This window comes from Melanostigma gelatinosum, assembly GCF_949748355.1.
Source record: "Melanostigma gelatinosum genome assembly, chromosome: 20".
NCBI classification, from domain to species: Eukaryota; Metazoa; Chordata; class Actinopteri; order Perciformes; family Zoarcidae; genus Melanostigma; species Melanostigma gelatinosum.
The window spans coordinates 7,104,906-7,168,273 of NC_136653.1; the positions used below are offsets into that span (position 1 = coordinate 7,104,906).

A 63,368-nucleotide genomic window follows, 5' to 3' on the forward strand; every position below is an offset into this window, starting at 1 on the left:
CGCGGACCTTTGCCTGGAAAAAAAAAATCCTATGCTTTTATTTTGAAGGCGATTTTTTATGCAGCAGCGTTATTCACACAGAATTTGGCATTAATGCCTTGTAATACTAATATACACATATTTCACAGTATAGAAGAACACCCACAAAGTTTGTTTTCATGTGCTAATTGAGCATGGCCAAACGACACAGACTACATGAGAAAATATGGATTTTCTTACATTGTAGACAAAAGAGGGCAAACACCTCTGTTTTGTGCAGCGAGGTTCTGGCACAAGAAAGCATGAAGCCGTTTTACTAATTTACGTGAAACATTTGTGGGACGGGGACTTACAGGAACAATTTCTCTGCACAAGAGAGCTCATATACTACGACTGCAGAGGACATTTTCAGCTTGGGTTCAAACTGCACCATCTTTTCATTAAATACATTTGGGAAGTTGAAAATTTGGGTCGCGGCTTGTCATTAAGGGGTGATGGTGGGTCCTGCAGCCAGGCCAGTTGAGAACCACTGTGCTAGACGATGGTAAGCATGATGTGTGCCCCCCTCTGTAAACTGTGATAACTTAATTGGGAAAGCTATTGTGCATTGAGATTCATAGAATGCCTGTCACATCCCACCTTGTTGCATGCAGATGCCCGGACCAACCAGTGTGAGTCACTATATCTTAGAAACAATAATGGGCCTTTTATCTGTGAGATAAGCATCTCTGGTGTGATTTGATCAAATCTGAGGCAGATTGGGACGCAATCTGTGTTCGTACTTTTAGGATAACTACGCACTAGCTCTGTGTATTTGATCCAGGCTTTCTCTATGTTGTTCACTGTCATTTGGTTGGCACCAGCTGCCCAGGCATCCCACTTCATTTCTGCACGAAAGTCGTCAATCTTAAAATGAAGAACTTTAAGTTCAGAGTTGACAGCTTCCAGTGTTTCTGGCGCTAGCAGTAGCAGGCCTTTGATCGCTCCAGCACGGTATGGCACAACACCTGGTACGCGGACAATATTTTCAGCAACTGCCCCTGCAATCCCCCTACGATGTTTTTTTACAGCAGGAATAAATTTGATGTTCATGCGTTTCTTGCTTCAGTTGTCCCTCCTTAAGAGAAGTCCCCATCGAAGTGCCTGGCGGAGCGCTTAAGACAGCAAGGCAGGAGGACGTCAACAGCAGGAACAGCAGGCCTGGAGTCATGACATGACTGACAACACAAAATATCACAATCCCTTTACTCACTTTACTCACTTTTATACTCACAGTAGAGCAGTTTACCAAAAACATCAAGATGAAGAAAGGCTGATTTGTGACCACAGTATGTGGTGGATACTTGTGTTGTGCAATCATGTGCTGGATGCTCCAACGTTGGTAGAGCTAAACCATGAATGGGATTATGTTCATTTGGTATCTTATTGCACCATAATCCGATATAGATGGAAATGTACAGTAATGGAGGTGGGAATCTGGGAACAAATGCACTGCTCACTGATAGTTTTGTTCATTCATTGTCTTTCTCCAATCCCCCCCAAAAAAGTTGCCCATAGTTCAATTACATTGCAGTCATTTAGCAGACACTTTTATCCAAAGCGACTTACAAAGTGTATTCAACATCGGTATTCAAGATAACTACTAGTCACCAGACGTCATAAGTGCATCTCCTTTTTTAAACAAGCATCTCAGAGCATAAACCAGAGCAAAAGTACAGTGCAGAAACAAACTAATACAAATACAATAAGTGCAACAAACTAATATGAATACAATAAGTGCTAAGTGGAAGGCTAGGCTAGTTGTCGGACCACAGTCATATTGAGACAAAAACTAATTTGCATTCCAAATACACCGTATTTTATGACTAGTAGCCTCACTTGCAGACATCGCACCCTTTACCAACATCTTAACAATACAAATGAAATCTATCTACTGAGACAGCAGACCTGGAAGCAGGCTTGGAGAGCTGATCTGCCCGTGCTGCTCAGGAGGCTGATGGGTTGGTGCTGCGTCGTATCAGTCGCCATCAGTTATAGTTTTCTGCGTAATAATAATTGTAATGAATGAGCATCCCAAATATGTAGCATTTGTTTTTCCACATTTTTTAAAGAGATATAACCTTGACTATAAAGTATTAAATGTTACTACTTGATGCATGTCGTCATAGATGATATTCATATGTCTAATCACTGTAGGCCAACTGGAACAAATACTGGGGCTTTTTAAAAATCGTTATAATTATAAATATATATTGAGCCATAAAGAGCAGAACTGCAGTTCCCTTTGAACTGTGAGATGTTAACCTGCCTGATGTAAAGCAGGAAACAGAGACCACAAGGTCTCACTAAAGCAGAACTGATGAAACACTTACTGGTTCCCAAAATGCTTCAGATTGGATCTGCAATTTGTTACTAAAACCCAGCAAACCTCTACTGAGGACTTTTGCAATTTGCTGACTGATTTTGTAATAGTTCTAGGGAATGCAACTATATTAAATCAATTCATCTATAGAGTACACATATACACCTTATAACTAAACTAGTGGGGCAGCAACTAACTGTACTAACCAAGTAGTCTGTCAATTATTAGCTGAAGGAGTTGTCAGTCTTGTTTTGTCCAAATAAGAATCCAAAACCCAAAAGCTACACAATTTATGAAAACGTTAAGACATAGAAAAGCAGCACCGTGTCATATTTTGAGCAGCTGGACCAATCAAATGTTTGTTATTTTTACTTTAACTCTTCAACAATTATCAAAATAGTTGCTAATTAATTAACGGTGGTTCGTCCGATAATTGACCATTGCAGCTCTAAAACCTCATAACATCATTAGACTACCCGCCAAAGACGTCTGTACACCAGGTCCCCTAAGACTTTAAAATCATGCTCATCACTTATCTGTACGTCTTCCTACATTGAAACGGCATTCGTTAGCTGGTTTTGTGTAGTTTCTGATTATATTTACGCATTACATTGTACGGAAAGTATTTTGTAGGATAATTACACATTCACCCTTATCAACGAATCATTGCCATCACCTATTGTAGAATGTTGCTGAAGTACAGACCTCTTGTGACATTGTAACTTGAACTTGTTCCGGATTTCACATGAACAGCCCTGAACTGCTACTTCACTAAAAAGAAAAAAAGAGAAAACACAAACACCAGTCAATCAATTTTTAATACAATCAAAAAAGAGGGAAACAAGTTCATTGAAAGACAGCGGTCCATAACTCAAGATTTCAATAATGTTCACCAATAATGCTATCAAACCCAGTGTCACAGTCATTTGCACAGATGCTAACCCAGTGAGCATTTTTCGGTTGAATAAACGTCTAAAAGACGTCTATGCCCGACGTTGAAAAGACGTTGAAAAGTGAAAGTTTTTTCGCCGACTATTTGTAGACGTTGAAAAGACGTTCACGCTTCGACCAGATTTAAACGTGATTTGCAATACTATCATTTTTCGTCCTCTACATTGTGCTATTACTAATATATCATGATTTAGAGGCTTACTAAGAAACCACATCCACATTTATCAGTTGAAAGCCAGTATTGGACATCACGTTGATATCTGGTCTAAACGTGAGCGTTGAATCAACGTCTACAAATAGTCGGCTAAAAACCTTTCACTTTTCACCGTGTTTTAACCGTGTATTCAACCTCACTGTGTTTTAATCGTGTATTCAACCGCACTGTGTTTTAATCGTGTATTCAACCTCACTGTGTTTTAATCGTGTATTCAACCTCACCGTGTTTTAACCGTGTATTCAACCTCACTGTGTTTTAATCGTGTATTCAACCGCACTGTTTTAATCGTGTATTCAACCTCACTGTGTTTTAATCGTGTATTCAACCGCACTGTGTTTTAATCGTGTATTCAACCTCACTGTGTTTTAATCGTGTATTCAACCTCACCGTGTTTTAACCGTGTATTCAACCTCACCGTGTTTTAATCGTGTATTCAACCTCACCGTGTTTTAACCGTGTATTCAACCTCACCGTGTTTTAATCGTGTATTCAACCTCACCGTGTTTTAATCGTGTATTCAACCTCACCGTGTTTTAATCGTGTATTCAACCTCACCGTGTTTTAACCGTGTATTCAACCTCACCGTGTTTTAATCGTGTATTCAACCTCACCGTGTTTTAATCGTGTATTCAACCTCACCGTGTTTTAACCGTGTATTCAACCTCACTGTGTTTTAACCGTGTATTCAACCTCACTGTGTTTTAATCGTGTATTCAACCTCACCGTGTTTTAATCGTGTATTCAACCTCACTGTGTTTTAATCGTGTATTCAACGCCGAAATGCTTACAGTGCTTCTGGGTATATAATTGTTAATGTGGGTTGACAGGCGTCATCAGTGTAACTGCTTGATGAAGGTGAATTCATGGGCCCGGGTCAGTTGTTGTAGTGTGTTCACAGTTTATATCTCAGAGGTATCCATGTAAAGGTACAGACTTAAAAGAATTCCTTTGGCACTCTTTTATATTTGTGGTCATTTCAATGTGAATAATACTTCATTGCTTTTCATTATCCCTCGCTTGCTGTTCTTTCCCATGGTCTCTTTGGATCGCCATGTCTACTGCATAGGACGTTAATCACCGTAAATAACATTGTTGAGCGACACATGAATTCCCCATAAAAAATGTGGACGCTGGGACAATATGGAGAATGACCTGAGCACATGGCTTATTAACGTGATTTTTTTGGTCACTGTGTATGTCGTGTGACTCGTGACCAAATGTTATCTGAATTCATGGATTTATTAACCCAAATAGAAACCAAGGATGTACAGAATGTTAAACTAAAAATTGATATTTGAACATCAGATTTTTTTCTTAACAACAATAATTTCAACATTAGTAATAACTTTCTTTCAGAAAAAAGAAGAGAAAAAAAAAAGTCACATTAAATTTTCATTTACATAAAAAATATATCAAGTAAAATATGTAACAACCCACTGCAAAAAGTGAGGGGAAGAAATCAACAGGTGTTGGCCAACAGATCAGCCCTGGGCTGTAAAGGCTGTTGTTGCTGAGGCACCTTCATATATCTGCCACACCAACACACTGAAAATAACTATTCTGCATATTTTGCATTATGTTAAATACTGCATAAATAAATCAAGTCTGATTTAAGGCGACAGAGAAAATGTTTGGTACCAATAGAAACCAATATTTCATTGAGGCAGATCATTTTCAATTGTAGCTTACGTGCCTCTCAGGGCATGTTTAACATAACTATCCCCCCCCCCCCCCCCCCCAATGTTCATGTTGAGACGTTTGTATTCTCAAGACAAAAAGACTAAATGAAAATGTTCAGCCAAAGTGAAATATTATATATTTTAAGGTCTATGGGTTAAGGCGCAGAAAAGCGAACATTTAATAGTTTCTAGCATTAGAGCACACGTACAATACATACAATGAGAACAAAGGAGAAGTACCAAAGCGTGTAGTGCATTCACTCTCTTTTACACGTTTATATTTAATGACCTTAACTGCAATTAATAAGGCTGAAATCCACAAAAGTGCATGATGCATAATTTGTATTTTGTGTCAGGATGTCATCATTGGTTATTTCCATGTATGTTTTAGACAAAGGACATCATTTTATATATAATCATATAATTTTGTTAGGACCCAGTCAGTCTTTTTCTGCAATAGATAATCTCTAAAAAGTCGTTTTTTTTTTGGCAGAGATGTTTAAATTCAAAGCAATTAGCAATATAGTTGAACACAACTTTAAATGTAAAAAGTATTAATAAGACCTTGCCTGAGGAGAGTTCATAAATGGGACATGTTGTTGCACATGAGAGATCATAATCATTTGATTAGACTCTCACGAGCATCGTTGAGTGAAGTAGAATATCACAGCGAGAATGCAGATGCGATTTCTGAGCCCAGTTGGTTTAAATGCAACACTTTATCTCCTGAAACTAGACAGGAAGCCAACACTACCTGCGATCAGATGGCCGCACAGACAGCCACTCAAAGAACAAACAGTGCATACTTCCATTTGTCACTGACTGCATAACTATAGAATTGCAAGCTTTTTTTTTTGGCGGTTACCAAATTCAGCCAAATGTCCAATTGCCTATCGCCTACAAAATGTTTTTGAATATGGTAAATAAGCGACATATACCATCGTACGTCCTCTGCGCTCTTTTAGAAATCCTGGAAACAGCTTGTGATTCATGTTGTGATATTCCACTTTAAGGACAGAATGGTACAATGGCCTCATGAAGCAAACCTCTTGTCACACATCAGTGTTTTCTTTTACATTTGTCAGCTAACATTAGGATTGATGTGATGACATGTCCACTAGCAGGCTGTGGGGCAAAAGTAGCTGACATGGAAATGTCTCCATGAAAGTGCCGAATGGTTTCATTCAGTTAGTAAATAGCAGTCACAGACTTGAAGTCTTTCCCCGCAATATAGTAACAAGGACATAAATTCATATCATCCAAAAAGAAACTCTTTGTGGCTTGGTGTGCATAGCATATATACTGACGGCAAGAACTTAGTGTCGTATACTGTTAGTTATATCTTGGGCCTCCACCCATTTATGAACTGCATGAGTTTCTTGACCTGCAGTTTGCTTAGCTTGAAGTCCTCGGACAGAATGTCCTCGGTGAGCTGCAGGAGTAAATTCCCATCGATCCTCTCGGACACAAAAAGAGAAACAATGTCCTCTGGCAGGCCAATGAACCTCAGAGATTTGGACACCTCCTCGATAGAAAGGCCAGCCAGACTGGACGGGGGCTGCCACTGTGCAGCGGGGGGGGAGGATGGACAGACGGGAGTTAATGAGTCTTGTGTGGCCTGCTCATGTTGAGCAAGTGAGCAACGGGAGGTTTCCTGCTCACTGTCGCAGACGGAATCAGACAGTAAATCTGCGCTCTTCTGTGCGGCATTTGACTTTGGTGTCCTCGGCGGTAAGCTGGGACAGGAGAGGCTCTGCTTGGTGTTAGATTCTTCTATCGGCTTGTCTCTGTACATTTCCGAGTTGAAACTTGAAGATTTGGTGCAGAACTGATTCAGAGAAGCTTTCTGCGAGCTGAAGTCCTTCCTGCTGCGTGCGTGCTCTCGGCCGTCAAAGTCAACCAGGCTGGTTGTACAGGTTTTTGGGGTGCTTGGGGATCTCTTTCTGGGGTAACTGTAGTAACTTTGACAGCTGGCTGGTAGAAATTCCTCCATGCTGTGCGATTGTCCTCCACTGAAATGATTGGGCCATGACAACCTGGAGGACATCCCGTCTGAAGGCAGGCTACTGCTGGGCATTGTAGCGTTAGGCTCCGTGCTGTGGGATTTAACCCAGGTGCAGGGGTAGCACACTCGGCTTGGCTCATGTGGGTCGGCCGCCTCTTGCTCGGATGCTCTGCTGCTGATGGAAAAGTATAAAATGAATTTGTGGTATCAGAGCAACCCTTCAAGTAGACCTCATCATACATTTAAAAACTTGTCATTTTATATCTGATATACCGACTGGGGTAATTAAAAATGTGGGTTAAGGAGAACTTTTTATGGAACAGCTAAACATACAAATCATTCAAAAGATCTAGATGGATTTCAGGGGGAAGTTGAAGAAAATAAATAAATAATATCACAACATTGTTCTCTACAACTATGAAATGTCCTGCTTTATTCTTTCTATATTTAATGTGGGTGTAATTGGTGTCAGATGTTTCTTACATGTTGTGGAGGCCAGAAGAATAATAGGAGAGGGTCGGACTTGGAGACCGAGTGTCTTGCTGCAGTGGTTTAGTCGGGATGGGCACAGACGCCATCTGTTTCAAACTTCGTGGAGGAATTGGCGGGGCATTCAAAAGACGGCATTCTTCCTTCACCTAGAAAGGAAATGAACTTTGAAACTGAAGGCAAATTCAACACATTCATTTGTTTTCTGTAGAACTGAAGGTGTCAGACACTGCTTTAAATTATAATCCTTAAAATATCATGAAATCAAACCCCATGTTTTACTATTCATGGTCTGCAATTGATCTGCAATTGCCATTCATGTATTTACATTGAGTAATTCTCTCTGTATAGGAGTTTTTATTGGTAGTGGCAGAGTCCGCCATTCCCACTGCCACATTCAGATTGCCTTCCTAAGCACGAGGCATTTAAAGGGAAACAATGTATCAGTGACATCCAGTGCAATCTCATCTCGTTCAAACAGACTCATAGTTCGTCAGTCCCTCTTTAAAACTGTCTCAGCGCTGCACTAAGTTACAAACTGAACATCCTACTGCGTCACATTAGAAAAGCTTTCAACCGGCAAAACACGGGGTCACTTTTATAGTGAAGCAGCCACAGGAAACGCAATGTATTTGACACCACAATCAATGCTACACGGCAACATGGCATACATGGCAACCTTCTATCAGAAATCATGAAATCATTATTCAATTTTGAATGACTTCTTTCTGAAAACAATGCGAGTTTGTATAGTTGCACTGTAATCTAATACACCAGCTGTCTCGGTTCCATTTCTGACAAAGAAGCCACTGTTAAACTGCACTTGCTGTTACCACAGTAACCCGGGGAATCACAGAATCAACTTGAAGTCCGATAGATTATACTCACAGCTTCAGACTTGGGTGGAACTGGTGGTGGAGTAAGAGACGCATCTAAACTGGGTGTCGCACCGAGAGGACAAGTCACTGGGTATGACAGGGCTGCTGTTGTACCACAGCCATTGTTGACGCCTCGAGTTCCCTCGCTTACAGAAGCTTTTGGGATCTGACCTCTCAGCTGATCCAACCACAGCTCCTCATAGGGAATGTCCGACTTGTTGAGGGGTGGCTGTTGGCTTGTGCTGTCCATCAGTTCGGGGAAAAGGTGTTCATTTTCTCCCGAGTCTGAAGGGATGCTGTCAGAGGGAAGAAGAGCCCAGTCTCCACATAGTGTCATGCAGCCCTGCAAATTGACCTCACTGTTGCCGTGCAAGTTGTTGCCGTACACACACACAGATAGTCGGTGGAAGGACTGGGTGAGCTCCTCCCGGGCGTAAGTTAAAGAGCTGGGAATCTGCATGTGGTTGTGACAACCGTTGGAGCTGCTGCTGCCTCCGCTGCTTCCACTGCTTTTCTTCGGGCTCTTCCCATCGTCGTTCCAGTCGGTCCGCACGTCCCGGACGGCGCGAGAATAGTCGTCGATGTCGAACTGCTCCTGGCAGAAGGAGAACCAGCGATGCACCATGGGTTCTAGCCACAACTCTCCTTGCAGCAGTTCTTCTGGAATAACACATCTAGGCATGGCCATATGAAAGGGAAAATGGATGGGGATAATTTTGTTGCTTCGCAGGATGCAGCACACGACCACCGTCTTCGTCTGAATGTTGACCAGCTTGTAGCGATGACCCTCCCGGATGTGGTGGAGGTCATGCTGGTTGCGGGGTGGACTGCTGGGTACTGTGACATTGACGGGGAGACGGGTCTTCTCCACGATGTTCCGGATGATGTGCTCGCCGTCCTGCATCTGAAGCTCCAGCGGACTGCAGGTGCTGAACCTGCCTTTGCACTGGAAAGGCAGGCTGATGCTCTCATTGGTGCGATGGTTCATGCAGATCAAGCAGGGCATCTTGCTTCGGCCGATCTTGCTGATGGAGTTTAGCTTCCCGATCTTCTTCAAAATTGTGTTGAACCTTGATTTTTCTTTGGAGGTCTTGGAGTATAGGATCTCAGCCTGGCCCATTAATGTCAGTTCATCACCGGTGCACAGTGTTATGTTATAAACTTCAGTATCTTCATTGCATTCCCCTGAAGCCATCTGTGAAAAGACAACATAGGGCCTAAGTACTGAAGAATCTATGGAGAGCATTTTTTAAGTAAAATCCCCGTCAGTAAACATTAGGTTAGCACATTAACAATTGCTTTCTCTTTAGATTCTGTCACTGATTTATACAAGGAACTTGTTCTAAAAATAATGGTTTTGTTTCCCTTAATATTACTTATTAGTGTGGTTGAAAGACTGTCGTATCAAGAAACATCAAAGTAGAAATTGACCACAACAAAGACTATGTAATAAACCATTATAAATATTAATGGTGTCCGAACTTAAATCTACTTTGTGGAGCTGAATTTACGAGGAAAAAAGTATATCTAGTCTTTTATGGAAATCTTAGTTTATCAAATGCTTCTAATGTCAGAGTTGAAAGTCAGATATATAACATGGTATAAATAGTCCAAAAATATACAAACACTCCAGAAGCAATCATAATAATCCCGATAACACATTTGACGTACCTTAACATTGAAGGTGATTTCTTCCATGACGTATACCCTCTCAGGGAATGCTTTGGCCACCTCCTCCACGCTGTTGAAGTACTGCACAGGCTCCTTGACATCTCTGTCCTGCTCCAGTAACTTAAACTGACCTGAAGCAGGAAAAGATGGCTCAATGCAACTGACGGGTTAGAGCATAGATTGTGCTCATCAGGGCAAGTATGTTTTGGGGAAACAGCTTCACATTGTTCCTATGATGATAAACCAAAACTCCTTTCAAAATGTCTCATGCATTTTCTAGGGCTGCAGCACAGAGGTCAAAGATTTGAATCATTATTAGAGGAGCCCCCGATTCAAACACCATGTTGTCAGTGTAAGAAAGCACCTGCCTTTTTTTCTCGTTTTGATATATACAAAGAGAGATCGTCAAAAGACAATGGCAAGAGCATTGAGCGTCCATGCAGCTGTAGCTCACCTTCATAGTGTACTGGGATCTCTATTTTGGGCCCAATGACATAGTGTCCCTCCTCCAGACTGTGAGCAGTAATAGTCGTCCACTGACGGCAGGAATGAATCAAGAGGTAGTCATTGTCTCTGAGCCCTTCAACCAACTGGCCTGGAGGAATGAAAACAACAAGCAGAACACAGATTTTACCTTTCAAAGAATTATTGTAATACCGCACGGTACAGTAGACAACATATCAAATTGTACATCACTAAATCTAACGTCTGATGTACTCACTGCACAATCAAAATCTCAACTCTTAAAATAGCATAACTGTCATAACATGTTTCGTTATTACACCTGCTAAAATGAACAGCAAAATGCTGTTAAAATATAAAGTATGATAACTCAAGACACTGATGGTCTAGGTTTTCTTTGGAGTTGTGATATATCTAGTCACTGTGTTTCAGCACTTACTGTATAAATCGGCCTGATTAGTGTGGGTCACAGCAGCAAAATCACTTTTTTAGCATCCATGATTATGCCAAACAATAAAGTCAGTCTCCTGAGAAATGCCTTGATTACTCTTTTCTTTTTTTAAACCGCTTGGGAGCCTCGCAGGCTGCTCCACTCAGGCAAATGCACTGGATTACTGAGCACACTCAAACCCTATCCTCCACGGACAACGACAAATGCCTTAATCCATACCTCTAAAAAAGCAAGCGCTCCCATTTAAAAAACACAACACACCACCACTGTTCTGCATGGGACACTGAGCAGAATGTGACAGAAAGTGGGACGATAGAGATGAAATAATTGTTGATGGTCTCATAATGGCTTCATTTTCATAGTACATAACACAACAGGCATGTTTGTCATTACACAACTGTTGGGCAAAACGGCTGTAATGTGGGGTCAGGGAATTTACCTCTACATCAATCTGTAGTGTTGTTCTACGTTCACCTTCATGTAAGTTTACTGTATTGTTTTGCATAAATGAGTCTTTCATTGTACCCAGGAGACACTGCACATGTGCCTTTACAGTAGAATTATTTGCACATATTTCCAAGCAGTCACCGAGTTGCACAATTAACAGTCTTCTGTCCCTTACTATGTTGTCCCTAACTCGAAATACTATTAAAACAGTAGTTGGTTTTATTCTAATTGACTGCCTTTACTGACATGGCTACAGAGAGAAGGCAGTGAGGCAACACTGACTAACTTAGCAAACATAATTAACTTATTTGGTGAGATTTCCACGACAGATACAAGGGTTCAAATACAGTGACGCAATATCAATCGTTAACAAATGTTAACCCTTTACGTTAATGTGACACTTTTGTTGGGAATTAATACGATACAGTGACAAAATCAGCCTCTAAAAAAGTTGGTTCAGTTTAGCTTTAACGCACGTTAGTTTACCTTAGCTGCTAACTAGCACTTAGCAGCTAGCAAAAGAAAACTTAGTAGTGACAGCAAGTTACTAACCGTTATCCAGCTTGGCAATTTGAGGCAACCTATAAGCACTGACAAGTTGATCTAATGGTAGAGATGTCGTGCTCCATGTGACCTCTTTTACATTGTTGTACAACATTGTTCCAAGGTCCATTTTGCTAGCTTACATTAGCCAACTGTGGAGCTAGCTAGTAATGTGTAAACACGGTCACAAAGGGCTACTCAAAGCGAACCCACTGAAGAGTACATCAACTCGCCATCTACAGCTTAATGTTTGGCACGTTTCTTATAAATCGTCGCATATTTCCCTTTGCATTGGCCTACGTATCATTAAGGTCCGTTGTCTCATTATGTTGCAGAGACATGTTGTTTGTTTAGCTCGCAACGACTGCATCAGGGCAACTGGTCTAAAGTTAACCTGATGAATAACGGAAATACGTTTTTATCCTTTTAAAATAAAAGCATCATTTACATTGGGACACACAAAAGAGGGAACACATGCAACAACACAAAACACTTATCATCCTCTCTCAGTGAAATTGTTTAATTGCTTTCACGAGCAATGTATTTTTAAGTTCTTTACCGGAAGTTCTAGTTTTGTACTACCACGGTTGACACCGACGTTTATAACAAAAATAAAAGAAGGCAAAACAAAGACAATCTAATCCAAAAATAAAACTCCACCTAGGGCACCAGATGTAGGACTTTTAAATCATAATGAAGGAAAACAGTTCACCAATTTCCAATTGCGTATCTTTGTCTGTGTATTAATAATGACTCTCCTAAATATATGTCAAAGTTATGACAAGTTAAATGCCAGACAACAACCATTGGCCCTTCAAACCTGGTAGTGGTGCAGATGCAAATGTACTTGCATTTCCTCACACTTCCTGAACTAGCTGGTACAAATCAGAAGAGCTTCCTGAATTTGCTCTACAGCTCAGTGTACTCCAAACCAGCCACTATGTCTTATGTGGACACTTTGCGCCAGTGGGACCAGGCTGTAACTTGCGTTGACAGACAGGATTTAACAGAGGCGCTCAGGATTTTCCTGGCTATCCAGGAGCCAAACTCCAAAATTTATTTTGACATTGGCTGTCTCCATCTTCTTAACCAAGACCTGGATGCTGCTGAAAAGGTATGTCTGACGTTTTGTTGGTAAAGTGCGAGACAAAACATTCAAACAATTATCTGCGTTTATTTGTTTTTGCAACATTGCTCATCAAATAGTTCAATCTAGTTTGGATGTCGCTGATAAAGATGAGATGAAATGCTTTGATATATTTGCAGTCTGAAAGCACGAGTCACTGAGAAAGAAGAAGTGGGTTTACCATTGAGGAAGTTAATGTGTTTTCTTGTGTTTCTCAGGCGTTTGATTGCAGCATAGGCAAGGATGAGCATTTGGCTGTTGCCTTCTTTCAAAGAGGAACGACGTTTTACAGAAAGAAGAGGCAAGTCACACCAGACAAGACAATGGCCACGTTCATTATTCATTTATAACATTGTAATTTAAAGAATACTAGTATGCTTTGAAGATCATGAAATGTGCTTCCTAGTCACTACTCTATTTTTTAAAATATCTTTTTGTGGTTTATTACATGCAAAATTAATGAACTGGATTGTGTTCATATTCAAAGGTATGAGGAGAGTTTAGCTGATTTCCAGCAAGCCTTCAAAGCACTTAGAAGCAACCAACTGATAGATTACAAAGCACTTGGCCTCAGATACAAATTATATGCATGTGAGGTAAGTATTAAAAAGCATCCAATCATTTTGATATGTTCTTGTAAAGCCTCATTATTATGTAAATTGACATATTAGACTATTCTTCTCTATTCACACTACTGTCAAACAGCTGAGAAACATACAGTGCATTCATTTTCTAATCTGCCCTGATGGCTAATTTGATGTTAAAAAAAACAATGGTTCAAAAATAGTTTGTCTGCTTTTATTTGACGCTGTTGTCATTCTTTCAAAGTACAGTTTGACACACTTTCACTCCTTAATGATGAGTGGATTTCAAATGTTTCAAATGAAAACAGTGACAAGCATCTAATACAATATCAATGTTTCCTGCCACAGGTTCTCCTCAATATGGCTCTGTCTGAGGCCCAGCTGGGTAACTGGGAAAAAGCCCACGACAACCTTGTGAAGGCTCTCAACTACAAGACAGATGCCAAGCTCAATATCATCGACAGAGCTCTGGACTCCGCCCTGGTCAGTTAACATGCAATAACTATTATTTATAAAAGAAAATAACAGGCCTCACCCATTACAAAATCTTGGGATTTGAGCTACCAGAATATTTTGTTTAGTTAGTCAATATCTCTATATGTGATCATATTCATGACAAAGAATGATATGTATTCAGCTGTCAGAGTGGGTCAGATTGAAACAAACCCAGATTTATCAACTTTCTGGGCGAGATTGCAACTCTTCAGAGCAACCTGATGCATCTTCCCACAGATCAGATAAGGCTTTTTAAAGAAGCTTTGCTTCACATTCTCTTGCCGTGAACAATTACTAATAAAAGCCCGATATCATCCAGTGTATTTGCAAATACATGTTCATTAACATCAGTCAACGATGAGGCATGGAGAGTGCTATTAGTTTCGATATGTAGCTCAAAGTGATACTCTGTTGAATCAGAATTTTCTGGCATGTCAGAAATACTTCATGAATATTATAATCTCCATTGCAATCCGTTTTCACCAACAGAAGCAGAAACTTTTCAAGCCAGTCGAGTTCCCATCGAAAGTGCTATTTAAACCGAATAAGCACTATGTTGCTGAGCTGGAGAAGAAGGACTACCTGGGCAAAGCAAAGGTAACAGTTGGTACATTATTCACAGTCAATGTGATATCAGCTCCATTCAACTTCACCTGAGTGCAGCTCGTCTAATTCACTTAAATGTCAATCACTTAAAACAAAAAATATTTCCATACATAACCTACATTTTTCCTCTGCTGTCTTCAGGTTGTTGCCTCGGTGGTTCCTCAGGATGCCTTCTCTGGATTTGCCCCCTTACAGCCACAGGTGACATTTGGGCTCTTCTTTGGCCATTAAAAGCGAACAAAGACATTCAAATCTCATGACATAGAAATTGGTTACTATGAGCTTATGTTACAGAGCTTCAATCTCTACTGATTGGATGCTGTGTTTTTGCTTGCATCTGGCAGGTTGAAGATGGTCCAACTCGTCCAAAAGAACCTGAGGTTTTGAGGTACAACAGGTCACTTTGAAGCCGTAGAAACCCGATGGTCTCCACGCACACGTTATATTTAAAATGTGTTCATTCATTTGAATTCTTTAAAGATATAATTTGTTTACAGTTGTTCAATTTCAGCCTCATTGCAGGAAAAAGGGATTGCAAATGAACTTATTACTTGGGGAGATTTTTGTGATAGATAGCGGAATCACTATGTAGAACTCTATTGTTGTACCGTCAACACTCAAGACGAGTGTGCCAGCAGAGCTCTTGATGCCATGTGGATGTCTGCTGTCCTCACAGGGCTTTAGAAGGAGAACCCCACACCGTCCTGTTCAAGTTTGTTCCCGAGACCAGTGATGAGTTGGCTGTAGTGCCGGGCAATATTGTGTTTGTACTGCAGAAGGGTGCCGACAACTGGGCATCTGTGATCTTCAACGAAAGAGTAAGGCCACTACAGAATCTGTACATCTGCAACCACTATGCTAGTGTGTCCATCAATAGCTCTGGTTGGCTTTTTTGTTGTTATGAAATATGCACATAAAACCATTATTCATGTCACTTTCAATTCGGAGTATTCATCATTATGTCGATTACAGAGGGGACTTGTTCCTTCCAATTACCTGGAGCGGTTGGAGATGTCCTTGGCTTCCAAACAGAATGAGGCGAGTCATTTTTAAGAGGATTGTTTCTTGTTTTGTAGATTGCTTATTGTTTTTAAAAGCGATGTAGTCTCTTGTAGTCAAACGGTTTGCTCTGAGACTTTAACATGTTTGTTAAATACATCATCAGTAGTCTTGTTTTACTTGCCTATGCATACTCTGCAGTTTACAATAGTGGCAACTGGTGCAAATGTGGTGTTTGTTCCAAGTTTTTCTAGAACGCAATTACATCTTTATTTATTTTCGGCTTTGAATGGTATTATTTGGATGGTACCAATCAGGGCCATGGGATACCTCAGCCTCCAAGTGGAGAACCACCCACCAGACCTGAGAGGAAAGGTAAACCTATCTGACACATGGATTTAGCAAACTTTAGTAACTACAGGCACCATTCTCTGATTGGTGCTGAATAGCATTCCCTTTGACCAACTCATTCTCTGTATTTAAGGTCTGACTCCTAGTGAACAGCCTACCGACAACTTGTGTATCGTCAAAGTCCATTTCACATTCAACTTTGCTGTCTCAGTACCACCTGGGTCTCCCTACGCAGTACTGATGGAGAAAATCAGCAACAAACTGAATCTCCCGTCGACTGCAATCACTTTGAGGTAAGGTGCACATTTAAAAAGATCTTCCAGTTTAACTGAAACATTGTATTACTGATAAGAGTACAAAATGACACTCTTTGTTTTTTGCCATTTAGTTTAACCTCCGAGTTAACGGAACAAAGTGTAATCACCCCCAGCACAGATATGGAAAGTGTGTGGCGGCGTGCCAGAGGTCTGCGCATCACCCTGTGGTGTGACGCCAAAGAGGTAAGTAGTGGTCCATTGTTGTGCATTAGGTTATGGGCTACTATTCCTGTATTCACGGAGTGAAAGTTAGATCATGTATCATGATGCCAGTGCAAAACAAGATTTTATTTTTCCGCTTCAGTTATTATGAAATCGAACAACAAATGATTAACGATATGCAATTTGTGTTTTCAGCAAACTGATGTAAATCCACAGAGTGAGGTTCCCTTGGTGGCACTTCATTCCTATGAGTCGCCAAACCCGGAGGATCTCAACTTTCATCAAGGCGATACAATCACATTACTCTCCAGAGGTGAGACTCCTTTCTTTTTGGCCATATAGATCCCAAATATTTAAAAAAAATACTGTGATTTGTCTGAGAAATAGGATTTTAATATATTTCTTTCTTTTTTTTAGTTAACCAGGACTGGTTGGAAGGCCAATGTAATGGGAACACTGGTATATTTCCTGCATCCTTTGTGGAAGAAGTTCCTGTCAGTGGCCAGTCATTAATATAAATCCTGAAAAGCGGTCAGGAACCCAAAACCATTTCAGAACCAACTACATTTGATGAATCGGGGTCCACATATTGTTCAGTAATGCAACTTTTGAACGCTTTCATTAAATGAATTCCCTTTTTCACAATGAATACATTTGGACAAGTGTGAAATGTTGTAATCATAGGTTTCATTCTATAATTCAGAAAGTAATGAGATGAAAAATAGTGATATCTGAGATTGGTTTTATGAAAACATACTACTTACAGCTTCCTAATTTTAAAAAACCAATATAAATTTAACATCTGCAGGCATGATTAAATAATCTTAGAGTCCTCGTGTGCGTCACGGAGACGTTCCTTCCTCTTCATAGGCAATAGCTATTCCTCTCCTGCCCTCTACTGCCTTCACCACAGGTGTCTCTCCCAACTTCTCCTCTAAGCCACGCCAGCTTCGTTCTGCCAGAAAAGACGCTGAAAAGAGAAACAAAATGTGTTTGTTTGATTGAACAATCATTGTATGTGTGCAGAACTCTACAATAAACTCAGATGTATGGAAATGAATTCAAACAGTGTCTTATGTGCAGCAGACTCTGTGACCGCCTCATACCAGCTGAGTTTGCGTTGGCTACAGTCAGCGTCTGGTTCCTGAGGACCACGGAGGAGCCGAATGAAGACACTGCAGGCTCACTGCTCAGCAGGTTGTGGCTTCGCAGAGCTCCTGTGATTAAAGACACATCCGTCTCATCGTCCTCCTCCTGCCGATCGGACAGGGGCACATGGCTCTGTCCACCTGGTGAAAGTTTGAGATCAAAAAAGAATAAATTAGATGGAGCTAAATTATTATATAGCCTTCACTCGGCTACTGGTGATAAAATGTCTGGATAATAAAGATATAGAACTGTATTCATATTGGGGAGAGGAGGCAGACTCTTGTATTTAACTTTGATATTTTTTGTTCTTGATCTAAACAAAATGCAACATCCTCCCCCTAATATCTATAAGTGCATATATCTAACATTTAATCACAATAATGAGGCGCTTTATAATATTATTAAGATCCACATTGTACTTATTATACGGTCCTTTAACATAAAGTAAGTTCAGAGGAGTTGATTTAAGACAGATTGTCATCCAACCTGGCAGGAGACGTCGAAAGTCCGTGACGTATTCCTCTGACCACTCCCTCTTCTTGTTGCAGGCCACCTCCATCTCAAACGGCGTTACAACAGGTTTATAGAACTCACTGGAGTCCAGCAGTGAGTTCTCTGGACACGCAATTAAAACAAAAATGTCAATTTCAAGAAAGTTTGCTAGTTTGGGCACGTTCAGTTTCCCCATGGCGAACACATAGCTCTTCTTGCCAGCTCCTTTGATGGTCTCCTTCAACTGCTGGATGATGCTGAGGTAGTCGGCCACCCCGAGTGTGCCAACGAGGATGCCAACCACATGAGCATCTTTGGCCCTTTCTATAGTGTAATATCGCTTCATCAGAGCACGGTTGACACTCACTGACTCAGTCCTGCCCGTCATTTTTACTGGGTCAAAAGAAGTAAATGAGCAGCGATTCCACGTCATCATGAAGTTTCTCAGCGTTGCTCCCTCCTGGCCGACATAGAACATACTGTAATCCGTGATGCCTGAACCACCTTTCAAGGTGAACCGCCTTCCAAACTGATAAACAACCTGGCTGTTGTCTCGCTCTGACAGGCGGGTGTCGTCGTGTTGTCTTTTAATCTGGCCGTGACTGTAACACTGCTCCCCTTCGACAACTAGTTCTGAAACGACAATGTTTGGATACTCTGGCAACAGGAGCGTCATAAGTTCATCTGAAAAACACAAAAAAAAACACGTATTCAGTCCCTGAGAGGAAATCATTAACAAACCTTTAGAAAGCTTAAGATGTGGATCTGCAAGATTTCAATAAGTTCTACCTTAACTCAAATATGACTTAACTGGATTTAGTATTTTTGAGGACGCGAATAGCTATATTAACAAAAACTGTCAATTTGTCCTACTATTCATCTAAAAGCTGTCCTATTTCCTTAAAAAAAATCATGATTTGAAAGATGACTGGTTAGATAAACATGAATACTGCTCAGTACAGCAGAATAAATATAAATCATCCCTTTCATACATCGCATAAGTATTTACTTATTGCATGAACATAGTTGACGTCATAGAGGATGACGATGTGACTCTGGGTGTCAGGGTGGAGGTCTCTGAAGGCAGAGGTGCACTTCTCAAGATCCACCGGTCTTCGCTCAAAGACGTACATCAGCGGCAGCCTCTTAGACGGGCTGAGGCAGGCGCTGCCGTAGTGCACGATGCAGTCGGCTCCAACGTGTTCCGCAGCCACCTCGTCCACACAGCAGCTGCTCAAGAGAATCAAACACCGTGATCATAGCATTCAACTCATTTATACTCACAGTAGAGCAGCTAAAACTGATATTTTTAAGTTCAACAAGCCACTGTAGTGAGGATACACCAGTAAAGGTAAAACTGGCCACTGCTTTTTTTTCTCCACTTCACTTAGTATGAAGAATCAAAGCACTAACAATGACATAAGCATAGTGCAGGCAATGCATAATTAAACCAAGTGAGACTTTTCTCAGCTAAACCTGGTGAGTTACCTGCCATAGGATGTATCTCCCAAAATGAACGGCTTGGCGTTACTGTTCCTCTCAATCTCCACTGCTACTGCAACTGAATCCACCAGCAGCTCATCAGGGAACTGCAGCGCAACCTGTGCACAAAACCAGTTTAGACAAATAAACCTTTAAAACGTTTATCCGACATTCCTGCAACATTCATGCATCATATCTGTTTAAGTGAAAACCCTTATTATACAGCTTTTTAACAAGAATTGTGTTGTCCTTTCATGTATTTATATACAAATGAGCTTATATATTTACATGCCTAAATGGAGAAAGTATGTCCTCACTTTTTCAAACTGACGCTCACTGATGAAGTCGCACGTCTCCTTAATCTGATACAACTCTTCAAGTTTCTCCAGAGGCGTATTTGTCTTCACTGTGACGTCTACCACACGGTGGATTACGGTTTCCGAGCTGGTGCTAAACGCGTCAGCCATTGTTGCATAGGAAACACGCAGCAGTGCCTGTAAAAAAACACAATAACCCACAACATATCATGCATCATATCAGTTGGTGACAAAGCAGCAAAGCTGTTGAAAATAGAGCTAACATTGCCTAAATCCTTAATGGTTTAACGTTACTGTGCCAGCGAAAGTACGTCTGAGTGAACTAGAGTCGAGTAAAGTTAACATTATATTTACGGTAACCCACTCAGATTACTGGCAATATTGTTACATTTAGGAATGACTGAATGAAGCAAAACTGTAACCACTTCAAAATCCCTTAACGTTACCTGCCAGCTATGGCGTTACTTTGGTTCCGCCTGCTAGCTTAGCCGCTAGCTGGTCTGTCTTTAAAATATGAGTTATTACAACAAACTATCATTCACAACTTACATTTACAACGCATTCATGTAAACTTACAATTTAATGTCATGTGGGTATTTGTTGACGGATGAGCGCGTCTTTGACATCTACACACGTGTCAGCAGTGGGGAACACATTTTTCGTTACGCAGTTCCTTGAGGACAAGCATTTCCGGTTCACACGTTTTTCAAAGTAAGAGTCACGGCACACAAGCAATGACATGCTTTGTCAGCTGTGTATTTTCCTGGCATTATCTACCTCAAGATAACTCATATTTCTCCTCTACTCACCCCTGACATTAAAAATATATTACTGTCACTGATAAAACTTGATCAATTTTCCAGATTTCTGAGTTGCAGAACACACATATCACATGTTATGTTCGGCCACTGTAAAGATTATCAACATAACAATAATCAATTGAAACACAGAGAAGACAGTAAATAAACACGCGTTTACAGAAGACTTATGATGTTGAGCAGAGTTAGCCAGTTCCCCAACAACAGTAATCAAATATATCCCAAAACAACATTTTCATTTGAAAGAGACACTGGCAAAAAGTTTACATTTATTGACAATTCATTTTATTAAAATAATCAATTCATCATGTTAAAACAAGTCCACAAAGCATAAAGATAGATATCTGTGATAATATAGCTTAGTGGTTGACAGTCACAGTGACCCATTCTTCTTCTGATATTCTATACAGATTGATATATACATACAAAATAAAAAATAAAAATGAAGTTTCTTTCTTGGACAATAAATTTAAAATAATAATAAAATTGGACTTACTGAAACTTTTAAGTCTATTTATCAAGTAAGTTCCAGCAGCCAACAAAGAACCATGGTTCATAGTTAAAACATGAATCGGCTCTGAGGGGGTAACTAATCAATTATAAGAGTTACAATTGAATTATTGTGAAAACTTTGTCAAGTGATCTGTGGGCAGAGCCTCTATTTCATAACTCCTACTTCTGAGAAAAGAACAAGATTGCACCAATGACTGCAAACCTTCTGACATAAAAGACATTTGGCAGATCCAGGGGATTTGAAAGTTGAAAATCATGGTCCTGCTTACATCCAAATACGATAGAAACCCAAGACCACCGTGAGACATGTGAACACTGAACCTAAAAGAGGAATAAAGCATAGGTCAATCATTCGCCTACTTAAGTCACAGTCATATATACTTCATTTTTATTCTGACAAATGGTTTACATTGAAAATTCTGTTTCCTGGAAATTTTAACTTAGACACACAAAATGAGCACTTTATTGTATTGAATATGTTTTAATGAATAATGCTTAATGTTTAAATTGCAATAGTTGTACCGACATTAACCCACTTAAAAGACTGTTTCTTCCCCACTGCAATAAAGACTGAACAGTTTCCATTAAATATGAATTATTTGACAGCCCAAGCTCTCAGTGCTATGATCTCTGACTCCACATAACAACAATGCACAATATATCCTACCTGCAAGGTATTTTATAGTATCCAGTTTATGAGATTCTAACATGGTTTTCAAACCAGCCACTTCGGTGTCTATTTTCATGTTGGTCTGAGTTAAATGACGATCTTGGTCTGCTGTCTGTAAAAAGGAGAGCATTAAAGATAAGACATGAACATTAAAGATAAGACCAAAGACCTACCAGGTATTTATAACTGACATTGCAAAAGCTTTGAGTATATTAAAGTATACATATACATTTTGCACAACAGTGTATTGTATAGGCTGTCACGTTTATCTAAAAGAACACCTGTCATAACTGTACCCGACACCGTCTACTGTATCATCGTCTGACCAGGTTGTACATTATGGAGATAACCATGAATTTAAGATTAGATGTGAACGTGGACGGTGTCGTGCACACATACAAACCATTTCCATTATCTCAGTTCGCGTTTCTAGAAGCATCTTCTCATGCCCTACTTTCTGAAAATGATAAACAATGTTTGATTTAGAAGAGAAATATAAAGATGAAAAAAAGGCACTCGACAGATCTCCAAACGCATATTTAATGCTCTCAGGCACTTACCAATTCTTTTGAACGACTTTTCTCCAAATTCATCTCCATAATAGAGTCAGAGCGCACTTTATTCATGACATCCTGCAAGGTGGCAGTGGAGAGACACAAAGGAAAGTCATATATAAACATCTTGGAGGAGACAAAGATGATGAAATGCTTCTAAATGAATGCGTCTACCACCAAACTTGGACATAAAGTGATTTGAGTAAATCAGAATGACTTACAGCAAGTTGGACCTTGAACTGCAACAACTGGATCTTGAGTTTCTGGAATAAATGTTAAAACATCAAACATCTTAAATCATATGAATCAGAAAACAGCCAGAAAATACTGCACAGCACAGTTATTCATGTAAGACTTACTTACTACTTACTAACTTGCACTCCTTTATTAGCTGGCATAACTGATTTTTATATATTTAAATTCTTATGATTGTGCTTTATATTTTTTATTCAGATTATTGATTTGACCATTCAATTGTCCAACATGAATATATTCTAGGTGCAGTGCAGCAATTTCCTTTGGGAAACGGCTTGATAATAAACACACTTACCTCATTCTCTGCCAGTAGAGTAGTGAACTCGCTCTTCTCAAGGATTATCATGTCCTTCTTCACAGACGCTATTTGAGACATCACACGCTGCAACATGATCTCCTGCCAGAATTTGCAGCAAAAGTTTAAAAACGAAAAAAAACATAGCTATGCAAAGCAAAATTACTCATCTGGTATGGAGAATGAGAACCACTGGCAACCCTGCAAGCCGTCAGGATGGTATGTCAGCTTTCTTTCTGGACTTTTTGGTCTCACACATCCCTCACTGAGACTTGATAGTGAGTACGGAGAGTTATTTTTAAAACTAATAAGGCATCAAGGTAAATCAAAAAGATAAAACAATTAGTTTTACAGTTCACACAGATTCACAGTTTCCCAGGTTAGTGGTGGGCTTTTTCAATCAAAATCCAGAGAATATATTTTTATTTATTTGCAATGTGCATTTTTTTTTTTCAAACAAAGAGGAAATACTACATAATTATTTATAATACTATACTATATTGCACTTTGACACAAAGAAGCACATATTGAACTCCTAAATGAACCATTATTTGGATTTAATAAATGTGCTGTGGAAGATAAACACAATGGTCTCGGTTCAGTGACCTTTACGGGACATGAGGCACAGCGTTTTCAGTGATAGCGCAGAATCAAACAGATGGTGACATACAGTCGTGTTTATTTCTGTATTTTGCAGGTACAAGAAACAAACCTCCTCCGACAGTCTCACCTGGTGCACTTTTGTTACCATGTCATTATAGATGACTTCCATGTTAGAGTTCGTCATCCTCACCAGCACTTTAACCATCACCTCAGCTTGCTGAGTCGTGAAGCCTGTTCAATGAATGTGTATTAATGAGGAAAGTCGACAGCTTGTTTTTGACAAAGCAGAGTAATATTGTGAAATTGTTTTGGAAGTGACAAATAAAGGCAAACCATTTTTCTCAAAGAGTCGCACCACCGCATGGGTATCAAAAAACAGCTTCCCGCCTTCAGTCTTTGGAACATCTTGTCTCAGATACTGGGGGCCTTGGATGGAGGTACTCAGCTCTGAAATCAATGATATGAAGATGGAAGTGATTAGACAGGAAATTAAGCATTAACCAGATACCAGAACTGTAGAAATATTACTTTTCCCCTTCCTTTCTTTTTTGCAATGTCACTGCATATTTTAACACTATCCCATTTGTTTGTATATATGCAACTTCCACCTTGACGCTTTGCAATAAAGCAATGTAAACTATATTTTCCACATTATGTAAGCAATGACATGACTAATAACACAAACTGTTTTTAAGACAGAGTTTGCCTATTTAAAATTACAAACCACACATATAATAGATTATACATATATTTGTAAATATAATAAGTATATGTTTGTAAAGCAAATTTAAGAAAATGTTGAACGAATACACTCGCATACTCCAGCACTTACTCATTTTGTGAAAGAATTGATAGCTGTGTAAGTGCATGGCTGTTTTAATTTGCATATTTGATATGTTTTGTCATTGTGATACCCCGATACATTCCATGTCACTTATTTTACTGCTTTATTATGTCCATTACAACAACAATAACCATCAGGACATGTGGTGGGTGACTACAGGTTGGACCAAATTCTTATTATTCTTACCAAAGTTTAAAGATAGTTCATTGATGACGCATTTACATATAAAAAAACAACACTAAACACACCTGAAAACAATGGGAGGCCATGTGGCATATTATGTAAATACAGCGTGGGGATGTGGGCAAAGGTTTCTACTAAAAACATTGTAGATTTTGCATCAGGGTCTGGATTTAGAGACATCTAGAAAACACTGACTTGGTTATAATGTTGGAGCATTCAACTGTTTTTTTTTTTTACATTTTATCCATGGAATCAGTACAAGTAGAGGAGCTTTTATTTTGACACTTAACCAAGAGATCACGAATTTAGGACAGGTGTAACAGTCAGACATGTCTGGTGAGCATATGTCGCGTGGTGGATTAGAAAGGGCACGTAACTGTCGATACATGCAAAAAGTATCGTTTATGCCCATTCAAGCACATACTGGGGCTATTACGTTATCTTATAAGCGGGTTCACAGTGGAGATAATTGACGTTTACAGCTAGCTACGTTTACGCTTTTGCTAAAGAGACCAAATGAATCTAGTTACCTCTGGCGGACGTCTGTGATGCAGAAATGTGCATCATCTTCAGTCCGGCTCGCCTCTCTCTCCAGAACGGCTTCTCAAAGTTCATCAAAGGTGGAATGACGATGCATCGGACACACGGTGATTCGTTGACAGCAGTCAAACCCGACATGTTTGGGGAAATGGTCGCTGTCACAAAATTGCTAACTCTGTTTTGCTTCAAATAAAGGTCATACCGGTTTTCTGGGTGGTTAACACCCAACCGTTTGAGTCGCGAATGACACTGCTTGAGCACCATTGTCGAGGCTTGTGTCACGCCAGCAGCTGGGCTGTGGAAATCCAGAGCGCAGTACTGCCTCTCTGTTGCGGCTGCATTGAAACTTTTCACCGAGTTATTGCCGCCCTATCAACACGTCAGACGTGGTTCACATGAAACGTCCCCACGTCCGGTCACACACTTCAAAATAAAGCTCACGTGTGTCATAAATGCGTTACTTGTATGTTTATTGGGGATGGGGATGGCAGCAAAAGCAGCAAAAGCTACATTGGCTGGTAGGCATCAGACTGTTACCAAATAAAACTGAAACAAAAAGCTCTTAATCATCTATTTATTTCGAGTTTTAACTGTAGAGTTTTTAATCAAACCCTTGGTGTATATTTTGTTTTTGCATAATGATATAAAATAACAGTAACTAGTCTTTAATGATGTCTGTATAATTGCATTTGATGGCTCAGTTTGTATTTCCTCCTTTTCAGATTGAATTTCCTTAACACCAAATGATTATTCTGTCATTTCACCATAATATATTATGTTTCTTCATAATAAGGCGTGATACCTCTGACCCACATTTCCTGCAAGCCATAAGCTTCTCCGACTTCCGCAGACTCTGTTGTATTTGTATTGTATTCACCTTTTTCAAATAAAAAAACAACTAAACAAAAACAATAGTAGAATGGGTAATTTAATGTCGTTTGAATTCTGTACATTTCCTGTTGCTTTGCATACAATTAGTTGGTGCTTTACCAAGGTGCTAGTCAGTAAAATGAATGGAAAACAACACAGTGTCATATCAAAGTTCATACTTCTACAATGCATAACTATACATTGTCAGTTCTCTACTGCAAAGATTATATACATAATAAGTAACATTGAATCAAAAAAGCTTCAGTCATTGGAAGTGAATATTCTGCCTCTTAACTACAAAGCATCAGCGCCTTTTTTTTAAGAAAGGAGAATGTACTGTACAGAACAATGGGAAATATAAGCTCTATCATTTTTACAATTAGGTAAAGTAAAATCGATCACCTGTCCTATATCGTACAAGTTATTTTTATTTTAAACCAGTTCTAGCTGGCAACCATGTCTTTTTATTGTCACTTTATTTAACAAAGACAGTTTAAAGTATATACACTACGTTACATTCATCGCAATAAATGGCAAACTAGTTTGCATCCAGATTTATTTCAGTGTATTCATTTATGCACTAGTAGATCATTTTGCTGTTATTTTTAAATGTGACTTTTTTTGCAATGAGAATGGACAGAGAAAACTTATATACTTGACGTAGTGTTTTGTCAGTGTTACTGAGCATTATTGGTGTTTGAAAGAAATATAATAAGTTGAGTGCATTAAGGTCTTGCTCATGAGAAAAAGACAATACAGACAGATAAAGTGGCTGCCACCAAAACAACAGCGAACATCAATAAGAGCACAAAGATTTGACTGCGCTGGCATAGTGGTTGGTGTCCAGGCTGCTCCTCATCAACGGAGACCAGAGCCAGGGAGGCGCTGTCGGTGCTGCTGAGCGGGTCTGCATACTGTGGCCCATGGGGCTCCACCATCCAGCGCATCACGTTGACCTTCATCTCCATGTCATCGATCATGTGGTAAATTCGGCTGATCTCCTGCTCCATGGTGCTGCGCTCCTGGCTCTCTAGCCCAGCAGGGAGCGTTGGGCTCTGAGCTCGGTTCAGGTCCGGCAGACTGAGGGCCCGGGCTGCCACCTCACTGCCTCCTCCTGCATTAGTCAAATACAACTTGATAGTCCAGTCGAACAGGATTTAACTGATTCTCATGCGGCCTGCAACAGTCCTGCAATACATTTTAACATCATGAAGGTTATAATGTGTTTCTATCATATACCATTCATATCAATGAGGGTAGGTTGAATCAGTGGTTCTCAACCTTTTTGCGTTGCGTCACCCCACTTTGTTTAGTTTTAACAGCTAGCACGAAGGCATCGTCTATGTGCTCCAGGCACTGTGGGTATTTTGTGCATTCCGTGACTTTTTCTCTCCCCCTGACCCGCCGAAAACCCCCCCGTCAGAGTACTCAGGAGTACTCTGACTCTCACAAACACTCAATAAAGCCTATTTTGAGGCAAGATGCATCACTGGTACAGGTGATATAAAGTGAAAAAAAGTCTAAAATGTTAAATTCTTAATATGTTCAACCATCTGGCAACCGCTTGAAACACAAACAACTGGGCTAAATAACAGACACGTCTCTGTATAATGTGATATGTTTCAACAACAACACAAAGGACATCTTCCAAAATGGCCATAAAGCTGAATTAACACTTCTCTAAAGTCAATTCAACAAATACTGAATAATACAACCCTCGTGAAGGTTATTGCACTACTGTTTTATCTTTTGTTTTTGAACAAAATCTGATCTATTGTCACCAGTAGTTTTCTCAGTAAAGTAGTAGCTAGATGCCTGCTCAAAAAGCCCCCACTAACTTCATGGTTTGATTTGCATAATTAGGATGTCAGATGAACTTTTCGACATATCAGACTATTTACACATTTATATGGAATCAAATACATGTTTAAGAGGTTTGTAGTTGATACTCAACCATTCTGACCAATAATCACTGAAGACATGGGGGGAAATCACTACAACATTTTAACATAAATGTCCATTTTGCTGCTCATTATCATTTCAGTGAGTCCTATTCACACCCAAATCATCTCTGAAATGATTTTGAATATTGTAATAATATTTGTTGTAATTATCTCCTAAATTTAGTCCCTTGTTAAATCTTGTGCTACACAATTTACCCGATGTGCTGCCCTTGACTAATCTACCCTCTGAAGTACTATTCGCATATACAATAAGAGGTGCAGGGCTATAATTTACCTTGAAGGCCAGTTTGCACCAGGGTATCAGTGTTGGCCAGAGAAAAGATTTCAGCCACGTGGAAAACTTTGCACATGTCAACATGGAGGAGCTCTAGGCTGGAGGAGAAGGCCACCCAGAGGAGCTCCATCTCCTTACGCTGCCCCTCAAGCAGGCACTTGTTTCGGAGATGTGAGGTCAGATGACTACAGATGGACACGGCCAACATTTGGGCCTTTTCACGTGTTTGTCGCAACTCATCCCGCAGCTGCAAGCTGTCCGTGCACCCACCGACACATGAGGCCAAGTGCCGGTAACATGCCACCACCTGTGTGGAGAAAAAGAAATAAAGATTTCGATGTGCGAATTGACATGCAAGCCTTGGTGGGAAATTAGGGAAACCTGAAGGTGTGTGCTACCAACCAGCACACCGCTATAGATGCTCGGAGTGAATATGTTTTACAGTGTCCTTGCTGGATATCTCAGAGAAGTGATTACTTCCTGGTATGCTGGGGCGGCTGTACTTCAACAACTCAGACCTGAAAACTGTTTGATACACAGGCAAGAATCTGTGCCTTCCTCCTGTAACTCAAAGTTTATAACAGCAACGTCAAACGTGCTTGGTATCAATACACGCCCCAGCTGTGTACATCAACCGACCCAGTATACAGCAGATCATTAATCCTTGTTATAAATAGATATTGTGCAACAGCCCTCTGAAGAAACTGTCCTCCAGTGAATAAATGAACATCCTAAATAGAAATATGTTCAATCAATGTTTTAAGACATATTGGGAAAGTCAGTGCTTCATGAAGGAACGAAATACTGGCTTTTGGATTGATAAGAAACAATTATGATAAATATCCATTAGTTATCTGAAGCTGCTTGTGTCAAATGGGACAATCCCGCTTTTATGATCGCAATCATATCCTAACACGGTGTTTTACTAATAGGCATTAGCTTGGTCGTGGAGGATTAGCAGGAGGGGTTTCAATGAAAAATATTACAATTAATCTCATTATCACTGATCTATTTCTAGATAAGCCAAAACAACCTTGTGCATTCAGAGCGTGGAGAGATAAGAGGGAATAAAGCAATGATAACTACATATGCTGTATTATTTTTTTAGATTTTTGTCCTGAATGTATTTGTTGGCATTCATGCCTTTCCATACAGTATTTGTGCATAAGTAGTTCAATTTTCTTTCTTTTACCATATAAAGTATGTTTGCTCATATTGTCTCAAATGTCTCACTCTGAGCCCTTAAGCTATGCAACTTTCCAGCAAATTGTACACAGTATACTAGTAAGTGAAAAGCTCTAAGTACGAAGAAATGTATCAACTGCATATCAAGCAAATATTCGGTGAGGAGCTAAATTTAGGATAGGACACATTTTTTCTCACTGCGCAAAAAATATTTCCATCATCTAAATTAACTACATGCCATAAACAGCTAAAATATTACAGTAAATTATGATTAAAACAAAATGCCAGGCATGGGCGTAGCATTATCTAATAAAGATATCGGAGCGGTCACAAAGACGCAGTGGACCAAGGAATTTTCAGTGAGAGTGCTTTTTTAGCCACAGGGGGAAAGAAAATGATGCTTGGATGTCTTGTGTAAGTTTAGTCTGTGAAATATAAATATATTTAAAAAATGATAGAGATAGAATAATTGCTAACATTGACAAACAAAGCAACTTTTTGTTACATAAAATGCTGTGTAAAAAAACCATCAACCTCATAGGTGTTTTCTGACATTTCTTCTTTCTGCTTGTTCAATTGTAAAATAAACACACTATAATACATGTAATATGTCAGTCTTACACCACAACGGTCTTTTAATTCCTAAATGGTCATGAGATACATAAAAGATGTTTAAAACTTGAAGCAGCTTACCTTAATCAAAGAACCCACCAGAGCCTTTCCATCTGCCAAAGCCTTGTCTGTGCCAACTGTGCACTCGTCGCCTACTTTGTTATTTACAAGTGGCATGAGGAGGACTTGTCCAGAGTCTCAGACTCTGCCACAGCAGCCAAGATTTTGGCCCAGCTGCCCTTCACTTTTCCGGCTGCCCCTGCTCCTCTTCTTCCCCTGGAAGATGCTACATTCAGTGGCTGAGGGTTGAGACTGACTCAGTCCCAGAGCCGCACGATCCATCGGAAAATTCCACTCCAATGACTAAATTGCAATTACGGGTGCCAAACATGCTTTGGTGGGTCAAAGAAATATCCCAAAGAGCCAGAAGTGGGAGTGTCTATGTAATGAGGAAAAAAAAAAAAAGTGTAATAAACTGATGCAACTCCTAAGCAAGGAGCTAATCCTGTGATTGACCCCTTTGGACTGACGCAGGCCAAGACGAACAGCTAATCTCATTAACTTTCACTGAGACCAGAGAGATAGACTGCCAGCTGCCTGTCTCTACCACAATGGCCCTTTCACTAACTGAGAGGAGGCTGTACTCTTTCACCTCAGTCACTCAACTGTAAAAGTCAATACGCTACATAACACATTTCTATTAGCGTGATGGCGGTATTAGTCATGTTTCTTATGTTGAATTTGTTAAGAATGAAGGGATCTCAGTGGATGGGTGCAAAGAGACTAAAAACTAATTCAATATTGATGCACTTGTACCTTTGTCCTATGTCAAGAAGAGTTGAGCCCAACAGAGCTGCCTCGAAAACATGCATACACGATCAGGGGAAGGTCAGGATATAAAAAGCATATAATCAGAAATCAATAGTTAAAGTGTAATCTAAAGATAAAGTGTATGATCGTTACATAACAAATGTTTAATACATAGAGTGATTTAACAAATGTAGACCTGATAATAATAATATGTGTATCTGAGTATAGTGCAGTCTGAGTGTAGAAAGTACGGAGAAAGAGGAAGTAAGCAGGGTGTTGGCTTCAAGGGATGGGGAAATAATGATGGTTGAGAAGAAAAGACACAAAGCACAATAATGATGAAGGAGGAGATCAATAATAATCATTTTATAAGCAAATGTGTAGTAACCAAACCGATTTAACAAATGTAAAAACTGATTAACAAATGTTCTGTGTGACCGGAGCTGCGATGTAAGAAAAGTGCTTGTCAGGATGACTTGCAGAAATTAGGAGAAGACTGTTGCAAGAGATGAGTCAGAGGCAGGAAGCCTGGACTTATATGGACATGTTCGAACCCAACATCCTTTCCAGAGGGTGGGGGGGATGAGAGCATGTATTGAGCAGAAGGGGGGCTGATCACAGCCCATATGAGGAATATAAGGAGACGTTTTGCATGCAGCAAAGCTGGGATTTCATCACGGATGCCGTACCAAGTGCATCGGAGGAAGATACAGACGCCTGCAACTGATGTATTGAGGGCTTCGTCTCTGTTCACGGAAAGGAGACCTCTGTTCGTGGACATTGAGATTAAAAGACGAAGTTTCTAACTCTCCCCACTGCTTGACTTTTAACATCTGGACGACGGAGAAGCCGCGGCAGCCTAGAAAGACTTTGTACTGAGTTTTGAGGAACTGTTGAACGGGCTCCGTTGCAGAGCAGGAGGACCGAGGGTCCGGCCGGACCTTCGCTCCTAACAACTCCAAAAGAACCATCATCGCACCATTGAAATCCAGCTCCAACCGAGCCGTCTCGGCGACTAAAACTAATGAGTATAATCGAAGAAGATAATTAAATTGACTAATCATGTGTAGTGACATTTTATGTGAGCTGTAGCTGTACCCTTGCAAACTAACTAAATATAACCTGCAATAAATATCTAATCTGCATTTAAAGTAAAATTCTCAAGTGCATTCATTTGCTCAAGTAGTAAAAAGTTCCTCGTGACAGTAAAAAGTTAAAGCTATTGTATGTCTAACAACTGAGTTCTGAAAGGTTATCCTAGAGACTGAATCCACTTAACAATCCCTTACGGTTTTAGCAAGAAGTAATCCTAGCCGTTAAAACCTAACCTGGCATTTACCAAGAGCACGGATCCATAAGAGGGAAGCTGCCATAACCGACGCGACTGGTAGGAGCGCCCGGGGCCAGGACTGGTCTCTCGGCCGAGTGCGCTCTGACCGGAGGAAGCAGGGTAGACGTCGGGAGTAACGGCAGTTAGCGGAGCCAGGCGAGTTCCCTCGCCAGAACACCAGCTCGAGAATCTTTTAATAGAGAGCTGAGTCAGTAATTAGCCCCGTATCGGGCCAGAAGTACCCAGGATCTAACATGTGGCGCCCATAACGTGGGGCTCGACGGAAAAGGAGTACGTTGAGTCCAAAAGAAGAACCCCGGCAGCCAAGAGAGGCTGTCGTTCGTGTACGAAAAGACCTGAGGTGAGGCGTTGGGGTAGAAAGTAAAGCTGCCCAAGCCTCGAAGAAGTCCGATGGCGAGACATCCACGCATCGAAGCTGTGTGTGGTATTTACAAGCCAGCACAGGAGAAGCCGCAGGCGACGGGGAGCATCGACCAGACTCGCCCGACCTGTAGAGGGGCCAGAGCCTGATCCCATCCCTTCCTCAACGCGCGACGAGAGGCTTTGGGAGGAAGGCGACTCGAGACAACAAAGACGAAGACAAAGTCCAAGATGCAAGTGCAGCAGAACAGACCAGATGTTCCAGGGACCGGCCGGCAGACGGAGGCGACCCAGCGGGACGAGCCAGCGGCCCAGATGAAGGAATCGCCACCGGACGGCAGAGAGGACCCGATGGCGACGAAGGCAGCCCGCAGACGACGACGACTCAGCAGGACGTGCCAGCGACATCGACCCAGGACCCGGCAGCAGACGGCAGCGCGGACCAGGAGGAGGACGGCGCTGGAGCTCGAAGTGGTGCACCAGAGGGCCCACACGCGAGAAGAAATTCACTGGCAAGGAAACGAAGAAGTGGATCGTTTCGTCCAGATGACACAAATTGTCTTTGTTGGGATCGAGAAGTGGGAAGAATTGCCCAAAGGAAGGGTAGTCCCAGAAGAGAGCGTGGAGGAGGTGGTGCAGGCAGTGCATGGCGCACTAGGATTTGCAGTCACCGTTCCAACGCAAAGGGAACTGGAAAAGCAGCGACTCTGGATTCCTGAAAAAGAAGTCCGCAGAATCCTAAAAAAAAAAATAAAAAAAACTGTGAGTTGTGTGGTCGATACAACGCAGGAAGGAGAGGACAAAGGGAGGGGAGGACTCACCATTAAGAAAAGAGGAATCCAAGGAGTAGGGCAGCTGAAGCCAGTTCCGCATTAGGAGAAAACCAGGAACTCAAGAATGGCCACCAACATACAAGATTTACCACCCTACGTCAGAGTGGCCAATGTCAAAGGGGTGGTTAACATGAGAAGGAGCACTACGGGGCTCTGGGCAGGAAGAGCCCTGAGGAAGTTGGGTTATGCAAGAAGTGATTTCTCTCCGGAGAAAAAAGAAGTGTTGCAATGGAGAGAAATTAAGAATGACTGTGTGGTCTGCCGGCTGCCGACCACCCTAGCCGTTGCATGGCAGGGACCCGGAGACCAGAAACCACTCCGGGTCACAGGAAAAAGAAAAGAGTTTAACCGCATGCGCCATAAACCGGTGAAGGTTATGGATGCATGCATATGCGGTACATGCCGTGTGGAGAAGTTAACAAGGTTAACCTTCATCACCTAGTGGTGATCGACAGCTGGGAGCAGGCATCAGGACCGTCTTCACCAGAGGACGACGTGCTCGTCATCACTGCCCTGGCCGACGAAACCTTCCTGTGAGATTCCTACTAGCTAAGGCGAGGCAGCCTGTGACCTCAAGAAGGGGATGTCAAGAAGAGTTGAGCCCAACAGAGCTGCCTCGAAAACATGCATACACGATCAGGGGAAGGTCAGGATATAAAAAGCATATAATCAGAAATCAATAGTTAAAGTGTAATCTAAAGATAAAGTGTATGATCGTTACATAACAAATGTTTAATACATAGAGTGATTTAACAAATGTAGACCTGATAATAATAATATGTGTATCTGAGTATAGTGCAGTCTGAGTGTAGAAAGTACGGAGAAAGAGGAAGTAAGCAGGGTGTTGGCTTCAAGGGATGGGGAAATAATGATGGTTGAGAAGAAAAGACACAAAGCACAATAATGATGAAGGAGGAGATCAATAATAATCATTTTATAAGCAAATGTGTAGTAACCAAACCGATTTAACAAATGTAAAAACTGATTAACAAATGTTCTGTGTGACCGGAGCTGCGATGTAAGAAAAGTGCTTGTCAGGATGACTTGCAGAAATTAGGAGAAGACTGTTGCAAGAGATGAGTCAGAGGCAGGAAGCCTGGACTTATATGGACATGTTCGAACCCAACATCCTTTCCAGAGGGTGGGGGGGATGAGAGCATGTATTGAGCAGAAGGGGGGCTGATCACAGCCCATATGAGGAATATAAGGAGACGTTTTGCATGCAGCAAAGCTGGGATTTCATCGCGGATGCCGTACCAAGAGCATCGGAGGAAGATACAGACGCCTGCAACTGATGTATTGAGGGCTTCGTCTCTGTTCACGGAAAGGAGACCTCTGTTCGTGGACATTGAGATTAAAAGACGAAGTTTCTAACTCTCCCCACTGCTTGACTTTTAACATCTGGACGACGGAGAAGCCGCTGCAGCCTAGAAAGACTTTGTACTGAGTTTTGAGGAACTGTTGAACGGGCTCCGTTGCAGAGCAGGAGGACCGAGGGTCCGGCCGGACCTTCGCTCCTAACAACTCCAAAAGAACCTTTTCATCGCACCATTGAAATCCAGCTCCAACCGTCTCGGCGACTAAAACTAATGAGTATAATCGAAGAAGATAATTAAATTGACTAATCATGTGTAGTGACATTTTATGTGAGCTGTAGCTGTACCCTTGCAAACTAACTAAATATAACCTGCAATAAATATCTAATCTGCATTTAAAGTGAAATTCTCAAGTGCATTAATTTGCTCGAGTAGTAAAGAGTTCCTCGTGACAGTAAAAAGTTAAAGCTATTGTATGTCTAACAACTGAGTTCTGAAAGGTTATCCTAATGACAGAATCCACTTAACAATCCCTTACGGTTTTAGCAAGAATTAATCCTAGCCGTTAAAACCTAACCTGGCATTTACCAAGAGCACGGATCCATAAGAGGGAAGCTGCCATAACCGACGCGACTGGTGGGAGCGCCCGGGGCCAGGACTGGTCTCTCGGCCGAGTGCGCTCTGACCGGAGGAAGCAGGGTAGACGTCGGGAGTAACGGCAGTTAGCGGAGCCAGGCGAGTTCCCTCGCCAGAACACCAGCTCGAGAATCTTTTAATAGAGAGCTGAGTCAGTAATTAGCCCCGTATCGGGCCAGAAGTACCCAGGATCTAACACCTATCAGGGTCTTTTGTACTTTACTTTTCCTCAGGCTCTAGATAATGGACGGCCTCGTTTCATCAGATTGATACAAGGTTCAGCGTGTTCAAAGCATTTATTCCCTGGCGTGATAGTTCTACAGCAGTGCGCATGAGCTTCTTTGTGTATACAGCACACAAGAAATGAAACTACACATGTGGCCAACAAATGACATATGAATTAAGCTTTAAATTTGAGTTATCCACAAGTTAAGAATTGATGCTGTAAATGATAAAGATAAATGACTTCACACCTAGAAGTTTGAGCAATTTAATTTGATTAAAAACACACAAAAACATAGGAAATGCCATCATAAGAAACACACTACACCTGAATAAAACAAATTGCAGGTACCCTAAAACTGTCCATGTTAAAAAAAAGAAAAAAAGAAAAAAAAAAAAAAATAATAATAATAATAAGGGGGGGGGGGGGAGATCTTTCTCCTTTTGTCCAGATGATGTTCAATTGTGTGCAGTCTTCACCGGTTTCCTTAGCTTTCGCCCAGGAGAACTATTCCGTGGAGAAGTCACTGCTTCCCCGATGTTGGCCAGCAGGCCTCGCTTGGTTTTGGGCTGCACAGGAGACTTCTGGGAATGCTGGGCAAGTTCTGCCTTCAGTGACGCAATCTCCCGGTCCCTTTCAACGTTCTGCCGTAGGATGTCGTCCATAGATTTTGTCTTAGAAAAAACAAAACAATAATTTCCATATAGGTGAGGGCATCAGGTTTGGATCCAGTCAAACTGTATTATTTATTAAAGCCATTACGAGTATGATCTGTCCCACTTCGTATCATCTCACCTGATCGTCCCACTTAGTCTGTAAAACCTCCAAATCAGCAGATTTCGCCAGGAAGCAATCTCTGACCTTCTGAAGTGTTTCACTAAGCTCCATCAGCCTTACCTCCAGGGACACAATCAACTGAACCAAACATTAAATGTAAAGCTGAGTAAGTGGCCGCATAACCAGTCTTAGCCAAAGTTTAATTGAATAACAGAATTTAAAATGTTGCCCTCGTTACCCGTTCTTTATCCTCGCACATCTTCTCTATGGCACATTTTTCTTTGTACAGCAGTTTGCTGGACGTTAAGGTGTCCAACTCTGACACTTTACGTTTCAGGGCCTGCACACAGTTGGTTGGAGACAGATGTTACGTTTTAATGACCAACCAAAAATCTGACTGCTTGGGCTCAACATGGGACAATACCAGATTACTGCGAAGCCAATTTGGCTCTTCAACAACTGAATATAGCAATGGGGATTTGAACAGTGCATTACATTTCAGTGAGACATAAAAAAAAGAAAAGAAAAAAAAGGTTTGAAGCTGGTAACAGCTGATCAAATGACACACCTCCACTTTCCCCTGTTCAGCAATGAACTCCTCAAGAGGTACGTAGTCATCCAGATTGTTCATAGCACACTGGTAGGCATGCTCTTTGATAGCATCCTTGTACATCTCAAAAGTGTCCTCCAGCTTTTCTTGGTCACGCTCCTTCTGCTCCGCTATCTGCCGACTAAACAGTCAAAGCAAACATCATTTAGATTTTTAACAAAGGGTTTAGTTAGGGATGTTGCACGGGTACACTAATGCAACCGAGGTGAGCGGTCAGCAACATCCCGAACTAAACCCTTTGTTAAAAAAACCTTTATCCGAATCAGCTTTATTGGGATTTAAGTGCCAATATGCCGAAATTGAGTTAAAAAATGAAGACTGCATACAATAGCAAAGATCTGCAAAACAAAAAGTAACTTGCATGCGGAGGTCTTCGCTCTCCATGAGCTGTTGTAACATGGCATCTCCCATCTCCTTCCGAATCTCAATTTCCTGAACCAGGTTTCTTTTTTGCTCAGCCAGGAGTTTTGTTCGCAGGCTCTCAACTATATTCATAAGGTCCTAGGAGAGTGAAAGTAACACATTAATGGAGAAAACTTTGATCTGCACAGTTAATCTTAGAATGACTGACGTTAAATATTCCCCAACTGCTGTATTTGACAAAACGTTAAGAATCTACAGTATTTGGGTAGAGCAGTGCTTTGAACTAAATGCTAACGTCAACATGTTCACAATGACAACGTGCTGATATTCAGCAGGTGATACTGCATTCATCTTAGTTTAGCGTGTTAGCTCAGTAATGTTTGACAAGTCGCACTAAACGGGGAGTAGCGTTGATTTAGACGGGAATGTCAGTTTTGCAGGTAATGACCTGATGATGGAGCTTATTACAATACGTTATTACAATTCATTCTTTGGGGAACATGAATACGTGTTCTACAGCGCTCGGGGCACAATGAGTGTCAGCACAAGATGTCACAGCAATCGATTATATACTTATTGAGATGTTTCACGAAAAGCAAAAAAATGTGAACTTCGTGCTGGCACTTGAGGAAAAGGCAGGGGACCACTACAGTTAGTAGGCTATATCCTCCGGGGACCATGAATGTCTGCACAAGCCAAACTAAATAGTTGGGATATTTATATACGAGAGAAGTTTGCCTTCAGGGCTTTCTACCAGAAAGGGTCTTTTTCAACACAAACCTCTTACCTCACCAAGCATGTTTACTGCCTTAACCTAAGAGATTTCTGGAAGAAAGGGCTTTCCGACATACAAACCTGAAGGCAATAGATGGGACAGATTCTGATACCAAAAATACAATTGAGAACAGTCCATCTCTGGTAAACTTTTGAAACAAGGACTGCGACACGGAAAAGCAGTTTTACATCCTCTGGCAGCAAAGACATGTCCGCCTCGTCTTCCTCATCCAGCAGCAGCTCCTCAGACGGGTAGCTCTCCAGGCCCTGGCTGGCGATCGCCCCATTCCTCAGAGGCTTGCCGTCACGGCCGACCAAACAAGGAGTCGGAGACTCCAGAGACTTGTCTGGGATCACCTGCACCACCTACAGACGGCACAGGCGAGATCAGAGGTGTTTTAAGGTCTGGCTCACGGCACCGCTTCTTCTCACACCATTTGGTACTCGAGACTAACCTGTTTGGCAACAGCAGAGAACTTCATAACATGGAGAGTCTCATCGTAGCTGGAAGCACACTGGTTGATGTTGACGATCATCGACGCTTTCCCTTTGCCGCAGAAAACCGCCTGGAAGAGCTTGGTGAGCTTACTCTCTCTGAAAGGAATGGAGCTGCCCTTCATTCTGGTAAAATGCACAGAAGAAAACAAAAAGGACTTTAACGATGCTAAAGCACATGCTGCAGGGTTTTAGCGATGCAAAAATATCAAAATGATTTAGAGTCGTTGCTGCAAGTATTTGTAGCTGGTGACCTATTAAGAACCAACTGCACCTGTCAGTCTGATGGTTGCGAAGGGCACTGATGCACTTCCCCAGAGTGAGCAGGGAGTTGTTTATGTTCCCGGCCTCCTTCAGCCTCTCCCCGAATGTCTTGGTTTTGTTGCATCGTTCTGAGCCGGCCAGGTCACACAAAGAAAACCTGAGAAACAAAGTTATTTTATGCATTACAGCTCCTTTCATGGTGCCCGAGAGGGACAAATAAAGTACAAACTTAATATCTGGTCCAACAACTCCTGAGCAACAATGCTCTGATTCAGTTCTCTTTCTCAGTCATGTCTTGTGTTTATTCTTACCTCTTCAGATGCATTTTAAGTGTTTCAATTGTCTGCTTTCTTATTCGGTTTCACTGTGTATTGTAAGTAGATGAGCCTATGATTCCTCTCACAACTGCAGCCACACCAAAAAAAACTACATCAGCATTGTTTGAATATTCATGACGTCTGGCAGATACATACTCTGAGATCCGTTTAACTGCGCTGCCATCGATCTTCAGTAACTTCATGGTAAATATGCTGTGGCTGTAAGGAAAGCTGGGTTGAGTTTTGAAAAGAGACAAATGGCACAAAGCACAGATACGATGAAACGAAAAGTTTGCCTTCTGCTCGACGACTGGTTCATCTTCGTGGCTGCAGCACTTCGGTTTTTGTTTCCGAACTGTAGCAGTTTGGAGGCTTCTCCCAGGATCTGGATGTTAATCCACCTGAGATCTGAAACACATTTGTTCTTTCGATTCAGTTTTAAGCCTTGAGCAACGTGAAGACGACTGCAGTTTATTTCTACCAACTCGAGAACACCTGGTGAAGCCACGCTCACCTTTAACATAAGCATTTCCAGCACCATCGTCACACACTCGAAGAGCAGCACGTTTCTTGGACTTTGAGTAAAAAGATGGTTGAAGCAAATCGTACACGCACTCATTGTAGATTTCAAAGAATGCCACCCATAAGGCAAACTGGCCGCTGCCTGCTTCTGTTGGGTCGCTTGCAAACACTAAAAGAAGCGATAAATACGGAGTGTGACACAGAAACATCCATAATCATACATAATGACATCCTGAGTCCACGCTGGGACAACTTCAAGCTCAAACTGTTTTTTTTAATGCAAGACAATATATGTTGTGTGTGTAGAATTTGAGAGAGCTACCGGTTTGATTGTAGGACAAAGAGAAAGAGAACCGGGTAGAGGAAGAAGCCAAACGACCACTGGCTCTGGTAGGGTCACACTCCTAGATGGGAGAGCATTATGGTTATTTATCAATCAAAATATTCATAGTAATATTTCTGGCGAAGCCTGCAGAAAACATCTCAAGTTGGCGAAAATTGTCTCACATCTTTGACTGAAGCTAAAATGGAAGCTTTAGCGCTTCTCTCCTGCTTGACTTGGTCAGGATCCAGATACTGTGCGTCATTCCTGAGGTAGGGCTTCAGGTCCATCCCATCATACAGACGGCCGCCGATGTAGTGAAAGGTGTCGTCCAGCACTCGAGGGAGTATGCCTGGCTCTTTTGGAGTTCCTAAAACATTTCACAACGCACTCAAGACAGGCAGAACAACTTCTGAGGGGGACAAACACTCATTCGGAAGCTGTTGAGCTTCCATCTTTACCTTGGATTGTGTAGGTTTTCCCTGCGTTTGTTACGCCATAGCTAAATATCAGTGAATTCTTCCCGTCCAAGAAATCAGACATTTGGCTTTTGACGGCGTCCTCATAAAGCTCAGACTGTGTCATGTCTTGTCCAAAAATCTAAAAGCAAACAGAAAGATGGGTTGGTCTAAAATAGCTCAAAGCACATCCAAAATATCTTTCAGGCAGATATGTGAACAGCACTAAAATGGATAATATCGCAGACCTGTGAGAAGGAGAATTTGTGGAGTGATGTGCCGATGCCCTTCTCACTGCTCTTCATGGCGGCGGAACCCTTTGGTGCCTTCAGGGTCACCGTCTGGTTGTTTTCAATCACTACACAACCCTGAGGAGAAACACAAGTTCATACGGACGCATTGGAATGATGGCTTCTGTGTGGGCCATGGCTCATAGAAGCCGTTTGTGTGCATATGCAGACGACTACAGTCTAGTTTCATTTCCCTCATCAAAAATAAACTCATAGGATGTGTCATGTTTTGGAAACACATGGATCTTTATAATTACTAGTAATGAAGCAATTATCTCTCAGCTCCCACCTCCACTTTATTCTGCATCAACATAGAACGCACTGCAGAAACATAAAATGCGTTACATAAAATGAGTTACATAAAGTTAACCAATTATATAATTTTAGTGCATTTAAATGAAGACAGGGCTACTGGTGAAGTATGTTACACTTACGTTAATAATGCTGGACAGCATCTTGATTTTACATCAAATTAAATACAATATTTAAATAATTTCTCAGTCCCTTAACTCAGTGGAAATCAGACACAATATAAATGATCCGCAACTCTTGCAGAAATAATAAATTAGGCTACAGAGTAATGCCTCGACTTCATTACATGTAAACATGGTCTGTGTAGCATTATGGACTAGTGCTCCCTTCTGGGTTTAAAAACACATTCATTGTCATGATTATTAGTTACTCTATCGAGCACGAAATGGACTGGTTGACACCTTTCCTAGCCGGCAATACACTGTACCTGATCCTCCTTGTCAGAGAGTTCCTCTTTAGAGAAGGGCCTGACTCTGAGGTAAACTCGCATGGTCTGCTGCTCAGCACCACCTGGCAGTTCAGTCTACAAACAAAGAAGACAATCAGACCAGAAACTAAACCTCAGTGCAGACGAGAGGAGTCGTAGGGTTTATTTCAGTCCGTTTGGCCAAGGAACAGGCATCCTTGTTGCTAAAATGCGTGAGTACAAAGTGAAAGACAATCTGAACTGTAGTACTGTGCCATTAAAACAAGAAAGGGAAAAAAAAACATTACCTGCTGGGATGAAGCGCTGGCAGGGGAAACATTACAAGTCATGTCCATGTCAACAGGCTGCATATTGATGCTGTCTTCACCCGTCAATTTAACTCTACTCATGTTGATCTATGGATTAATGTGTTAATTCACTACAGGCATTGAATAAAGTCTTGCTAAATGGAGATCTTACAGCCCCCTGACTCTTTGGAAGACAAGTCACAAGAGATGTTGGCCTTAAGAATGACTTATTTCCCCTCCACGTAGGTCTGATGGTGTTCTCCCACTGAGAATCCAGAAGGCGCTTGTAATTTGTATTAATTGAAAGCAGGCATGAACTCAAGCAAATCACCAGGAGCGACCAACCAGCTTAGAACTCTACTCTGGCTTTACTGGGTCGAGGTCAACAGATATATATCAAGTCATTGTCTGAGGATCAATCTCCTAATATTGAAAGTTATAATACTACTAAAAAGTAAATGTAGATGCCTTATCTTTTCTTTTTTTATTTGATACCAAAATAATACCAAGACTTGTTTTCCATTCGTCACTTAAAAGCTGGAGTATGTAACACTTGTAGAAATAACACATTCTTCTTCTGAGTTCAATTTCTAAGCAATAAAACATATCCTTGTTTAATCAGCCATTTAGACTTGTCACACGTAGGAAAAGCACAGGTGTAAATAATGAAGTTAATGACGGCTGGGTTCCACTTAGCTGCTTTAATTTCAGGTGGTATCGTGCATGCTGGCTGACTGTCAGTCCTGATCATAACAGACATTGTTAGTGTAATCAATAACATGTGCTTTACCATCCACGACAAGTCAAAGTCTGCTGTGAGAAAGGTCTATTCATATGCTTAGGCGTTTTGTTTACATCTTTACTTGATCTCATAAAGGACCACTAGCTCGACTAATTTGAACTAAATCAAGCTGTACGGCTGTTACCGACATTACATGTTTTGGTATTCACTATCATCCTGTAACTGTTTTGTGGCCATAGTGGTTTCTAAAGTTACTTTAAAGTAAATTCAGTGTTTCTGGGTAGGTACCGACACAGAAAAATACAAAAGTATATGAGCCTTACTTCTTGAGTGAAAGCAAAGCTTGCCAGGCTAAATAGGTTTAGTCAACCTATTTGGAACGGAGTAGTTTTGTAGACAGTCTAAATAATTGGAGTCTTTTATAATGCACAGTTTCCTCGTGATTTTTAGTTTTCTGGAGTATCTTCAAAGTTGAGTTTACTTTTAATTTCACCTTAAACAAAGACTGCACATAAGTCTACAATTGTCAGCAATCTCAACACAAACCGTCTTTACATTGTTTAGTCAGCTAAAAAATATGCAAAAAAAAGTAACTAAATACCATTTCCAGTGAGATAGTTAAGGCTCTCTCCAATGTGAATGAAAGTCAGGTTACATTAGAATATTTAAAGGATTACCAAACATTCAACATTGTTTCTATCAAACAAATGTGTAGATTCTGTTGCATCAGTTATCACCTCCATGAATGATTTTCATTTAGTTACTTCCTTTGACTCCAATTGCTGTAAGAGACATGCACGGCTAGAACACTACTTTTAGCTTCAAGGCAATGTCACGTAATGAAGTTGCTGGCTTATAGTAAATGTATGATCCTCGTTCCACACACACTGCCCTTTAGTGTAACTTATGCTTTTTACACTGTAAAGAGTTTCTTCTTCAGATAAAGAGCACCCCCAACAACACCACATCAGTTTCCTTATTCATTTCTTTATTGAATGATCGGCATCGTTTATGCATCTGCGATGGTGACTTCAACCTCTACACCGGGTTCGATGCTGATGGAGGTGATCTGCTTGACGATTTCAGATGGGCTGTGCAGATCGATCAGGCGCTTGTGGATCCGCATCTGGAAACGATCCCAGGTTTTGGATCCCTCACCACAGGGAGTTTTCCTGGTGGTGATACGCAGAGTCTGGAAAGAGCAGAAAATGATTTAGCTTGACCAAAACAAGAACCCAGAATACCACATCTAAATTATCATACCATGTTTCTTAACAAATATTAATGCATCAAACTACAGACATTACCAGCAGTCACTTCAAAACAGTTTTTCAGGGGTTAAACTTTTTCGACTGTAAATGTAGTCTGACCATACACGGCCATTTAAAATGAATTGACTGGCATTTCCTCGGTTGATGGAATTATCTTTACCGATCAGAATTGTTGAGAAGTTTACCGTGTGGACATAAACTTTTGCAGACACTATATGGTTAATTTCATATCTATTCCCCATGCCAGTTTTGGCCATGAACATCTTTTACAGAGTGCACCATCTGTCCTCAATGCACATAACAGCAAATCCATGACTGAAACTTTTTTTCAATCTAGCTCATGTACTACAGTACCTTGGTTGGCATGCGGACGGGTCCCTTCACCTTCAGGTTCTTCTCCTTGGCCCCACGGATCAAGTCTGCGCAGACTGAGGATTATAAAGAGACAAAACATTCAAGACCAGAAGCAACCAGCAATCACTTCATGATACTTAAAAAGCTGTGGCTCAGAATAGCGTATTTCCAGTCTTCACTGTTTATCAGATGGAAGTTGTCCTCATCGCTCACATTTACATTATATTCACAACATTAACCAATTGGAGCTTCGTTACCTTTCTCCAGAGATTTGACATTGCGGCTGGTGAGGGTGATGCGAATGCGATGAATGGCGACCTCTGTCTCAACAGGTGCCTTGCCAGTGTCCTTGAAAGCCTGCAGATGTGGAAACAAGTCATCAAAATGCTGGCCCTGATATTGAAACCACATTCACAGGATAAGACTGGTACTGCATTTCAGCTTTGTAAGTAGGCATGTACTGATGAGCATGGCAGGTACGAGCTTGAATATTTTCTCCTGTATTACACAGTAAGACCACCCGCTTTGCTTGAGTCACCTGAAACAATGCTAACAACCATTAGAAGAAAACTAACTTACATGTCACATCAATAATATGATATTAGTATAAATGTAGTAATTTAATATCCCTAAACTAAAGAAGCTCACTCTGCATTGTCGTTGAAAAAATTGCAATTGATTTCAAGTGTACATTTGTAAACGAAAAAGATAATAATCGTATTAATGGTTTTGAACGTCCGACACGTGGGAGATTTACAGGGAGCACCTAAACGCAGCACTAGCTATTCAACGTTAGCACGTGGAACGCCTAGTATTGAAATGAACATGCGTAACAGAAACAGATGTCTCCACGTAACGTTAATCTGTCAAAGTTGCAATTTAAACGCCCAAATGTGTCCAGTTTATCACTTTCTATGATAAACTGTAAATCCTCCAAAACATCGCAAAGTATTACATAAGAATCCAGTTTGTTAATGATTTCTTGCGGGACATCCAATTCACGAGACATGAGCTGTCGGCGCTATCATTAGCTAACAGACTCCGCAGAATTTCGACGTTAAGAGTTAAGCTATTAAATCACAAATTCACGACAGAATGCACTTCATTACACGAGTAACAGTTATATTCAAGCGGCACATACCATTTGAATTGTCCCTGACCGACTTATTCGGGAGAAGTTCAAGCGAACAGCGGTGAGCCAGGAAAAGTAGCTACCAACGTGGTTAGCTGTTCAGAAAAAGAGAACGAGCGAAGGCCAGTTTCCTGGTTATGTACTGCTCATCCGGGTCTCTGATACTTCTTCTTTGGTGTTTAGACTACCTCAACAGCGACATCTAGTGGCTAAGCCTCTAAATGAAAAAAACGTCCACACAACACCGTAGAAACCTGACAACAATTGAAACAAATAAAATAAATTGAACTATCTAAAAGATCACATGGACATTGCATTTTTACAGAGATGTGTTCAAATTACTCAAATATGATGGAAAATAAGTTCATATCGTTTGGTTGTCATATTTGTGATGGTAATTTAATGTATGACAAGTACAAACATGGCAATTAATACCACAACTGGTACGTCACACATCTAAGACAATTTATAATATCCAGAATAAATTTTGATGCCAGTGAAGAATACAGAGACATGTGACCACCGGGGGTAGTAAAGCGTAAACTCAACAGTTGACAACAACCCGCTCCACCAGTGTGGTGTTAAGGTAGATGGGTAGACACGATAACTATACTATACGATACTATAACATACTATAACATCCGGCAAATATTTATAGAGAATAAAACAAATAACGATAACGATATTAACATGAGTACTAAACGGGAACAAAAATACAAGAATCATGTACCTATGAAAAACAATAATAATCAGGATTACTATCCTTATTATTGCAATTGAGTGTGGGTTGTGTGAGTTCCCGTATGTGACAACCAACTTGAGTGCAGAGAACACACGTTTTCTTTTGAAAGATGAAAGCGGAAGTCCAGTGTTGTTTAGTAGAAGTACGCATGTTAGTCAGGTTCCTAAACAAGTAACGGGACCGTCCGGTTGCCAAAAAGTTGTTTTGTCGAAACCCGTTAGGATGCTCGGAATGTGTTGTGGTGGTAAACGATGATTCCATTGTTGTAGTGTTTGAGAAGAAGAATAGAAGTTAATGACTTGGGAACTACATTTTATTTTGCTGTGCGTCATGATTCCCAACCATAGGCCGCCAAGTGACAGAGGAAAAGTTATTGACGATGAAACTTAACTCCAGTTGAATGGAGACGGACTAACACGATTAATGAGGAGATGAATTTCGGTGTCCCCGCTAATTCGCTGCTGCTTTTCCGTGCCTGCGACGAGGGGGACTATGAAACCGCCCGGGGGATCCTGGAGCCCGGTGCCCCTAAAGAGTCAGGACGGCAGAGCAGGCTGCGGTCAGAAGCGGGGTCGGAGTGCAACACCGCGGACATGTTGTCTCTGGTACCGGTGGACTCCACGGACGAGGAGGGGAACACCGCCTTACAGTTTGCGTCGGCCAGTGGTCACGAGAACCTGGTCCGGTTTTTGTTACGAAAGGGGACCTCGGTGGACAGCCGCAACAACTACGGCTGGACCCCGCTGATGCAGGCTGCGAGGTGGGGCTGCGGGCCGGAGCTCACGTTCTAATGTATACAGAGAAATACAAACAAAACTCCATTAAAACATCTGTTATTTGACATTACATGCGTGATGGTGAATTATTTGAAGTGTATAATGTAGAATTCAGGACCTTCTGCCATGAAACACTGGCGGTGAACATTGTGAAACTTTTATAAAAGTACTTTACTCTTTTTCAATCAAGAGTATGCTTATTCGGTCTTGCCTGTTACATGCACATTTGTTCAGCAATTGCCTTATTCTTGCATGGAGTTTGGTGGAGCAAAGTGTATTAACAATCTGCTCACGAAATCAGCTTCATGGTTTCATATTAATGTAGGTATATTAATGTTTATTTTATTAAAATATGGCAGCCGTAAGTGTCTTGAAACTTTGACAAATAACTTTTGAGAAATCATTCAGTTGATGACAATCACTGGTTTATAATTTTGACATGGAATTAGACAAATTGTATCTGAAATAATCCACAATTCTCACCAAAAAACAAAAATCTACTAACACTGATTGTAATGCAACCTTCACATGTTTTTGCTTCCAAGTTGATCAACAACACAGGCAACGAGGAAGGTCACAGCAAGGGTCTGGATTTCTGGGGCCTGTCTATGTAGAGTTTATTACATGTTAGGTGTCAACTTTAGGATGATTTTCCCAAAGGAAATCAATTAAGTGTGACATAAGTTAACTGGGTGGTGCTCGGCATGTGACAGGAGGACCGTGCCCTCTCATCCAAAGTTGATTCAGCTCAGAGAAAAGGGCCCTCGTGCATTTTAACACGTCTGATGGACTTTCTTAAACTTGGGTGATATAGATCGTTAACTCCCAATCTCTATCTCATTCGTTGTCTCCAATTCTCCCCCCAGGTTTGGTCACCTGACTGTTGCCCACATCCTGTTGGAGAACGGGGCAGAGATCAATGGACGCAACAGGTTGGGTGCGAGTGTTCTTACTATGGCGGCCCGCGGGGGACACACTCACGTAGTAAAGCTACTCCTGGAGAGCGGGGCCTACGCCGATGACTATGATCACCTGGCTGTTGCTGCGGAGGCAGTCTCGAACGGCAACAACAACAACAGCTGCAGGTTTGGGCTCTCATTCTGTCAGGCGTTAAGCCTACCACTGAAACAGAGCTCAACTCAGTTTACCGTTGGAATAACACACCTGTAGTCTTCAACTGTTATTCATGCTCTGAGTGGCTCTTTCTTTTTCCACAGCGCGGCTGGTTTCGGAGGTGGTGAAGGCTGTCCAGGAGGCGATGGCAGAGAATTCATGGACATCACAGCCCTGATGGTGGCATCTCAGCATGGCCACGAGGCCTCGGTACGCCTACTGCTAGAATGGGGCTCTGATGTCAACTTTTCCCAGAAGACCACTGGCTGGGGACCCCTCATGGTGGCCACCCTCGGTGGGAAGGTGGGTTCAATGGATCGATGGATGGTTGGACAGATAAACAAGATGGTTACAATACATTATGTGTTGTCTTCTGGGTATGACATTTTATAGCATGTGCCACTTGACATGTATTTACATCTTGCTACATGCGACTTTGTTGCAGCACGAATGCTTATGAAGTTGTGACTGTCTTTGTTTTGAGTAACGGGAGCAGCTGACCAATGAAGTGGTTGTGTTTTGAAGGTGGCTGTGACTCAGCAGCTGGTGGAGCGCGGAGCTGACCCAGACAGGGTCAATGTTCTGTCCAAGACGGCCTTTGAACTAGCCATGCAGCTCAAACAGAGAGACATCAAGGCCTATCTGGACTCCATCACCACTGTCCGACCCCAGACCGGTGAGGCAATCGGTTTGCACTTTACTACGTGATAAACAGCATGATGGTATTAACGGTGAGATGGATGGAAATAACATCTAAAACAAAGTCCAGCACAGTTTTGCTTCTTCTATCACTGCCCACACATATTTAATTCTACTTTTGTTTTTTATGTCTTTTACAGTTTAGGGAGTGTTGAGATCTCACTTCCCTGTTGGTATAAATTACATCCTGTATCAGTATGTGTGTGTGTGTGTGTGTGTGTTGCTGTCTTGAACTGCAATTAACACGGATGTGAGAGCGAAACCAACAGTGGTAGCTCTCAGCCTCTTTGATGTCTGATCGCTCTGCTCACCGGTAGCTCAGTTTTCCTGCACAGAACATTTCATATGAGCCGAACTTCTGAAATCAAACCTAAACCCCAAACCAGAGCTCAGTTGCGGCGACATCGTTTGACACTTCGGCTATCAACATGTTAAGATAAATCCAGCTCATGCATGAATGATTAGGCAGTGATGTGCCATGTTAGCCATTGGCTGGGCTGAAATACAGGCAAGTGTATGATTTTTTAAATCATTTTAGCTGAATTTTTGGGAAGCATTCAGTGTGTTCCAGTTACAGAAGAAGTATTTTATTCTATCTTACAGATCTGTAGTTTGACTTATTTCTTCTTTCTTTTCTTGTTGTTGAAGTTCACTTTTATTTGTGTGAGTGGTGAATTCAGCAGTGATAAGTATGTATTTACATAAACCTCCCCCACCCCGGCATTAACAGGCGATGCTGAGCTGCGTGAAATATGGCCAAGTACGACAGAGCATATCAGAGCTCTCTCCTGTTCTCAGCAGTGCTCTTTTCTCCACAGACGACGAAAGGCGAAGACCAGATGTGTTCAGTGCACTCAAGTTAGGTGAGTTCAATTTAATAAGAAACTACAAGTTAACTGCATTTTGGTTGTTAGATTAACAGGTGATGCAATAAAACTCAACCAAGTCAATCAAATTGCTTATTTATGTATCCATCTGTGTGTGTGTGTGTGTGTGTGTATGTGTGTGTGTGTGTGTACTCAGGAAACTCCCAGCTAGTCAAGGAGATCTTGGAGGAGGATCCCACTCAGGTGAATTCATCCAATCAGGAGGGAGCGTCACCTCTCATGATAGCGGCAGTGAGCGGTCAGCTGGAAGTGGTGCAGCTGATGGTGGAGAAGAATGCCGACATAGACAAGCAAGATGGCGTCCATGGGTGGACCGCTTTGATGCAGGCCACCTATCATGGGTAAGGAGGACATGCTGGTGTATCATGGTAAACCTCAGCGGGGATAGTGTAATGCTGTACATACACTATGAATGCTGACGCTGTCGTCAATCCTTTCTTTTGCTTTCTGTCTCCCTCCTTCTTTCAGCAATAAAGACATTGTCAAGTACCTGTTGAGTCAAGGGGCTGATGTCAACCTTCGAGCTAAGAACGGATACACAGCGTTTGATTTGGTGATGTTGCTGAATGACCCAGGTACCCGCACTATCGTCTCTTTGCTTTAAAGCTGAAATCATATTGAAATGAAGTTATGGCGAAGTAGCCTTTTATGTTTTAACAACTAGCGGACAGTAGCACCTGACACAGACCACGCGAGGTAGTTTCCATGATGTTTGTTCATCGTTTCACTCAGTGATTCATTTTCTATGTGTCTACTCTGGACTTTCACAGACACCGAGCTGGTGCGTCTGTTAGCGTCAGTGTGTATGCAAGTAGACAAGGACAAGTCGAAGCACCGTAGCAGAGCCTTACTGACTCGCTCTAAAAGCCGACAGTCGCTCAACAACGTCCCCGTCCCACCTGACGACAAGGGAGGCCTCAAGGTAAAGGAGAAGCCCTGTTCCTTTAATATTCTGTTATGAATCCATATCATGGAGTATTGATCAATTCTTTTATTCAAATGTAATCTACAAAATATCAAAACCAATCTGTTTTTTATTAAAATGACTGGATGTTATATATATTTTAAGGGGGTCTGTAACTCCACCCCATTACATGTGTGACTTCACCCCCTTCCAGTCCTGGTGGAGTCGGATGTCCAATCGGTTCCGACGGCTGAAGTTGACTCACACCCTGAGACACGGCCTTTCGTCCAACCGCCTGGCTCCATTTCCAGGCGATGCTGAAACGTCATTGGACGCCACGATGAAGGCGAACAGGAAGCCGGCTGCCGGGTCTAATGGAGCGCTGGCACCGGCTCCTGCCCCGGGGGGGAATGACATCAGCACTGCCTGGGCAGGCAAGTGCAAAGATACTGGTGAGACTCAGCGAAAACACTATTTCATTGTCATTGTTAGAGCAATATTACTGGCGTCAGTAATACATGAGATCGTTAGATTAAAGGGGAACTCCACCTGTTCCATCAAAGTCTGTGGACACGTTTTGGGGAGTATCAATACCAAGCAAAACCACAGAGTAGAAATACTCTGTTGTAAGTAAAAGTCCTGCGTTCAAAATTGGTATTAGCTTCAAAATACCAAAAGTAAAATTTCTCATCATGCAAAATGGCCAAATTTCAAAAAGAATGTATACGATTTTACAATAATTAATGCATTAATGTGTTCATCACTTGAATGTTGCTGGTGGTGAAGGTGGAGCTAATTTGAACTACTTTGTATAGGCTACTGCTAGCTTGTGAACCCCCCCCCCCAGAAATGAATCAATGAGAACAATAATACGGTACATCATAATTATATTTTGTATTATTAATCTGAATCTGTAAAGTAAGAAGTAACTGAAGCTGTCAAATAAATATATGAAGTGGAGTAAAAAGTACAACATTGTAGAAAGTAGCATAAAATGGAAATACTTAACTCAAGTAAAGTACCTCCAAATTGTACTTCAGTAAATGTACTTAGTTACTCTCCACCACTGACTTTGCATCTGTACATGTTGATCCTTGAAGTTAGAAAGATGTAACGCGTGACATTGTGTGTTGAAAGATGTGATGGAGGGAATGTGTCAATGTGACTTATGTTCCTTTTGCAGGTCTTTGCAGGACAAACTCAGAAAAGGAGGACTTTCTGATAACCACAATGGTGGGAGTGTTTGATTTGATGTGAACTATGCTTCTTTGTACATTTCTTTAAGCTTGGACAGTGTTGTTCTTACAATGAGTTGCCTCATAGGACATCAGAAAGTTAGCGTGCTGTGTTAATAAAGAGTACGGTTGTTGTTTTTAGTCGTAGTAGTATTGTACTGTATGTATTTCCATGTCCTCTAGCTCAGAAGTGGTGCACCCTTGACCCGGCTGCCCAACGACAAGCTGAAAGCGGTGATCCCTCCCTTCCTTCCTCCGTCCAACTTTGAACCGTGGAACTCGGACCGCTCGCGTCTCCACGGGGAGGGAAAGAGCGAAGCGCCCCGCCTGCCCATGCCGCCCCAGAGGAAGCTGAACAGCAGTGGAAACTCTGATATTGTGAGTGTTTGTGGGCGAGAGGTGCGGTGCTGGTGAAACCCTCTCTATATGTTCGTCATCATTCATAAGTCTTTTGCTATTTTTCTCTCCTTCGCTCTCCTCTAAATGTCAGACATCTATCAGTCGCGTGGTTAGCAGGTCCATTAAGTTCCCCAGCATCCCCAAGGGGCCCTCCTCCTCCTCTCCTTCAAACTCCGGTCACTACCACTCCCCCCACTCCTCAGGAGGCTCCAATGGAGTGGCAGGGATCAACCGGGACTCTCATAACCGTTCAGGTTCACACAAAAACACAAGACAGATAACAACATACTAGGGCTGGGCGATATGGCCTAAAAAAAAAATCTCCGATTTTTTTACAAAAAATCCGATTCACGATTTAAATCGATTTTTTTCCCCCAAAATTTTTTGCAGATGACAGAAGCTGTTGAAAACAATTTTTTCTTTTATTTTGTGATGATTTTCCCAAGTAGGTTGATAAAAATAAAGTGCAAACAAAACCTGAACATTGTAGAAAGGTGCCTGTAGTATACAAAAAGTATTTGGTCACTCTTTTGTTTGCCTGAATCATTTAAATATAAAATTAAATTAAACATAACATTAAATGGCATTAAATAGTAGCCTTCCATTGTAAACAACTGTGCAAATGTAACTTTTTACAGTAAGCTTTTCTAACTGAATACACTGATACAAACACAGCATGAAATAAAATGTATATGACCCTTTAACATTCACATTTTCAAAAGTGCAACATCTGATCTAACATCAACATAACATATTTTGCACAGTAAATAAGTGCATGTAAACAAAATCAAGTGCATTCACAACATAACCAACAGTATTAAACAGTAGTGCATGTTTTTTCTAAATATTTTTTGCCAGGAAGACAAGCCTGTCTACTACCTCTGGCTTCAGGCATGCACGGTGGCATGTAACAATGCCCCCCCCACACACTGAAAAGCCTCTCAGAGGGGGCACTTGTAGCTGGCACAGAGAGGTATTTCTTTGCTAAAGTACTTAGCCTTGGAAAGTTAAGTTGGTGACGCTTCCACCAGTCAAGTGGATCGGTGTCTGGGTCAACCTGCTGGACCACAGGTCAGTTGTTGCGGAGTAGAATGACATCCCCTCCAGCTCCGCAGAGATCCTTTGGCGTGTACTATTGTACAGCCGAGGCAAGGCAACGTCAGAAAAATGTTTACGGCTTGGTAGCACGTACCTGGGGTCCAAAGCTTTGAGACGGTGAATAAACCCCGGCTTTTCCACGGTGTATATGGGCACCATATCTTTTGCGATATACATCGCGACTGCATCCGTGATGGCTTTCCACCGGGCACTCTTCTTCTCATGCGGAGTACAGTTGGTGAATGTCTCCAAAATGCTGGGTTGTTGTTGTGAGGTGGCGGCGGCGGCGGCCAGCAGTGAAGCTGCTGGCCGCCATTGTTTTAGTTTGTAAACAATGCGCGCGCACTCTACTACGGGAACCCAACGGGGGGGAGGGGTGGGGGCGATTTTCTCGATTTTCAATAAAACACATCGCCTTAAAGCACACATTCGAATTAATCGATTAAATCGATTTATCGCCCAGCCCTACAACATACCCAGTCACAATGAGAACATAAGCAACCGAATGACACGCTCTTGCCTCTTTCTTCCACCAGGGGGCAGTGCAGACAGCGTTCTCTCCCAGATAGCAGCCCAAAGGAAGAGAGCAGCAGGCCTGATGGATGCGAAGGCCCTGGCTCCGGAGAAACAGCCCAGCCAGACTCAGAGTCCACCCTCTCTGCCACCCTCAGCACCCAGCATGCCGCGTCCTGATATTAACCTTCCGGAGATCCACTCCCACCCCAGCCTGGTGGCTCCCGACATCCACTCCAGAAGGGTCCGTGTTGTGCTTTCCTTTTTGTGGTTGCTGTGTAAAACAGTTAAAGTAAAGGTAGTGCCTCCTCTCATGTCAGTGAACTGGTGCTGCTCATTCTTTTTGTAGAAGATGGAGTTGAAGAAGAGACCTCAGTCGGGGAATTCTTCCACATCCAAGAGCACGTCGCCCACTCTGACTCCGTCTCCTTCCCCGACGCCCAAGCCCCCGACTGGGCCGGGAGACTCTCTGTCCTCAGCCTCTTCCCATCCTCGCTCCAAGAGCAGCGGGGGCTCCAGCAGTGGAACCATAACTGATGAAGGTGATACCGTGTTGATCTAGCCGTCAACTGAAATCCTTCTTCCGTGCGCCACAGTGTTCACAAGCATCATTTATTCAGCTTTTAGACCAATTCTGTAAATGTTTGAGAGAACGCTGGAAAACAATGTCAATAGATGTGCGCAATTATTGACTGTATTTATTATTAATACAATGATTGGTGTTATTAACTGATTCTTGATAACTTGAAATGAATTTTGAACCATTGGCCTTGACATAGAAATAATCGACACACATGAAATCATACAAACTAAATCTACCTGTAAAAAAAAACCCGGCCGTGAGTTTGCCAAGTTTCATCACTTTTCCTGACATCACACGATGTGTTGCTTGTGTCTTCTTTCAGATGAGCTGTCTGGTATATTAAAGAAACTGTCCCTCGAGAAATACCAGCCAATATTTGAGGAACAGGAGGTATTCTATCTTTTACGTCAAAAGGGAGTCCCAAAACATTTTCCTTCAGATATATTGTCTGTCTTTTCATTTATTTCCCCCTTTTTCCTCCGTTTGAGTCACGAGTTCTCAATGTGATGGAAACTGCTTTCCCATAACTGCATCACTGCATTGCTTGAGAGAATAGCACAGTTCTGTACTCATATTAGCAAAGACAATTGTATACGTTTCATTGAATATGTTTTATACAGTGTTTTCAATCTGTGATTCTCTTTTCTCTTCTTCTAGGTGGACATGGAGGCTTTCCTGACTCTAACAGATGGAGACCTGAGGGAGCTTGGCATTAAAACGGACGGACCCAGACAGCAGATCTTAGCGGCCATATCAGAGCTCAATGCTGGAAAGGTGCATGTGATTGAACATACATTATGCATCTCTAAGGAACCTTTGCTTCCAGATGTGTGTATCCAGGGATCTCTAGGGGCTCATGTTATATTTGTTTCCACCTTTCCAGTTTTCCTCAGCATAACTCGACATTATATCATAATAAACTGTCAACATTGTGAGCCAGCAGAGATCGGTAGAATTGCTTTGACCGTGGATGGAAATTGCTGAAGGGACCAGAGGGACAAGATATGTGAAAGTATAGCGAGAGCCATATGATCTTTGCCTGAAAATGTTAACTGATTTATTATGGCCGTTGTCTGCTGTCATCAGGGCCGAGAGAGGCAGATCCTTCAAGAGACCATCCACAACTTCCAGTCGTCCTTTGGTAGCAGCGCGAGTAACCAAAGACAGCCAGGTGAACCACGCTGTGAGTGTCAAAAAGATGAGCTGGGAACTTGGAAAGTGGAGCACTATTAACACAAAGACAACATCATAATCTCTCTCTCTCTCTCTCGCGCTCTCTCTCTCTTGCTCTCTATCTTTCTTTATCAGCACCAACGGGTTGGATGAGACACCAGGTTCGTTCCTCCAACAAAAGATAACCCAGCAGCCCTGACGCCAGCCAGGAAGTATACCAAAGGTACTTAAGATGAGAGTAAAAATGCCGGTGACCTCAAGCCAAGGCACGACTAATAAGGAGTCTTCTGGACGCCGGTGTCCCGGACCACTAGCGGCGTTAGTGCAAGAAGATGCTGCAGCAAAACGACCAAATAGACCCTGATAACCTGCCTTTGTAGAACCCTCCAGGACCAAACGGCATTAAAAGTATTCCTCCCGTGGATCCTGAAGCAGGAGAGGTGTGACAGGGCCGGCTGAGTCCAGTGCCCTGCTGCGGTTTGGCAAAGCACATGGTGTGTGGCAAATGATGATGTTTTTGTTTTTGCCACAACGATACGGTTGCCACATCTACTGCTAATGCAGCGCAGAGAGGTTAGAGCGCAGAGAGTGTAAAAGACGAGAAGATCAAATACACAGCAGAGGGAGAGATTGTTATTTTAGCCAAACAAATGTGAAGGATACAGCATAAGTATTGTAGAGATGCCACGGTAAGTCAGGAGAAAAGAAGAGAGAGAGCATAACAATAAAATGCAATCAAATAGGTATTATCCAGAAATACTGAGATTGAGACTTCAAAGCAGTTGTAATGACCAAGAAGGAGCACTGATGAGGAAAGAATATGGAGAGAGAAAGGGACATTCGCTGACGTATTTTGCCATCATACGAACAGATCATTTTTACTCAAAACTGTGCTGTCATGAATAAATAAACATTACATTGATGCTATGTTTAAACTATGTTGTTTAAAAATGTTTTAGACCTAATGGACTTGAGATGCGAAAGCATTGGCAAAAACATTTGGGAGCATTTTATGAGCCGCCTAAATTTAGTTAGGGAGCTCCCTAATTTTGATAAGGGCAGCAGACGCTAATGCTGGTTTGGAAGAGAGAGTTTCCATTGAGCCTGTTCTATGTTTTTGCATCTGGCTCCATCAATACAGTTGGTCCGATGGAGCGCTATATCATTCCTCAATATGAGGTACTTTTGATCCATGTCTTCAATCCAAAGGATTCAGATATCATATCCTGTTCAGTTATGTACTGCGTCTGGCAGCGACGAAGCGAACATACTGTACGCTTTCAAAAACGGAATCTGAGTGATGAATCAAATCGATGAAAAACATAAATAAAATGTGTCCAAAATGAAATCCTGCAAAACGAAAAATAAACTGAAAACAAACTATTCATTGGTGCTCGGGTTTAATAGTTGGAAAGCCGGTTTCATGTTCCAGCTTGTGTAAAACCTTTACGCAGACCAAGTCAAAGCTGATCTTCCCTCCACAAGATGGCAGTGACCATTGGTGCAATAAATTATCAGAGGGGTTCTTCTCCAGCTGGAATAAACTGTTCTGTGAAGTTTAGCTCCCTGATTGAGGTCTCTTCTTCAGCTTTAGCAGTCACATTATAGCAACTTTTGAAAAAGTTGAATTCATCAGCAATAAAATGTGCTTCTCCAGCCGTGCCTGGTCTGGCATGACCAGTAGTTTCAGGTGGCTAATCTTAGCCAATGCTAACTTTAGATGTATTTCCCTGTGTAACTGACATTACTTAGTCAGTTCGCCAACTTGGTGTCCCCTTTTCTACTTGTGCAGCAGTGTTTCTACCTTTTTTAGTGCTAGTTTTACGCCGTCATTTCCATTTGAAGGCCCCGGGTGTAGCTGTTTATGTCGTAAGTAGCAGGCTGCCAAGGAGGTGTAAAGGCCTTGTCTAGGAGCTCAAATAATGTTTCTTACCACTCTTAAAACTCAAAGATCCATATAAATATGCAAATATTTTTCATTTCAAAAGTTTGAACTACTGGACACATGATGTCGCCAACTGATAAATCTCTTCTCTGTGTATCTGCATTGGAGGTTTGAAGTAGCATCCAAACTTTATGATGTCACAAAATCACGATCGTAAGTACACATGTTAAACTTTATGTCGATGTCAAATCAGTTTTGATGGTAAATGTAGTGAATTGAAGCAATAACGATGACATTCACCATCAACACTGATGGGACCTCCACACAAAAGGTGGCGTTTTTTCCCTTTAGGGTTAACACGTTCTGCACAGTGATGCTCAAACATCCCATTTTTAAAGGAGGTGGGCTTTAATGAAATACATGTTTAGTATAATACACCATTGTCCACGTTAGCTGTAGTGTTTTGTTTTTTAAAGCTTCCGTCACCATGTGAGTGGGATCAGCTGAGAAATGTGTCGGTTTAAAATGACGAGTGGTTCAAATCGCTTTTCACCCAAAGTTCAGAAACACAGACCGTCCCCAAAACACAACCACATAGCAACACACTGGCGTTGTTGAAATCGTTATTGATGACCTGGATATAGACTGGCCCGACAGGCAGGCGACGGGGTTCCTGTAGAGTTTAATGAAAAGCATCACTCAGTGTGGGAAAGATGTCCTCTCCAGGGCTGTGGCAGAGTGAGTGTTCAGATGTACACTCACATGTGAGCTGTACGAAAACTGTAGGAGAGAAAAGTCCATTTGGAATATATTAACATCTCTGTGGCATGTGTGCAGCAAATGGAGTGACTCATTCAATTTCCTCCCAATTGATTTAATTCGCATGCGGTTTTGATTTGATTGAATAACATTTAATAATGTTGTTTGTAACTGTCAATACAGTAGTCATGCAGTAGTGCGACGCACAACGGACATGGGTCACTGGTGCGTTATAGAGGTGAATACTGACTCAGAAAGACGATTTCTCTGATGAATCCATGAAGTTCTTTCACATTGACGTTTATTTTTCACTACCCCTGCTGCTGGTAAGACCCCGACAGCCTGAGACAAGATGTCCGCCTCATCGGCTAAAAGTGGTCTCTTGTCTGTGGTAAAGCGGGCTGACTGAAGGAACCTGAGTCTGTATGAGTTAAAGCCGAGGTTAAGATCACAAGAAAAGATACATTTTCTTTTTTTCCTTATTTTTATTTTTATTTTGAAAGTGCTAGTTTTCCAATCTTCATTTCCCCGAGCTTCCCTATTGCTTATACTAAGGAGAAGTTCGTTTTAATGTAAGAAGAAAGAAAATGTATTGTATCGTCAACACTGTCAAATATTGAGAAACATCTCACAAATGCAGAAATCTTGAAAAGTCAGTTGCTTTTAGATGGTTTACCTAAAAACCGGCCGTTTCATCTGTTTTTAAAAGTACTGGAACAACTGAAATGATCCTCGTACAAGGTAGAATACCGTAAATCATTTCAGCCTCGGAAACAAGTAAACTCTCCCCCAATCGATGTCACCTGTTAAAAGAAATATAACATCTTTGGATTAAGTACTAAACTAAGTGAGCGGATGCAGGAAAGCTTGGGTCCCATTGCTATGAAATCCTCGTTGTGGCCATTGGCCTCTGGCTGTACAAGCCAGTGCGGTTTTTAGATGTGCATCACCTAGGGCAATTGCTTTACTACACTCTGTGTGTGTGTGTGTGTGTGTGTGTGTGTGTGTGTGTGTGTGTGTGTGTGTGTGTGTGTGTGTGTGCGTGTGCGTGTGTGTGTGTGTGTGTATTGTGATGATTGGTCCCTCAGACTCTGTGATTTAGTGGTGAACAGGGATTTGAGGATTGAGGCCCCTGGAGCTCCGTTTAAACATTGTTAATCAACGTGAAAGTACATCCAATAAGCAGCGTGCGCAGCGATCACAGGCCGTGTGTGTTGTTTGTCCAAACAAACAGTGGACTGCCTGATTTCACATCAGCATTCCACTGTCAACAGTCATCCTTGCAAACTCATTTTGCTCCGAGTAATTTCCAGCATCCAAGGTGGTACACAACGCTGTGGCCCTCTCGCCGTCTCTCAGCCCCCCCCCTCTCTCTTTTTCTGTGCACCTCACAGACAGAAAACAGATCCACAGAAACAGGACCGAGCAGATTACGAAGAGCGTAGAAGCAACGCAGCCTCCCTCCATCTGACCCTTGTTCTGACCATGGGATGAACTTTGCAGAATCCAAATCCAAATGTCAACAAAAGATTATCCCCACAGAGACCCGTAACACAGTTTTCCCTCTCGAGCCGATTGACACAGCTCTTCATGCGCTTCACTCAGACGGACATGTGATGGCAAAGCACGAGTTTGAAGGGCTTTCTTGTGGCTTTCGGCTCCACTGGGTGACACTTAAATGCTCAAAACCGTTGAAATTAAACTCCACAATCTTTGATGCCGTAAGCTCGAATGGAATGAAGCTAATCACTAATATGATCACACAAATAAAATGGAGTAGGGATTTGCTGACCATTTGTACCTGCATGACACAAAATGTAATATTGAGAACACCTCTTTATCATCCAGAGTGTGACTACAGTATATTACTGAAGAGGAGTGTCACAGCAATTGTATTTGAAAGTGTCTTGAAAGGGTTTGTTTGTTACTTGATTTGCTTCTAGGACTGTGCACGCAACGGTGCGTCACATTTGGCTTCCTGTTGGCACAAGTTCAGTTGAGCAGTTCTTTGAGCTCAACTGTGTCAACGCTTTTTCAGCCCGATCTGTGTGTCAGAATGTTACAGCTGTGTAACCCCTGGATCATTCATGAGATCTACACTGACACCTGAGATGCTTCCCAGTCGATAAGTCGTGCATTTCTACACTTTGTAGTAGTTATATTTTGTCAAATGATTTTCTGCATTTCAAGTCAAGTGACTAATTGTTGTTCTGGATTTCAATTTCATGGCCTTATGAGATCAAAGCAGATCCGCTCCTTGTCCCCAAAAAGCCTTCCATCCGTTCAGATGTGGTATTAAACACCTTAAGGTCAGTGTGTGATTGTTTAGTCCAGCATTAGTGAAAGTGAATCGATTCAAAGAGTTGAAAGCGCACTAATGTTTTTGCATGATGGAATGCACGTGCTAGTGTGTGTTTGTGTATGTGTACATGGATATCTGCAGAGTAAGGGTCAGAACATGCGTCCTGTTTAACCTAACAGGACCTCTTGAGCTGGTCATGTCCATTAACAATGATCTGCTGTCATGGATTAAGCTCTGGCTCCACAAATCCTGACAACACCGTTCCTGCTTTGCAACAGCAGTTTGCCAGACCATGAACTCGTCCCCCTGCGCTCAGTTCGGGGTATTCTGTGGCTGAGGTCATCACCTTTGTTGCCCCCCCCCTGCTGGAAGAAATGAAGAAAATTTAGAGCGACAAATTCCACCATATTTAGTCAGATAGTCTTCTCACAAGAGTACAACTGCCTATTTCAAACTTATTTCCACTAATTAGAATTGTCAGCTGGGCTATGTGTTAATTACGTTTTGAGTTGTCTTTGAGATATCGACCGTCCCATCAATTATGAATGTCCATTAGAATCATACTTGTCATGTCACAGCTCTGCACGTCTCCTGAAGTCCAACGGTGATGCTAATGCAGACATTTTAATCAATGAAAGATACACTGTTGCAGCTGGCAGATGGCTTTCAGTAAGTCCTATTTGGCTCTGTGGTCATTGTTCTGAAATGTGCATTAAACCACACACACGCACACACACACACCTGCTGTAAGCACACATACATGCGTTCACTCACTCACGCACACACACACACGGTCGCGTGCAACGGTCTGTCCCAGCAGCTTCAACAAAGCTTTAAGCCTGAGCTAATCTGGAAGGCAGCTTGGATAGTTCGATAGTGGATTTGCATTGATACTAAAGCTCCCTGTAGCTTTAATGGCAGCCACTGAGAGTGTTAATAGGACCGTAGTACCTCTTCATATTCCCAGCTCCACTTGTCAAAACAAATGAAACATCACCCCTGAAGGATATAACGCCATGATTTTTGGATAATTTATCTCTCGCCATGTGACTTTAGACCGTCTTGCTATCTTTGAATATTTAGATTTTACAGATACAGTATGTGTGATTAGTCAAATTAAGGAAAACTTGTTTTATTCACCCAGGTGTTGCATATTCTTAATGTATAGTCGGTAAAATTGCAATAATGGCTATGCTCAGAACTGAATTTAATGGAAGATCAAGTTTACCTTTGACTTGCAATTTTGAGAAAATGATCATTCAGTTGACTATTTCCGAATGCAGCCCTTCTAGATATTATTGCCAGTAGTATTATTATAAGTATTACTCTTGTTGTTTCTGTTTGCTCTATTCCAAAGAGATACTATAGCAGCCACTTTTTCATGTTATTTGCCATTGTTATGCAATTTAATAATCTTGTTGGGCTGTTAGGCAACTCAATCAGCAAAAGAAGAAATGTATGCGAACCATCACCACCCCCGCCCTCAAGGGCCTCTCTATACTTGTATGTGTGATCATATGTGGCACAACACCACCATGAGGATTCTCCTCTATGTCATCTTTATTTAAAGACAAAAATCAATGTATCTCAGTGAGAAGCTTGCATGATTTACTCCACATAAATACACAACAAGCAACTTGTGCGCCAGTGGTGTACTGGGCAGATGGCGGTGTATGACTTTGTACACTAGGGCGCAGCACAATAGACTGCCACACAAACTACATGCTGTGCATAAATTCTGACTGTCCGATTTTGTTTTTGTCAGTGACAAGACATGACAAATGACAGTGGCATACTTTATTTGGGTAAAGTTTTACAATGAACATTTAAAATACAAGACACAAATAATTCCTTTACAAACTTAAAATACCCAATCAATTGTGATGGTTTCTCATTTGGAACAGATCACGTAGGGTTTTTTCTCCTCTAAATGCACCTGATTTTACATGTGAGGCATTCTTTATTACAACACCACACATGATCATCGTGAAGGCAATCCTGCCATGGCGGGACACAAGCTTTTTCTAGGATACCAGAGATTTTAGGAATCCCTTGTGGCCCGTGCCTCTTGGGCTGATGTTTTATCATTGTATTGATCAGTTCATAATTAAATATCGAATCCAAAACGGATAAATTGAACCGCTGTGAAGAAAACCAAATTGTAAGAGCACTTCCGGTAATAATAAAACCGTACACACGGATATACATTTGTAAGATGTTAGTCATTTCTATCTAGCCCAGCAACACTCAAAAGTACAATTACTGCACGCAAGCAGTCCTTTCACACTCAAAGTGGTACCACTATTTTACTCCTGAGACTCTACAGGTGAATCCCACTACACTGTCAGATCCGTGACACAGTAATGCTTTTGTTTTGAAGGCATAGTCATCTTATTTCCGGTGTAAACCTGCCATCTACCGAACTTGACGCAGCTGCCAAATCAGTCCCAGAGAGCCAACTTGACTCTGAAAGCTACGTCTTCTGAATTCACTACTCGTTAAAAAGAAGACCAGTCCCGTCCAACGTTGGATTATATTCAAGTACAGCAGGTTTTGTTGTAAAAAAAAAACGTGTGTTTGTCTTTTATGGGTCGCTGTAGCAAAACCCTCCGGTCCGTAACCACCGTCTATCCCCGGTTAGCTTCGGCGTATATCTGAAG

The 63,368-nt window shown here is 41.6% G+C and overlaps 8 protein-coding genes across 10 annotated transcripts; 2 read left to right on the forward strand and 6 right to left on the reverse strand.

Moving 5' to 3' along the window:
* Positions 1 to 5,263: 5,263 nt before the first annotated feature.
* On the reverse strand, positions 5,264 to 12,465 carry garem (GRB2 associated, regulator of MAPK1). Of its 2 annotated transcripts, none has more exons than XM_079291870.1 (6): positions 12,144 to 12,465; positions 10,686 to 10,826; positions 10,232 to 10,362; positions 8,571 to 9,755; positions 7,677 to 7,831; positions 5,264 to 7,365 (listed from the first exon to the last, which is right to left on the reverse strand). In XM_079291870.1, exons 1-6 carry the CDS (start codon positions 12,262 to 12,264, stop codon positions 6,525 to 6,527), a joined length of 2,574 nt encoding a protein of 857 aa, XP_079147996.1. In that variant the 5' UTR covers positions 12,265 to 12,465; the 3' UTR covers positions 5,264 to 6,524. The 2 variants fall into 2 exon arrangements, with proteins under 2 accessions (XP_079147996.1, XP_079147995.1); XM_079291869.1 differs by having other exon boundaries at positions 5,264 to 7,368.
* Positions 12,466 to 13,074: 609 nt separating this feature from the next.
* Positions 13,075 to 17,331, forward strand: ncf2 (neutrophil cytosolic factor 2; the record flags this gene model as incomplete). Its single annotated transcript, XM_079291673.1, has 14 exons — positions 13,075 to 13,248; positions 13,479 to 13,561; positions 13,748 to 13,856; positions 14,193 to 14,327; positions 14,829 to 14,936; positions 15,087 to 15,146; positions 15,290 to 15,333; positions 15,622 to 15,763; positions 15,918 to 15,983; positions 16,262 to 16,319; positions 16,429 to 16,588; positions 16,684 to 16,795; positions 16,970 to 17,087; positions 17,192 to 17,331. 14 exons carry the CDS (start codon positions 13,075 to 13,077, stop codon positions 17,290 to 17,292), a joined length of 1,470 nt encoding a protein of 489 aa, XP_079147799.1. The 3' UTR covers positions 17,293 to 17,331.
* Positions 17,332 to 17,605: 274 nt separating this feature from the next.
* Positions 17,606 to 20,883, reverse strand: dph2 (diphthamide biosynthesis 2). Its single transcript, XM_079291672.1, has 7 exons — positions 20,791 to 20,883; positions 20,215 to 20,391; positions 19,904 to 20,016; positions 19,425 to 19,645; positions 18,410 to 19,099; positions 17,881 to 18,063; positions 17,606 to 17,744 (listed from the first exon to the last, which is right to left on the reverse strand). Exons 2-7 carry the CDS (start codon positions 20,362 to 20,364, stop codon positions 17,617 to 17,619), a joined length of 1,485 nt encoding a protein of 494 aa, XP_079147798.1. The 5' UTR covers positions 20,365 to 20,391; positions 20,791 to 20,883; the 3' UTR covers positions 17,606 to 17,616.
* Positions 20,884 to 21,294: 411 nt separating this feature from the next.
* Positions 21,295 to 25,834, reverse strand: mcur1 (mitochondrial calcium uniporter regulator 1). Its single transcript, XM_079291808.1, has 9 exons — positions 25,480 to 25,834; positions 24,256 to 24,369; positions 24,050 to 24,153; positions 23,320 to 23,421; positions 22,991 to 23,032; positions 22,776 to 22,847; positions 22,619 to 22,672; positions 22,213 to 22,327; positions 21,295 to 21,866 (listed from the first exon to the last, which is right to left on the reverse strand). Exons 1-9 carry the CDS (start codon positions 25,751 to 25,753, stop codon positions 21,811 to 21,813), a joined length of 933 nt encoding a protein of 310 aa, XP_079147934.1. The 5' UTR covers positions 25,754 to 25,834; the 3' UTR covers positions 21,295 to 21,810.
* A 1,262-nt stretch (positions 25,835 to 27,096) lies between these two features.
* rgs9bp (regulator of G protein signaling 9 binding protein) lies at positions 27,097 to 30,571 on the reverse strand (the record flags this gene model as incomplete). The annotated part of the gene is made up of 3 exons (XM_079292612.1): positions 27,097 to 27,473; positions 28,598 to 28,904; positions 30,476 to 30,571. 3 exons carry the CDS (start codon positions 30,569 to 30,571, stop codon positions 27,097 to 27,099), a joined length of 780 nt encoding a protein of 259 aa, XP_079148738.1.
* Positions 30,572 to 36,381: 5,810 nt separating this feature from the next.
* On the reverse strand, positions 36,382 to 42,243 carry LOC306794293 (kinesin-like protein KIF20A; the record flags this gene model as incomplete). The annotated part of the gene is made up of 17 exons (XM_079292332.1): positions 36,382 to 36,597; positions 36,719 to 36,838; positions 36,939 to 37,040; positions 37,269 to 37,424; positions 37,668 to 37,811; positions 38,637 to 38,813; positions 38,903 to 39,068; positions 39,217 to 39,363; positions 39,680 to 39,742; positions 39,820 to 39,931; positions 40,038 to 40,214; positions 40,368 to 40,449; positions 40,553 to 40,737; positions 40,829 to 40,967; positions 41,074 to 41,193; positions 41,855 to 41,950; positions 42,142 to 42,243. 17 exons carry the CDS (start codon positions 42,241 to 42,243, stop codon positions 36,382 to 36,384), a joined length of 2,304 nt encoding a protein of 767 aa, XP_079148458.1.
* Positions 42,244 to 43,850: 1,607 nt separating this feature from the next.
* On the reverse strand, positions 43,851 to 45,787 carry rps20 (ribosomal protein S20). Its single transcript, XM_079291887.1, has 4 exons — positions 45,650 to 45,787; positions 44,766 to 44,865; positions 44,509 to 44,582; positions 43,851 to 44,075 (listed from the first exon to the last, which is right to left on the reverse strand). The coding sequence occupies exons 1-4, from the start codon at positions 45,650 to 45,652 to the stop codon at positions 43,893 to 43,895; spliced, it is 360 nt and encodes a 119-aa protein (XP_079148013.1). The 5' UTR covers positions 45,653 to 45,787; the 3' UTR covers positions 43,851 to 43,892.
* Positions 45,788 to 46,563: 776 nt separating this feature from the next.
* On the forward strand, positions 46,564 to 56,687 carry anks6 (ankyrin repeat and sterile alpha motif domain containing 6). Of its 2 annotated transcripts, none has more exons than XM_079291777.1 (18): positions 46,564 to 47,142; positions 48,025 to 48,243; positions 48,376 to 48,574; positions 48,797 to 48,947; positions 49,789 to 49,833; positions 49,994 to 50,198; positions 50,326 to 50,432; positions 50,628 to 50,779; positions 50,976 to 51,213; positions 51,945 to 51,994; positions 52,180 to 52,374; positions 52,487 to 52,649; positions 54,030 to 54,250; positions 54,356 to 54,548; positions 54,912 to 54,979; positions 55,247 to 55,363; positions 55,676 to 55,772; positions 55,898 to 56,687. In XM_079291777.1, exons 1-18 carry the CDS (start codon positions 46,814 to 46,816, stop codon positions 55,945 to 55,947), a joined length of 2,799 nt encoding a protein of 932 aa, XP_079147903.1. In that variant the 5' UTR covers positions 46,564 to 46,813; the 3' UTR covers positions 55,948 to 56,687. The 2 variants fall into 2 exon arrangements, with proteins under 2 accessions (XP_079147903.1, XP_079147904.1); XM_079291778.1 differs by having other exon boundaries at positions 55,676 to 55,760.
* Positions 56,688 to 63,368: the final 6,681 nt, after the last annotated feature.

Coding starts and splice junctions, on each gene's coding strand:
- garem (XM_079291869.1), bottom strand. CDS start 12,264: ATGGACCTTGGAACAATGTTGTACAACAATGTAAAAGAGGTCACATGG. Junction 9,756..10,231: donor AAATCACCTTCAATGTTAAG/GTACGTCAAATG, acceptor GTCTTTTCACAG/ATGGCTTCAGGGGAATGCAA. Junction 7,832..8,570: donor TTCCACCCAAGTCTGAAGCT/GTGAGTATAATC, acceptor TTTCCTTTCTAG/GTGAAGGAAGAATGCCGTCT.
- dph2 (XM_079291672.1), bottom strand. CDS start 20,364: ATGGCTGACGCGTTTAGCACCAGCTCGGAAACCGTAATCCACCGTGTG. Junction 19,646..19,903: donor GGAGATACATCCTATGGCAG/GTAACTCACCAG, acceptor TCTCTTGAGCAG/CTGCTGTGTGGACGAGGTGG. Junction 18,064..18,409: donor CTTTCGACGTCTCCTGCCAG/GTTGGATGACAA, acceptor AACTTTCACCAG/GTGGACAGAGCCATGTGCCC.
- mcur1 (XM_079291808.1), bottom strand. CDS start 25,753: ATGGTGCTCAAGCAGTGTCATTCGCGACTCAAACGGTTGGGTGTTAAC. Junction 24,154..24,255: donor GCGACTCTTTGAGAAAAATG/GTTTGCCTTTAT, acceptor TTCATTGAACAG/GCTTCACGACTCAGCAAGCT. Junction 22,848..22,990: donor AGTTCAAGGTCCAACTTGCT/GTAAGTCATTCT, acceptor GCCACCTTGCAG/GATGTCATGAATAAAGTGCG.
- rps20 (XM_079291887.1), bottom strand. Junction 44,583..44,765: donor TGTCAAATCTCTGGAGAAAG/GTAACGAAGCTC, acceptor TATAATCCTCAG/TCTGCGCAGACTTGATCCGT. Junction 44,076..44,508: donor CCGTCCGCATGCCAACCAAG/GTACTGTAGTAC, acceptor TGCTCTTTCCAG/ACTCTGCGTATCACCACCAG.
- anks6 (XM_079291777.1), top strand. CDS start 46,814: ATGAATTTCGGTGTCCCCGCTAATTCGCTGCTGCTTTTCCGTGCCTGC. Junction 48,948..49,788: donor CACTGTCCGACCCCAGACCG/GTGAGGCAATCG, acceptor TTTTCTCCACAG/ACGACGAAAGGCGAAGACCA. Junction 50,780..50,975: donor ACGACAAGGGAGGCCTCAAG/GTAAAGGAGAAG, acceptor ACCCCCTTCCAG/TCCTGGTGGAGTCGGATGTC.